The following is a 59,333-nucleotide window of genomic DNA, read 5'->3' as shown; positions in this document are numbered from 1 at the left end:
GGTTTGAATCTTGAAGATTAACTTCTGGAGTTAAAGATCAAAACTAAAGACCTACAGTTTGAATCTTTTACTACCGTAATTTAGGGACTATGAGGTGCACCTTCAAATCCTAAATTTCTCAAAAATCAGCAAAACGACTTATATTTATGAGCCTATATATCTGTGTAGTAATACTGCCGCGGTATTACTCCATGAGGCTCAATAGTATTACTAGGGATGGCATCGTAGTATTACTCTTTGAGGCACTGTAATATTACTCTGGGAGGCTCCGTAATATTACTAGGGATGGCAGCGTAGTAGTACTCTGCGAGGCTCTGTAGTATTACTCTGTGAGGCTCTGTAGTTATACTCTGTGAGGCTCTGTAGTATTACTGTGCAAGGCTCTGCAGTAATACTCTGCGAGGCTCTGTAGTATTACTCTGATAGGCACTGTAGTCTTACTCCATAAGGCTCTGTGGTATTACTCTGTGAGGCACTTTAGTATAACTCTGCGAGGCTCTGCAGTATTACTCAGTGACACTGTAGTAATTCTCTGTGAGGCTCTGTAGATTTACTCTGTGAGGCGCTTTAGTATTATTCGCAAGGCTCTGCAGTATTACTCAGTGACACTGTAGTGTTACTCTGCGAGGCTCTGTAATATTACTCTGTGAGGTACTGTCATATTACTCAGTGATGCTCTGTAGTATTACTCCGCAAGGCTCTGTAGTATTACTCTGTGAGGCTCTGTAGTATTACTCTGTGAGGTACTGTCATATTACTTAGTGATGCTCTGTAATATTACTCCGCAAGGCTCTGTAGTATTACTCTGTGAGGCTTTGTAGTATTACCCTGTGAGGTACTTTATTATTACTCAGTGACGCTCTGTAGTATTACTCCGCAAGGCTCTGTAGTATTATTCTGCGAGGCTCTGTTGTATTTCTCTGTGAGGCTTTGCAGTATTTCTCTGTGACATTGTAGTATAACTCTGTAGTATTATTCAGTGATGCTCTGTTGTATGGCCCTGGACACCGTAGTATTACTACTTGAGTTTGTGTAGTATTACTCTGTGAGGCTTTGTAGCATTACCCCTTGGGGCTCGCTATTATGTCCCATAGTACTACACCGCTATGCGCCAAAGTATTACACCGTGAGGCGCCGAAGTATTACTCCACAAGGTGTTGTAGTACAACTCTGCAAGGCTTTGTAGTATTTTTCTAAGTGGGGCCGTGATATAACTCCACGAGGCTCTGTAGTATTATTCCGCAAAGCGCTTAAGTATTACTCCATAATCATGCAACATGGAACAACATGACTGTATCCATGTTTCTCATCAGAACATAATGAAAAAACACACAGTTGTTGTTCCTCCTCTTGTGACTTCTCACGGTCACTCCATCACTTGTTTTCCACATTCTTTTCTTCTGGATGCAGCCTGTGGAGCAAGATGGCCATCTCCACTCCTGTGGGCTCCTATTTGCACCGACATTAAAGCGAGCCTGCGACAACTTATGATGTTCATTTAGCGTCTGGCTTTAAAACAACTTCACTCCTCGGAAAATGTGCCGAGGATTCAAACGTCTTCAGCACCTGCAGGAAGAAAGATAGCGGCGTCGCCCAACGTAGCAATTACTGGAGCGCTCTTCAATTTCAGAGCCTCGCCGGAACCTTCCGAGCGCCGCTCATTAACTCAGACTTTTAATGCAGATTCGACTCCGGAGTTCTCTCTTCAGAAGTGACAGTCGGATCCGCTCCGGCGACTTCAGATCACGACATATGGCGTCGTCGCCGGGCACGGAGGTCTATTCCTGCCGCTCACATAGTGTTCCGCTTCAGAAATAGAGCCTTCAGCAGGAGGTGCTGACTGACGCAACAGTCGCTCGCGCAACCAAAACTAATCCGACCAGATAAGGACGCGAGAGAATTGCACGGGACATTCCAGCTCATGTTTTTGTTCTCAAGTGAATCACAAATGAAGAATGTCTGCTAGATTCTGTCACCCTGGCTTTAAAAAAAAAAAAGTCATTTATCAATATTAAAAACAACCAAATGTGAATAAATAGATTACAGTCCAGTACTTGTATTTAAGTCTTTATTAACAATAATGTGTCTATGTTTTTCTTGTATGTCTAAATCATTTCAATGATCCTAAATGATTAAATATCTATAATTCTATTGGAAAAACTTAATATTTGCAAAAAGTCATTCTGATGATGAAAATTTATTTTTAAATATATATATTTTTTAAATAAATATATGTTTTTTTCCGGGTCAAATGTAAATTTTATATAATTCATATGTATGATGTTTTTTTCATTTTCTATTATATATTTTACCACATTATAAATATACTTTTTCAATAGGAATAACTAACAGTTTATAACTAATACTAGGCACTGTATTATTACTCAGTGACACTGTAGTATTACTCAGTGAGGCTCTGTAGTATTACGCTGTGAGATACTGTAGTATTACTCAATGATACTCTGTAGCATTGCTCCGCAAGACTCTGTAGTATTACTCTGTGAGGCTCTGTAGTTAACTCTGTGAGGCACTTTAGTATTACTCTGCGAGGCACTGTATTATGACTCAGTGACGCTCTGCAGTATTACTCAGTGACACTGTAGTATTACTCTGTGACGCTCTGTAGTATTACTCTGTGAGGCTCTGAAGTATTTCTCTTGGAGGCACTATAGGATTACTCAGTGACACTGTAGTATTACTCTGTGAGGCTCTGTAGTATTACTCTGGGAGGCTCCGTAGTATTACTCTGTGAGGCTCTGTAGTATGACCCTGTGGACACCGTGGTATTACTCCTTGAGTTTGTGTCGTATTACTCTGTGAGCCTTTGTAGTATTATCCTTTGGGGCTCGCTATTATGTGCCATTGTACTACACCGTAAAGCACCAAAGTATTACTCCACAAGGTGCTTAGTATTACTCGACGAGGCTCTGTAGTATTACTTTATAATCATGCAACATGGAACAACATGACTGTATGCATGTTTTCTGTTTAACAAATGTTTTTATGTATATATATAGTATGCTCCTTTGAATAGATTTAATACAAATAAAAAAAAATATTAAATGTTCCTCATTGACACTCCTTCAGTCATTCAAATAAAACAAATAAATGGAATCTTTGAATAAGTGAATGAATCTAAATTCCTTCTTTTCAAGGCCGACTACTTCAACCACATTATTGCACGATTAACTTTTGAACTCTTTTCATTAAGAAGAATTCTGAACATCATATTATACGCTCGACTTTCACTCGTTTATTCATGTCCGTGTTTAAAAAAATGTGTGTGAAGAATGGAAGTTGAAGTCGCTGGAATGTAGCGCTGCGTTGAAGCAGATGTTTGGAACAATACGACATACCTCGGATGAATATAAAAAAACATTTCCTCATCCCTCCTGTTGTTTCTGCCCAGATGATGAACCTACTGCGTATGACCTCTGGGATCCGGAAGGTCATCGACAACCGCTTACAGTCGCTGACATACCTCAACATCCAACCGGCTGCTGCAGAAGAACAACTGAGAGGAGATCCCCGGTCAGTGGCGACCCTGGGAAAAGGCAGTAATGGTCAGACCGTTCCTGAACAATACACTCAGAGGAAGCTGGAAATAAAGGCTGCAGCTCTTTTTCTAGAGAGAATGATTTATCCTTCAACAAAAGAGTGAATCCAGATGTTCAAGTCCAAACCATTCTTTTTTTTCTCCCGTCACCAGCATAATGCTTATGATAAGAAACCGTTTATGAGTTAGCGATGAGTAACTAGCTTCAGCTAAAGTTCTTCATTTATCCTTCAACAGAATAGTGGATCCAGATGTTAATTGTAGGCCAAACCATTCTTTTCTCCTCCCGTCACCAACATAATGCTTATGATAAGAAACCGTTCATGAGTTAGCGATGAGTAACTAGCTTCAGCTAAAGTTCGTCATTTATCCTTCAACACAATAGTGGATCCAGATGTTAATGAAAGACCAAACCATTCGTTTCTTCTCCCGTCACCAACATAATGTCTACAATAAGTAATCCTTCATGAGTTAGCGATGTGTAACTAGCTTTAGCTAAAGTTCTTCATTTATCCTTCAACAGAATAGTGGATCCAGATGTTAATTGTAATCCAAACCATTCTTTTCTTCTCCCGTCACAAACATAATGCTTATGATAAGAAACCGTTTATGAGTTAGCGATGAGTAACTAGCTTCAGCTAAAGTTCGTCATTTATCCTTCAACAGAATAGTGGATCCAGATGTTAATGAAAGACAAAACCATTTGTTTCTTCTCCCGTCACCAACATAATGCTTATGACAAGAAACCGTTTATGAGTTAGCGATGAGTAACTAGCTTCAGCTAAAGTTCTTCATTTATCCTTCAACACAATAGTGGATCCAGATGTTAATGAAAGACCAAACCATTCGTTTCTTCTCCCGTCACCAACATAATGTCTACAATAAGTAATCCTTCATGAGTTAGCGATGTGTAACTAGCTTTAGCTAAAGTTCTTCATTTATCCTTCAAAAGAAAAGTGGATCCAGATGTTAATGAAAGACCGAACCCTTAATTTCTTCTCCCGTCACCAGCATAATGCTTATGATAAGAAACCGTTTTTGAGTTAGCGATGAGTAACTAGCTTCAGCTAAAGTTCTTCATTTATCCTTCAACAGAATAGTGGATCCAGATGTTAATTGTAGGCCAAACCATTCTTTTCTTCTCCCATCACAAACATAATGCTTATGATAAGAAACCGTTTATGAGTTAGCGATGAGTAACTAGCTTCAGCTAAAGTTCTTCATTTATCCTTCAACAGAATAGTGGATCCAGATGTTAATGAAAGACCAAACCATTCGTTTCTTCTCCCGTCACCAACATAATGCTTATGATAAGAAACCGTTTATGAGTTAGCGATGTGTAACTAGCTTTAGCTAAAGTTCTTCATTTATTCTTCAACACAATAGTGGATCCAGATGTTAATTGAAGACCAAAACATTTGTTTCTTCTCCCTTCACCAACATAATGATTATGATTAGAAACCGTTTAAGAGTTAGCAATGTGTAACTAGCTTCAGCTAAAGTTCTTCATTTATCCTTCAGGACTATTTAAGGATTTGATGAAGGACATGTTTCTAACCAGATGGCCTCTGAATGCACCGCAGCTGTTTGCAATGTTAAATTAGCGCTAATCTAAGCTGATGATTATTAGCATGTTATTAGCCGGGATGCCGACAGCTGTTGGTACCTCAGGTGTGACTTAAAAATGATGACTTTCACAGGAATAAGTGGGCACTTCAACGTCCAAGCGAGAAGGTGTTCTCAACGCTCTGGGACAAATGGTGTCAGAAGTTGGATGCGAGGCAGAGGGAAGTGATGGAGAGAACATCTAGTGCGATGGCGATGAATGGAGCAGCTCTTTGCACAATTTTCCCACCAAAAAAAACAGGATTATGGCACTTGATGCTCAAGAATTGTCATGAGCAAATGTTTAAAACTCATGGACCAGGGGAAAAATCTGGACCTCCAAGCAATTGTATGTGGCAAACCATATGGTTGACTCGAAATCAATGCAAATTCATGGAATTAATGAATGGATTATCGAGAACTAGTGATTCCGTTAAACACACTCTAAAACGGAGGGGGGGGGAGGAAATACATTTCCTTATTTTACTGAGCACTGAGGGAAATGTTTCCTTGAATTTGGTTACGGCACTTTCAGACAGACATCTTTTGAGAGTGCTCCTGCTTTGTAGACTTGGGTCATTTAAAATGAAATCAAAAATATCAATCAATGATCAGAAAGAACTGAATTCTGAGGAGAGACAATATCTGATGTGTGCTTAAAACAGTGAGTCGGTTCATGAACATACTGAGAGAAACGAAATGACTCCAGGATAGAGTTAAACATGTTAGCCAAGCTATCATGGACCATATCCACATCGATGTTAAAGTCACCATCAATAATCACTTAATCTGATTCAAGAAAAAGGTCAAGAACTCAGGGAATTCAGACAAGAGACAAGAGAAGTGACTGACCTGATCTCAAGGTTGTATAAGATATGCCAAGTATAATACTTTCAAAAGAGTTTAAATCAGATTGTGGTCTAGTAAAGAATCAGAATCAGAATCCTTTTATTTGTCCCGCGAGGGGAAATTCGGTTTAACAACAGCAAGAGCAATATACCAAAAAAAAAAAAAAAACACCCAGAAATAAAATAATAAAAAAAAATAAAAAAATCTAAATAGAATAGAAAATAAATCTGCACTATATTATATATACACAATCATATTTACAAAAATAACAAGAAAGGTGCAGTTAAATAATTATCTTGGTGTGTTCTTGTTGTGGAGTCTGATGGCAGCAGGGAGGAAGGACCTGCGGTACCTCTCCCTCACACACCTGGGATGGAGCATCCTATCACTGATGGAGCTCCTCAATGCCCTCAGTGTGTGCTGGAGAGGGTGAGATAAGTTCTTCCTCATGGAGGCCAGCTTGCTCTGTATCCTCCTCCCAGACAAAGGTTGACAGACATGAGTTGATGATGGCTGCGACTCCACCTCCTCGACCAGAGCGTCGAGGGGCATTTAAGTTAGTGTGGCTGGGTGGTGTATATTCATTTAAAGATACGTAATCATCTATAGACAGACAGGTTTCAGTTAAGCAGAATAAGTCAATGGTTTTATCTGATATGAGTTCATGGTCTGTGCTCCGAGTTGTCACGTTAAACTAATAAAACTGTCAACATTGCTGGACAAGAGAGATGATCCTTCCAACGTGGGATGGATGCAGTCTCTCCTAATCAGACCAGGTTTTCCCCCAGAAAGTCTTCCAGTTGTTTACAAAACCAACACCATTTGGGCACCACCTCGACACCCAGAGATTAAATGATGAACTAAATGCTCTGGGATTGCTGGAGCTTCACCTCCAATCTAGCTAACAAGCTACACTTTACACAACTGCCGTTATCAATAAAGGAGGTCGAGGCGTAGCTTAACATCCGACACACCGAGCAGGACAGAACAGAGGAGGAAGAGGGAGAAGGAGAAGACATAGTGAGAGAAAAGTTTGACGAAAATATGCACACCATGAAGTCTTTCAAACTTTGTCTTCGGGCCCGATTCGACTCCAAAAATAAATGAAGATGTAACAAAAAGGAGAAACGATTGTTCAGCTGCAAGGGAGAGAGAAAGTAATAACAAAATTAGTTAAAGGAAATTCTTAAATTAGCTTTAGTGTTAATTTGATTGTATATTATTCAATTTTAATAGGTTTTTTATTTGAGGATTCTGAAAAAATAAGTAAATTTAATATATTTTTCAATTAAAAATAAATTATATGAAGCACATTATGCCATAAATGAAGTCTTTTTATATTCTTGATATAAATTCCATTTTTAAATGTTTCTCCTTTTTCTCTGAAACTTAAAAACACAACCAATTAAACAAACAAAGAAAAAAAAAGAAAAAAAAATCACAAAGATTCTTAACAAGTTACATTGGAAACATTTAATAGTTTTAAAGTGAGGCCACTTAGATATGGTTAATGGGCCGCATGTGGCCCCCGGGCTCACTCTGAACATTACACAATTCAAAAAACGTGTCTGCTTGTCTTAAGTCAGCCTTTTTAAAATGGCCTAAGAGTTTAAACTATTTAAGCAATAACACTGAGCATCGACACACAATGAAATACATGTATTCGGTACATTTAGTAAAAAATAAAATGTTGCTTAAACCAGTTACACTAGAATCCGAAAGTATTCCCTGAACTGCAGATATTCAGCGTAATGATTATTTATCTAAACATTAGTACAACAGACTTGAACGATTGTTTATCCTTTAATCAAATCTGCTTCCGAAACTCATTAGTGTACAGTTTCTTCTTGTCATCTTGAAGTAGCGCAGCTGTAAGTATTGATCAAAAACTCCCCCCCGCCTGATGGTGGATCTCCACACGGTGACATTTGCTGAGTGAAAAGGTTAACGGCATAAGAATGAATTAAACACTTCGCTGGAGGTCGGGCCAATCAATGGGATGATTTTCATGCTGATCATGTTTAATATATTGGAACAATGGAAAGTTTGAGGAACACTTGAAGAAACAGTGACTCCTACAACACAACAAACATGGCGTCGGTCAAAGAGGTTCTTTGTCAGCACTTGAGAAAGTTGTTGACGGAATATATTGTGTATTTCAGGTTATATTGTGTTGTTGCCCGAGATAACAAATGCCAGTTAAAAGCAGCTTCTTAAGCCACTCGCTAATAAAAAAGAAGCAGCTGCTTCCACAGCAGGGGTAAAGTTCTGTGAAGACCACCTGAGACGCATGGTTGTACCGAAAGAACTGATCTGGATCTGGATTAAAAGAAATGAAGCCCCCCTGGAACCATTATTAGAATATTCATAAAGGATGCGCACCTGACACATTTGAAGCAAGAACATCTTGTCATGAATAAAAACCAAAATGTTGATTCATATTTTTCATACAAAAAAAAACTTAAACACTTAAAAAGTGAGTTATCTCTGTAAGGATTGAGTTTTATTTATATAGGAATAGTTTCTTTAATGCTTTATGGATGAAATGATTCAAAAATGTTTTGTTGTTCCATTCAAAATATATTAGGAGACATTATGAATGAATGTTGTTTTTTTTAAACTACAATTCTGTACACGCACCTGATTTTATGGCTGTAAAATGTGTCAAATATATGAATGAGTGAGAAATGTAAAAAACAATACTACACAACTAGCTTACTTAATCAAAATAAAGCACTTTCTAACACAATAAATGCTCTCCAAACATGTTTCCAACAACATTTTACTCTTTATCTCACTCCCTCTCAGTGAACTCTTCACTAGAGCAACATTGGATTCCGCAACTGGATTGTTTTAAAATGATCCTATCAGAAAAGCTTTGTAAAAAAATGTATATGAAAACGGTCTCAATAGCAACAAGCCCAAGTCATTTGACACCACTTGATCTATTATTGATAATTACTGTTCTATCAATAATGTTCTTGTGTCCTTTTTTTTCTCTTCTTCATCTTATCCTTCAATTTTTAATCGTAACACACTTTTATTTAAATTTGATACGTAGAAAAGATGTAAATTAAGAAAGATGTAAGATGTTAAATTAATACCTAATAAATACACGACGATACATTCCCGTCATGTCTGTTAAAAACTATAAATGAAACATATTCCAAAAAAATAATCTATTAACATTTAATAGTGCATTTCTGTAGCGTTGAAGCATTACAACGAATGTCAATAAAGACTTGAAAACTTCAGTAAAATAAGATTTTAACACGTCTTACAGTACAAAAGTTCAGCTGAGAAGTTACACGTTAGTCTTTACACTCTCCATAGAACTAAAACAATGAGTCATTTGGAATTCATTCACGGGTCCATCAGACTATCCATCCTTCACCGTGAATCTGCGTCTGTGTGTGCACCTCCTGTGAAAACCATGACGACGTGATCACGCTCACATCCTCCTGGTTTTTGGCCCCGAGGAGACGAGCAGTTGACAAAAAGTGCTGTTTGTTCGTCTGCAGCACAACATGTCCCTGAACAGCCAGAGAGGCGGCGTGTTAGCCTGCCAGCTACAGATCATGCTCTGAGTCACAGGAGGAAGCAGAAAGAGCTCAGTTCAGCTTCAGGTGACATGTTTGATTTCTGCGATGTGATAAAGAAAACTGGAGGTGGTTAACTTTAACAAACTGGGACCAGTCATATGATTTTATATTTATGGGCCATGTTGAGAGACTGTTGGGAGGAACCGCTGGCCAAAAAGGACGAAGAAAACATGTGAATATGATACAAAAAAAATCAATTTTAATCTTGAATGTTATATTTTAAATTATTATATATATTTCGATTTATTCAATATTTTAGAAGTGTACCCACAAAATATTGTTTTTAAATTAAATAATGGAAAAGAAAATGAAAAGAAAGATTTTAAAAGTCCTGAAATAAAGAAGTTAGACGGCCAAAAATGATTGTTCATTCACTCTTCAGCACAGATGTTTTTGGACTGTGGGAGGAAACCAGAGTGATCGGAGTAAACCCAGGGAAACAAAGGGAGAACACACCAACTGCATACAGAAATGCCACCGTTTTACAAGCTGGAATTGAACTCGCAACCTTCTTGATCTCAAAATGAAAAACTTAATGGTGACATTTTAAATTAAGGTCATCAATGTTTGGAACTTGTTTTTCTTTGTGTTTTCAGCTTTTGCAATTTTTGTTTGTGTACAAGATACTGCCAGAATATCACCTCAACTCATTGCGTTGTTGTTGTTGATAAAAGATGCTTCGGTTCATTATGAAAATCTATGCTTGATCGGATAAAAGTCATCAGCTCGGGGGTCGTCCCTTTTGAAAAACGAGCGCCTCAAAGGCCAGTGTATCTGACATGTGGCGAGGATCAACATGGAATCTCCATCTCGCAGAGCAGTATTGATCACGGCCGGGCGGCATTAAGGAAGATTGGTTCGAGCCAAGGTGGTCACAGCCTGTGACCAGTCGGAGTCAAATGTTGCCCTCCGAGCAGACGAGCAGAGAACGAGCACATGCTGTGTTTCCAAGAAGGTTACCAACCTTCTTCTTCTTCTTCTTCTTCTTCTGTCACATATTGCGGAAACTTGTGTAGTATTAAATGATTAAACTTGTTGTCTACACAAGCCTTAAAGTCCACTTAATACCTCTGCCAAGGAGGTTATGTCATGGTCTGTCTGTGTCCAGGCAAATACATGTCTGATAAAAAAAAAAAAAAAGGTTAAAACCATCTCATCCATTTGATCATCAACCCTTGTGCTCTCGGTCTCTAACTCGGCCGAGGGCTCGGGGCGTCAGGCTAAAGCTAAGCGGTGTGTTCTGACCTCACTCACGGCTCCTAAGTAGTTACACAACCTCAATTTGCTGCTTCCTGTGGGAGGGATCTGATAAGTGCTGATTCTGTCTCCAAGCAGCAGACGAGGGAACCGAAAGTGAAGCTGAAGCAGAAAAAGATTTCTTAAAAAAAAAAAAAAAAGAAAGTACATTTATACCATTCTGTGCCTGCAATCAAAGGCGCCTTAGAAACCACATGGAGGGTAAAATTATCCCTTTCTTGATTGTTAACGTTCCAGAGACTTGGACTGACTTTGATCACGAGTCACTTTTTAAGAAAAAAATAAGTTATTTTTCAACGAGACAAGTGAACACAACTTTCTTATTTATGAGGAGTAAAAATACAATATTATTATTAATTTTAATTTGAACATAGTTTATTATATTGGTCAAATACATATTTTATTCTTAGAAAATCTAAAGTATACCAAAAGTAATACATTTTCAAATACAATTATTAATTCATTATTGATTTACTTTTGAATAAGAATCAGTAACTTATATTGCGAGTGTTGCAAATACAACATGGGATTTTTTTTGTGTGGTGTCAGTTCAAAATAAAAGAATGAAAAAAGACTAAATAAGCAACAGAAAAACAGAATTAATTTACCATTAAAACAAGTTTAATATTTAATTATTATTACACATTATATAAACAATAGATTAATTTATAATCACACACCTCATTTTTTAAAGAAATACATTGTATTCAAGATATATAATAATAATAAAAAAAAGTCATTTATAATATTCCAAATGTTAAAAAACGATTAGATTAGAGAAGAAAGATGAAGTGAGATGATGACAAAAGAGAAGTATTTAGCTTTGTCGATTTGTGTGGTTCACACTCTCTGTGAACACGTTTTTTGGACTTGTGACAACACAGTGACCTCATTTCTCAACAAACAAAAACCTAATCCAGCAGATTTCACTACAGCCGTCAGTCCAACAACAGACGACGGAAGACGTCATATTTATTTTTCCGTAAAAAAAAACAAACAACCCAGAAGGTTCACTCAGCCTGTCGTTGAATAATTAGCGTTGTAAATGTAATAAGTGCTCTAAAAGTTCTGGCGGGCTTCGGGGCGAACGATTCCGTCTTCTCCAGGCTTCCATCCGTCTCCATTACCTCAGCGGTCCACTGAGGTGAGACGACTTTTATTGGCCACTCAAAGCCTTGATGAGGCCACAGAGGTCAGATGAAGGGAGCAGGAAGGTTGACTGACTTTTTTTTATGGTGCTTAAACAAAAAGAAAACCATCATCGATCTGGAGCGAACAAGACTCAACCATCGCAGCCTCAGAACCAATCCTGGTTCACATTCGTAGCCACACTCCCACCATCAAGCCATTATTGGATCTTCTCCCAACATAAAGTAGCTTCCACTGATGGGAGTGACATACTCAGAGGTTTACGACAGGACCTTAGTTCAGTACCTACAGGATTACAATCTGGGCAGAGGAGGAGAAGAGAGGGAAGCTGACAATGCAAGATTAATCCAATGAGGTGAAAAAAAACAACAACTAGAAACAACGGTAAATAATAATAAAATAACTGCAATTTTAGATACATGTAATCATGTAATAATGAAGAGTATTCACACCTGTCTAAATCAGACATGGGCAAAGCATGGCTCGGCTGACTGTACTTGTGCTGTACAAGAATAAAAAAAATATCATAAAATATTATTTCCGGGCCCTCGGGTCACCTTGACCCTGAGATTACACAAGGGATACCTCACACACATTTATTTCCTGGCCTTTGGGTCACCTTGACCCTGAGATAACACAAGGGATACTGTAAACATATTTGTTTTCTTGCCTTCGGTTCACCATGTCCCTGAGATAACACAAGGGATACTGTAAACATATTTGTTTTCTTGGCTTCGGGTCACCTTGACCCTGAGATAACACAAGGGATACTGTAAACATATTTGTTTTCTTGCCTTCGGTTCACCATGTCCCTGAGATAACACAAGGGATACTGTAAACATATTTGTTTTCTTGGCTTCGGGTCACCTTGACCCTGAGATAACACAAGGGATACCTCAAACACATTTATGTCCGGGCCTTTGGGTCACCTTGACACTGAGATAACACAAGGGATACAGTAAACATATTTTTTCTGACCTCCGGGTCACCTTGACCCTGAGTTAACACAAGATACCTCAAACACATTTATTTTTGGGCTTCTGGGTCACCTTGACCCTGAGCAAACACAAGGGATACCCTCAAACACATTTATTTTCGGGCTTTCGGGTCACCTTGACAACTGTATGCTGGCATGTACTCAATCCCTTTTTCTTGTTATCACTTTTTCCTTTAAGATCCTCCTATAATAATCACCCCCTTCTTCTTTTGGCTTAATGGCCCCTCAAAGCAGTCACAGACTGTAATGTGGCCCCTGAGAAAGTGTAATTGTCGACCCCTGCTCCAGATGAAGCGTGGACAATTAAATATCCTCAGGGGCCACATGGAAAACACCATGACTGTTACTGTGCTCAAGCCAAGAAGCGCCAAGATGGTAAAAACAACAATAAGTTACACATAAAAAACGAAAAAACTTTTTCTCCATTTAATTTAATTTTAGCCCAAAAAAACTTTTACTTTTACTTAAATGACTAAAAATAAATATTAAGCAAAAATAACAGAACTAAAATAAACACTTCAATATTAGGGAAGGAAATAAAAGTAAAAAAAAAATAAACAAGCTAAAACAGGAAGTTAATATGATGATTTTTCTGGACGACTGCAGAACTTTGGACGAGGGAACAAGAAAATGAGCAGCACGACAACAACGGCCACACATTCTTTGGATGAACAGTGTGTTGTAGGTAGAAACGAGGAAGTTTCCTCTGCTGTCAGCGCCTGTGGTTTTCTTTGAATGTTGTGGTAGGTTTTTGTTTCTGAAATGTTAACGGATGAGGAGCCTGATAGAAAAAGTTATTTCAATATTGTCAGATTGAAAACCTAAGCCTCTCATGAACACAGTTTTAAATTAAAAACAAACAATCTTAAACACAATAAATTTAGTTTTTTAAAAAACTCTACAGTATTAATTGAAATTAGAAAGTAAAAATGTGCTAAAGCCCCGCCCACTGAAAACACTTCACTGTTTTTTTGGAGATTAGATCTAGTTAAATATAACCGCGCCAACTCTGCTGTGATTGGTCAAACATCGATGTTTGTCACCACGTGTCATCAATCTCAGAAGTCCCCACCTTCAAGTGACTCATTGTATAAACAAAGCGGGGCTTGATTACAGCTGGCTGGAAGAGAAGTGAAGTACATTTTTGTACGTCATAATGGACTTCGATCTCGTAACCTCTCGTTCGCCGAGATTTCAGACGGAGGAGAACTTTATGAAGTAAAAACCTCAAAACATGGTCATGATCAGGGACTTACTGCATTTTGGAGTTTTGAAACATGCGAGTCAGGAGAGTTGGGTTTTTACATAAGTTTCCATTTGAATAACAGAATTAAAAAAATATATATATATTAAAAAAAAATAAAGGTAAAGTTGTGTTTGTGCTGAAAAAACTCAATAAAAGCCTTCATACAATAGATAGTAGTTGAAGATTTTTAAAAAGAATTAGGGAAAAAAAATAACAAAAAACACATTCACTTTTTTGTTGAATTCATCACTTATGAATACATCTGATTATAACTAACCAAGAGCTTTTAGTATGTCGTATTGATATTGATTATTATATTTGTAATAAATACTTAACTAAAACTGACAAAATCAACAGATCATTTCAATATCTTTTGTAAACATTTAAAGCAGGGGTGGGCAAACTCGGTCCTTAAGGGCCACAGTGGGTGCAGGTTTTTGTTCCAACCAATCAAGAGGACACCTTTTGACCAATCAGGTGTCTTAGAAGTGTAATCAGTTGATTTTCAGTCTGGTCTTGCTTGTTTAAGCTGAAAACTCATTGGATAAAATGTGCATACTTGATCGGTTGGAACAAAAACCTGCACCCACTGCGGCCCTTGAGGACCGAGTTTGCCCACCCCTGCTTTAAAGAAAACAAATACATTTTATTTTACTGATTCCACTAATTATTTCACTGCCTTTGAGACAAAAACTAGAACATGTGACCATTATCTTCAGTCTGAAAATGAGTTTGTTTGTGGAAACAAAAGTTTTTATGTTTTTTCTTCAGGAAGTGCAAATCTGTTTTATTTCTCCAATTGCCTCTTAAGAGAAACAGAATTCACAGTCTCCGACTGAGAGATGAGGATTGAAGTCGCGCTCGGCTGCTCACGGAGACATTGAAGACGCTCACACGTGGAGATCTTTAACTTCTGCTCCTCCTTCAATCCCACGCCAAGAAGATCGTTGGTTCACATCCAGCTTCAGGCAACTTCTGGACCCCGAGGACAAGGGAATCGATGGACCGCCGGGAAGTCGTTCAGGACCAGGATTTTCATTTTTCTCCCAAAAAGCCAATTTAACATGTCTTTAAATCTTTATGCGAACAAACTCATCTTCATTACGAGACTGAAGGCAATTTTCTGCAGTAATTTAACAGATCGGGAAACCATTTGGAAAATTTTCTCTGCGGCCCCGGTTAGAATTGTCAAGTCGACACAAGGGTTATTAGGAGAACCATCTATGTCTGCCCTCTAACAAATTATCCACAGTAAATCTTTACAAATTACCGCAGACAAAATAAACAGGTCGTCATGGAGACCAGCCATCAACATGCTTCTGGGTTCTCAGAAAGTCTGTTTTGGGGGATTATGGATGATTCTCCTCTTTGCCAGCCAGACTTATTGAGGAAAGGTGAACACAGGATGGAAATAAAGATTACAAACAGTACGTACTGTAAATATTTGGAAATATTTGTTTTCCTGGATGCAATTGTGATGTCCTGATGGAATGATTGTTATGGCCCAGTACCTGCGATCCAACGCGTTATTAGAACCAACAAGCAGAGGAATAAAGCCCAGTGAATAATCGTCCAGATAGACAATGCACTCGCCGTTTACTTATTTATAATTCCATTTTCCAATATGCCGTCACGACACGTCTGTAGCCCGAGGACGCCAACGAGAACATGATAGGATTTTAAAGGTTCAGAACCTGGGAGTCCAAAATACTAAATGATGCAAGAGAGGTCCCTCCTCCACAGAGGAGATTGACCTCCTCCAAATTTAGAGATTGATGTGGTGTAAAGCTGAATAAGAGAAGCCAATATGATCCTGACGATGCTTCCAGGAGGTCTGCCGGGACTCTTTCATTCTTCACATTCATATGGATGAATGGATGCCCGCGCAAGGAATCTTTAAACAGAGAAATTCCCTCTGGAAAGAAAAGTAACTTTCTAAAGGAGACGGTTTAATCATGTGGAGGTGAATAAATATGTGAACGATGGACGATCAGAGTCTTCTTTGTTGAGTCAAAATTCTAATGTGGATCAAAGGATCTGTAAAGTCCCTCTTGATTGTTGAACCTGGTCATTGGTTTAAGTGATTTATGTTCGTCAACTACAGGGACTCGACCCGATGTGTAGGACCTCCGGACAAATTCAAATTCCTTAAGATAAGTCGTTCATCAGATCAGGAGGTAGTCGTTTAATTTAAAGTCATGTAAGATAAAGTATGTGCGACAGAAGCTACTCAATCAAATTTGTAGGAGTGTCTCTTGAACAGATCTTGGACCTCTATTGTTGTTGTTTTTGTTTGTACAAAACTCTCTTTTCATTTTACCAATGTCAGGATGGATCGTTTTATAGAATCATCAATAAAAGAATTAGTCAAATATATGAATACCTGTCCGTTTCTAGAAAGGTAAAAACAATAGGTTTGAGAATCAGAACTGGACATTCAGAGAAATAACATTATGTTTTAAGTGTTTTCATAGTCGCGTATTAAAAAACATTTTTGAAACATTAACATTAATATTTAATTTTTGTCTCCTTGTTTATCATCAGTTGCTCCTTTATGGCTTCTCTACATCATTTTATTCTTCTTATAATCACATCCTTTTATGTACCATCCAATATTACAATATTTTTTTTTACAGACAAACGTTTTGATTTATAATTTAACTTATATCTTCATCTTCAAACTATAGTATAATTTGTCTACTTTAGGAAAAGCAGACACTGAAATTGGAAATATACATCAAAACTTAACAGTTAATGTAAATGTTTTAAGATTTCCATTCTTAACAAAGATGTTCACTCCCTAACAGAAGGTGATTTTAAATGAAGACTTTGGTCAAGCGTTGTTTGTATAAACCTTGTCACCGGCTGCTCAGCTGTCATGTTCCTTCCGACTATTATCCAGATCAATGCTGCAATTCTAAGAAAAATCCATGCGTCTTTTTTCTCCCTCTCAAGGCTCTAGTACGGATGTAAACTACAATCTTCTATTGTCCAACCTTGACCAATGCCCAGAGTGACCATCAACACCAGCTCTGGTGGCTCTGGATTGATCCACAGAGATAAGAAAGAAAAAAATCCATCTTCACATTCTGGAGGTGGTCGACCCCTTGAGAGGTCTTCATCTTCACCAGTCCAGCACACACGCACTCACACCTACGGACAGACCATTACCACTGAAAGGTTCCACTCGTCTATTCTTCCTCCCCTTTCTGTGGTTTTGGCATTTAAGAGATTTGTTGGTTTTGCACACGGAAGATGATAAAGACTTATAAAAGGTCAACTATTGTAAAAAAAAAAAAAGCAACTTCCCTGACTGACATGTTTCAAATGTTAAAGTCTTTCTCTCCAAGATTCAGTAAGTGTCTCATCTTGACCATGTTTTGAACTTTACTCCCCCGTCTGAAATCTCAGCGAACGAGAGGTTACCAGAACGAGGTCCATTGTAATGTAAGAATGGCTTCACTCGCGCGCGGTGACAAACCTCAATGTTTGACCAATCACAGCAGAGTGGGTGTGGTTATAGTAAACAAGATTTTAGCTAGAGAGAAAGTGTATCAGTGGGCGGGGCTTATGCATATTTTTTTAATGTAAATATTTCAATTAAAAAAGAAACAGAAACCGACAAGTACAATAGAGTTCCAAGATCTATTTAAGAGACGCTTAAATCAACATATTAGTTTCCTTTTGAAGAAGTGGTCAACATTCATTTAGAACAGTGTTGCAGTTGTACAACTTTAAAGATATTTTAAACAAAGAGGATGGCGAAAGAAAGAAGCACTTTTGAGGAGCAAATACTATGCTAACAAAGTATCACAATACTAATGCAAAACAAGTGTAATGTATGATTTCTTGGGAGATTTTCTATCCGTCCGATTCTAGCAATTTATATATATATATATATATATATGTATTTATATTTTTTGCTTTCTTTTCTTTCTTTTTTGTAAAGAATAACTACCAGGTATGGAGTTCATTTGGCAAATTCTGGCACTATCCATTCAACAATGGAAAGTATCTATAAAAAACAAACAAAAATAAAAATAAATAAATAAATTCACTTAACAGAGCAACTGGGACTGAATTATGGTGTGGCTTCTGTGGTACACACGACAGTGCACCTAGTGGTGAGTAGGATCACCGCAAGTTTGAGACCCCTAATAAAAAGTCATAAAAATGCACCCTTGTGACTTTAGGAGGAAATCAGAGTTCTCAAAACGATTTCCTGAAACCGCAGCGAGCGAAGTGCATACGAGGCCAAAGATCCCATCAGCGCATCCGTTCCTTCACTGACAAAACTCCTGCCAAACCACGTTGTCAACTCTCCCGGATGCCTTCACATCATTTTAATTTTGGATAGAGGCTGTGGCGAACCTCAAGGCCTCGCTCAAAAGGACAGACGGCAGGAAGATCTGGAAGATTAGGTGGTGGAGTAAGAGAAATAATGTCGTTACAAGAACATTAAGCAGCCGCCGAAATTCCCCATGATGAGTTGATGAGGAAAGATGTGAGCTTCACTTCCAGACGTGACCCAGATGTCCGACCGCTCCTGCGTCATGAAATCAAACATTTATCATTAATAAAAATGAGTTCTTGGTGCTGCAAATATGAAACCGGTTTGAAAAAGTTCTTCTCATTTCCTTCCATGCTCCTGAGGATTCCCAAGAGACGCACAACTCTCCAGGTATTGTTCCTTTCGCAAATTACAGGAAAGAGACGCCGGGGTCAGGAGGTCAATGGCACGACTCTCCCAGTAGAGATAAGTGAGGTCACGAGTGGAAGGTGACGGCCATCTTTTTTTCTAACCGTGTTTGAAGCAGATCTGTGTTTAATGTCTGGAGTCTCACCGGTGAGCTGCGAGGTCTGGCTGTGGAAGTGACAGGAAGGCGTTCTGAGGGAGCCGGGTTAGAATGAGCAGACCTTCCCAACACAACCGTGTTTACACTCCGGCTAAGGAATGCGAGTGCGACAGTGCAATTCCCGTATTATGCAGGAAATTTAACTCGAACAAAATGTTTATTAACCAAACTTTCTGTGACAGGAAGTTTGACTCTAGTGATGTTGTCTTTTACCCGTTTCACATTTGTTATCTTTTTCCCGAACAAATGTATTTCCTCCGACATCAGTTTTACCGGAAGTTTTATCTGGAACCCATTAACATCAGAGTGAGTCGAGAAGTTAACCCAGCAGGTCACAAATTACCCGATTTGGCCAAAATCCCACGCCAAACACCGATATCAATAAGGTAGTCGTAACATATATATTGTTTATTATATACCCTATATAACAATGGAGTTTGTAGTGTTGATTCAAGAACGTTTTTCTTTTTACAAAAGTCTGTCAGAGGTCAGAGGGCGCGGCAGTCATATGTTTTTTGTGGGAACACAGTGAGAAAAACAGAGACTGCCTTCAGCCAACATATGAGCCGAGTTCGGGGAAAACACTGTCACTCATTTTAGAGAGTTAATAAGTCAGTAATGACTTCAGAGAAACAAGCCTCAACACTGGTTTATTCATAGTAGGAACATTATCACACACCACAAACCCACACGGAAACAGCCACGGGCCTTAAAAAACAAAAAAAAAGACTTCGCTTTATGTAATAAACACATAATAACTCACTACATTTACGAGTCATTTAGTTTACTTTCTGAAATAAACCGGCCAGACAAATGATTAACGATGGAATTTAAAACATATAGTGGCCCCTATGGGATGTTCTAAGCACTGCATATGAAGAAAACAATACTTAAAATAAACATTATTAAAATACTAAATAATGTATTGTTGTAATAAATTACTTTTTTAGACAAAACCATGTTACAGGTGGTCAGACATGAAGTTACGTAAATATAAGTTACTCAAAACTATATCTAAAATATGAAGTGTTCATTTTTTTTCTTCTTCTCTGATTAAAATGTATTATGCTTTCATTATTTTATTTAAATTTAAATGTTTTTTTTCCTTTAAAAATATATATATCTTTTTAATCAAACTGTAAATTTAGATTGGCTAGCATAATATACGCATTTAAAACTTAGTATAAAAAGTATTTTTGTATTGTATTAAACATTTAAAAATGTTTAAGTACACTGGTTAAAGTAAGCAATATTGAACCCTTTATTTAGCAGGATATCATGATTGAGCTAATGGCTACATCTTTTAACACTCTTCTCTACCTATTTTAGAACTTTAATATTCGAATAAATATTAGTTTAAAGGAATATAAAACGTTTTCAACCCTAAAGTCATCCAAAAATATTTAGATTTTTCATGGAGACATGCTTTGTAAAAGTGGTCCATGTGGTTTTATTAAAGCTGCAGATGGCTTCAAGCACACAGTCTTGATCTGTTAAGTCTAAGTTAAATTGTTTTAAAGGGAGTCGAGCTCCGTAGCAAAGCTGTAAATCAACCATTTAGTCCCTAAACTGAGTCACGTTCACACCCACGATGGGCTTCAGCTGCTGTGAAAATAACCAGTGTTAACCTCAGTTGGAGCACTTTTTAAAACCCATGATGTCAGAGTGCTCGCATGTCACCTGCTTTAAATCTAAAGCAGACCCTGAATACCTTACCGAGGCTCAGGAAAGCATTCTTGATTCAAAGCGTTCGCATGTGTCCGGAGCTTGTTGCTGGTTCGCGCCACTGCAGGGACAATGTGCTCCAACTCTCCGGAGCTCTCTGCAGCTGCACCAGGCTGGCTCCCTGATTGGCCGAGCTCCTGCCGTGATGTCATCGCAGCACGTTATAAGGGCTCTGACAAATAGCCTGAGAGACACATGAGAAGGAACTCTGCTCCAGTCGGGGGCTCACTCAGACCCAGATCGGGAGGAAGTCCAAAAAATGTGGTGTTGGATATTTCATGGAACATCTGAAGGCTGATGTTTTTGTTTTTTTTACATTGCATGGGATTTAGTTGACGATTCCTGTGGAGGTTTGTCGCTTCTTTAACTTCTGCTTTCTTTCTAACATCTGCTTCTTCATTTCATCAGCTTATCTACGAAACGAGAAGTGCTTGTTCGTCTTTTTTTTCCCCCTCAATGAGGTACTTTCTCTCGCTCTGTGCTCAGATGGGAAGTACGACCCCTGCTGGTTACCTCAACGTGAGCGCGAAGATGTTGAACTCGTCGGCGGCGCCGGGGAGGGACGCGAACGAGAGCTACACCGAGGCGACCATGATCGTGCTGGGCATGATCATGTCCCTGCTCATCCTGTGCATCGTGTTCGGCAACATCCTGGTCATCACGGCCATCGCCCGCTTCCAGCGCCTCCAGAACGTCACCAACTGCTTCATCACCTCGCTGGCCTGCGCCGACCTGGTCATGGGCCTGGTGGTGGTGCCCTTCGGCGCCTGCTACATCATCTTCAAGACCTGGCACTTCGGCAGCTTCTGGTGCGAGTTCTGGACGGCGACCGACGTCCTGTGCGTGACGGCGAGCATCGAGACGCTGTGCGTCATCGCCATCGATCGGTACCTGGCGATCACCTCGCCGTTCCGGTACCAGTCCATGCTGACCAAGTGCAAGGCCCGGATCGTGGTGGTGCTGGTGTGGGTGATCGCCGCCTTGATCTCCTTCCTCCCCATCCACATGAAGTGGTGGATCTCGGACGATAAGGAGGCTTTGGACTGCGTCAAGGACAGCACCTGCTGCGAGTTCTACACCAACATGGCCTACGCCATCACCTCCTCCATCGTGTCCTTCTACATCCCGCTGGTCATCATGGTCTTCGTCTACTGCCGGGTCTTCCAGGAGGCCAAGCGGCAGCTGAAGAAGATCGACCAGAGCGTCGGACGCTTCCACAACAGCGAGAACGGAACCCTCAGCAACATGGAGGTCAACACCGGGCGCGCCCAGAAGAAGGTGAAGTTCTGCCTCCGGGAACACAAAGCCCTGAAGACTTTAGGCATCATCATGGGGATCTTCACGCTGTGCTGGCTGCCCTTCTTCCTGCTCAACGTGGTGGTGGCCATATGGAAGGTGGAGGGAGTCGACCTCGCGTTCCGGATTCTCAACTGGATCGGCTACGCCAACTCGGCCTTCAACCCGCTCATTTACTGTCGGAGCCCCGAGTTTCGTTACGCCTTTAAGGAAATCCTGTGGATGAAGAAGAGCCGCCTCCCGAGCTCGGGGCCCGTGAACGGATACGTCTACAGCAGACACAGCTGGCAGAGCGAGCCTCAGGGGCGGAGCAAGGGTCACCTGGAGGACAGCGAGGTCAACGAGGGGAAGGACGAGGGAGTCTTCAACATTATGGACACAATGGACCCCAATGGGAATTGCAGCAAAGGTCTCACAACTGCTCTGTAGACTCGTAGTACCGATTAAAAGGTTCACACTGCTAGCCTCAAAGGTAAGACCAGTCCGACGGGCCAGAACCGGGACAGTATTAATCCACTCCAACTGTACACACTGTACATCAGCCTCTCTCGGAACCAGATGGTTGACCATTTGAGATTCGTAGAGAAACGTAGAGTCTCTGACAGATAAGACAAAGAGCCTGTATCTGTTAAAAACTACCTCATGTGCTCTGTGGTTACGTGCTCGTTCCAAAAACCTGAATTATGAGCCAAATCCTCCATCTGCTGTGTAGCCAGTGTGGTTGCTAACACAAAATAAAAGTACACTCCACGTATGTAGGTAGATTTGTTTCTGTATTATTCAATTAAAAAGCTTGTTTTAATCATAAAAAAAACAACTTACAATCCAAAAAAAAGTTGCTTCAATGAAAAAATATTTTTTAAATAATAAAAAGACCGAAATATTTGTTTTGATTGATTTTGAATACTAACAACAACAAACTTTTTACTTGATCATTTTTTAAAGCATTTTTTTAACTGAACAAATGTTTTTGAAGCCACATTTTTTATTGAAGCAACGTTTCTTTTGATTGAATAATAAATAAATAAATGTACCTTCATATACATGCTCGACTAGCTTATTAAACTGAACAGAGAAGTTGAGTTTGATAAACTCGAGCTAGCTAGCCCAACAAGAAATGAGAAACAATGTGTGGGGAAAAAAAAGATAATAGATAAAAAATGTACAAAAAATTGACCTATGAAGAGCCAAACATGTTATTCCAAAAATTACCCACAACCTCATTATTTTCCATACATTTTCAAATGAATGACAAATATTATCACTTAACATTTTGTATTAATTGTATAAATATAATTGACTTTGGCAACAAACTTGCACTGATAGTTAAAAAAAACAACCATTGAATTAAAGACAGTTTTTGAGTTGACGATCTACTTTATTAAACTACTTTCACTGTCAAATATATAACGCAAAAACATCTAAGATACACATTAAAGAAGAAGCAAACTGGGATGATTCATGCTCAGCACTTCTTCTTAAGAAAACATTCCTCAAACATTGATTCTTCATTTACATTTCCAGTTCTCTGGAACCAGTGGCCGGAGGCTCCACAAACAGCAGGTGCCTGAAGTTACACCGTCAGGCTCGATTCTGAACTTCAGAATTGACTTAACAAGAATTTCTGCCGCGCTGCTGATAGGACCTTATCTGCACCTGACTCGTGCGAGTTACGCCCTCAGCCACGATAAAACTTGAAAGTGACCTCAGCACATGCCCGACTTCTGCTAAATATGTAGCTGCTTCCGTTGAAGTTTGTGTGGCGGAAGTCAAAACGTTTGTTCCCTTGTGTTGGTGGTTAAAGAAAACATAATTATACATTTTAAAGAAGTTAAAGGAGGAGTTCATCTTGTTTTTAAGAAGTGAGTGCGTCAAATGATGGACTTTTGTAGTCTGCCTCTCACCCTATGTAGCTGGGACAGCCTACTGTGTTAAGTGAAAGGACTTTTTTTTTTTTTTTAAATCACTGCATTCCAAAAAGGAGCTACAACATACGATCAAAAACTTTTAACCATTAAAAAAGTTGAAAATTAAAACTTTCCAAATGTCATTCTAAATGTATGTAGTTGTTGAATATTAGTTAAAGTTTAAGCAGAAAAATAGAAAACAAGACGTTTTTTTCCCGAAAGTAAAACTCAAAAGGCTGAGGTTTTATCAGTTTTGTTATTTTGTCATTTTGAGTGAACAAAAATGATAGCTAAAAATGCTTATTTATTGAGAATATACTGTGTTCTACATTATCTGGATGTGGATAAAGGCCACAAATAGCCTCTCTGTCATGATAAGGTTTGGTGCAAACGAAAACTTGAGATTAGAGATGCATTAAGCAATGAACGAGAGACGAGGTGAGCGACTCGTGAACAAAAACATGAATAAACCACTACAGTGCTCTGCGGGGTGGAACTAGCACGACTATAAATCAGGTCATTAGTTTCCCTTCTCTCCATACGGCTCCACAACAGTTGGGTTTTATTCAAAAAACAAATCCATATCTGGGCATTTTCAACATGATTTTGACCTTTAATAGCAGGAGAGACTTCAGGTTGTAAATAATAATATCTTTTCGTCCCCTCCTCACCGGTCCATTATCATCCACTTTATTTACATCCATCTTCCTTTCATCTCGGACATAAAGCACTTTTTATGTCCGGACGACGCCTGTGAGGTCTTGATTATATATAGGTGGAATATATTTCTGCCGTTCTTCCCCCCCCGCCCCACCATTAATGGCTTTTCCTTCCTCCCCTCTGCCAGTTATTTATTCTACAAACTCAAGGCAAAATATTTGTCTTTCCTTCCCCGTCCGGTGGTTGAGCTGCTCCCTGTTGTTGCATGAGGTTGTGTTTCTCTTGTGTAGCGTAAGTCAGAGGTAAAACAAAACTTTAAAAAACTTTACGGCTCTTGTCAGCCCTCCTGTGATGTTTCCCAGCAGTTCTAAACGGATGTCTGGATCAGCGTCCACTCCGCCATCGTTTAGATGGACGGTCAACAGACGTCCCATCTGTTACCGTCGCTCCTTTTTTTTGTGTACACAGGCTTCAGGAAATGCCTCCATCCAACAGAGCCCGGCCCAATAAACACCAACTATCTCCTGACCTGAGCAGACCCAGTTGAGTCTGGTATGGATGAAATGTATAATCTCAAAAAACCCGGTAGGATTGAGCTAAATAAGTACAAGAAAAGAGTCCAGGGATGTTAATGGTACTTAAAGCTTTGTCTATTATTATTATTACTATTGTAGTGCCGTATGGAGACTTCTTGGTTTGTTCTTAACTAGCGAGACGTTGTAGCGTAACGCTAATCTCTCAATTATCTCAATGCTAATTCGTACACAATAGAAATTACTTTTAAAACCGTTCCCACGCTCTCCCTGCCTTTGACACGTCCACGATAGCTACCATTGTACGCTTACACTTCAGTGCCACAGCCTTAGCCTTCATTGTAGGAACTCGCAATTTTACCCTAAATACACAAGAATGCAGAACCAGATTAGGCAACATGCAGAATGCTGAATATCATGCTTTTATTGACCACTCCAATCAAAGGAAACAATACAAAAAATCCCAATGTAATTTACAATAAACCAAAAGCGTACCACGGAAATAAAAGTTTGTCTATATTGTAGCTATATATTCAGTTGTTTCGCAGACTAATTCTGGTCCACAGACTTAAGTTTGAACCATGAAACGGAGCAAATAATGTCAGCAGGAGAAGAATTATTGATGACGTGTTAAACAATGATCTGATTTATTTAATTGAATGCATTGCTAACATCAATGCTAAAGTGAAAAACATTATTTTTTTTAAATATATCATACGATCTTACTTCAAAGACAATTGGGCTGTGGTCACTGTAGTCTCTTGTTCTACATATTTTGAAACACATTTTTACTTTTTTTAATAATCAAACTTCAGATCAAATCATTTGAAAATAATCACATTGGTTTGTTTGTGTTTAATAAACTTACGTAGGCTTTGTTAGCACCATCAGAATATTAAATGATTTGATTCATGTTTAAGCATATTTCTTTAAATAATTGAATTCAATAATTAATATATTTAATGGTTGGATTTGTTTTTCTTACACAAATGAATTCAATAATTTGTATATTGAAAGTATGGATATATTTTTTATTGGAAATTTAATTTATAATTTTTTAATATGTTTTTAAAACATCATTCATTTTACATTTTTCGAATTAATGCTTTCTTTTTACACATAGAGTCTGCTATTTCAAAAATTAAATATAGCGTTTCAAATTCAATAGTGTCTGGTTTCATTATAAAACCAACATTTTAATATTACATTTAAAAGGCTACAAATTAAGAAAATGTTAAATTTAGAAAATCTATCATTTCATTATTGGAGATATAATAAACTATGTGCAAAAAATGCATTCATCTTGAAAAGATTTTAATTATTTAACAAATAAAAATATACCTTTCATGTAGAAAATACTGAATTCAAATATTTAAAAAAAAAAGTCATGCTTAAAAAAACTAATTTCAATCAAAAACAAAAGGTTTAACATTAAAAAAAGATATATTCAACCATTGGATATTATAATGGCATTGATGAAGCAATAAATCATAATGGGTTCGAGACACTAAATAACATTTTTTACGATCTAAAAGCACCGAAAGGGCAAGTTAAACGAGGTTTGATGTGGTTACATCACAAGAGCACCATCGTCCTACAGCAGAGTAAACACTAGTTACGAGGCGAATAAATGTTCCCACATTCTCCCCGACGCTCATCATCACTCATGTTTAATCCGACACGCTCGGTCTCATCAGTATAGACGTGCTTCACCGAGTGTAAGGGCAGCAGGAGTGGTGTCGTCCATGTTTAACCTGCTGGAGAAGATCCTCCAGATCACAGAGCCGGTGTCAACACAAAGTCTAATGAAGCATGAGCTCGTATAACGCTCTCCGAGGATCGTCTCTGATCAAGTGTTTTTTTTTTTTTTAACAAGGCAGCTGAAGCCGCGAGGGGTGAGGCGGGGGGACACCTTCCTGTCAGCCCACATCAGTGTTACTGACTCGTCTTATCTCGGTCAGCAAACTGTGAACTTTGCTCGCAGCAGAGGAACCTCCGACGTACTGTAACCGCCGGTGCGACCCGAGCAGTCGTCACCGAGCAAAACCTTCTAGTATTTCACAGATAAGAATGTCACAACAAACAGGGTTTTCATGTTCGTGGATCAAAACAGTGTCGATTATAAATGAAGTCATGGTTTTGAAATGCGATGTTTGGTCTCGTACGCTAATTTAACAAGACTCAGAGTGTATTTTCAGGGTTGTTTTTTTTTTATTATGTCAGACTTCTGGAGTTTATTAAACCTCTTGTGGCCTTCACATCACTGGTGTCGAAGGGTTAAAAAACAACAAAAGGACACAACCTTCTGTGATTCCTAAACAACACGACAACATTCCCCGTTTAAAGGTTTATTATGGATTCATGTTTAAGGTGTAACGAAGTTCATGGAATGCATTGGAAATCTCACCTCTCACACATGTCTACACAACGGGTGTCGAAGGAAGTGTACCTGTAAAACCACACATTGTCGTCATCACACGTGTTAGATGAGTGTGTAGTTTCTCCTTCGTATGAAACCTAAATGTGAATTTTTATAAAGTGGTGTAAACGTGTCACTGAGCAGTTTTTGTGTTATTTATACGATGAAGGAAATGTGTAAGCATGGATGTACAAAGTGTATTTTCAAAGGTACTTGTTGCATGTGATGTTGTGTCGGTGATGATTAAATGCACTGCAGCATTCGTCGTCTGCTCCTTTGATTTTCTTCTTCATACTGTGTGCATCGAGATGAAGGAAGTCCATGTTTGTGCTCAAGTTTCCTCCGTCTTTTGGTGTTATTTACAGGCAGATAAAAATGATAAAGACAACAATATACAGCAACTATAAACCGAGAGAAATATATTATTCATTCATGTATTTTTTTCCCTCATAATAGAGTTTTTTTGTTATTTTTTATGTGTATTATTATTACCATTAATCAATTTTTAACACTTGTATCTTTATAATTTGTCAAATGATGTATTATTACATTTTCTAACTTCCTTTTTTGCATGTGACATCACATTTATTTTAAAATAAGACAGTTTTCTGCCTTAAATTTATTCTCAGTTAAACACACTTTTTTCAACTTATGTAATGTATTGTTTTTTGTTTTTTTTAAAGATAGCTCGATGTTTTAATTTTAGTCACAGCAAAAGAGAGTAGCCTGGTTCTGCTTGAGGTTTCTGCCAGTTAAAAAGTGACGTATTTTCTCACCACTGTCATTGTGATTGGCTGGGAACTGTTCTTTTCTTTCACATTTATATATAACTTATTAGTTTATTATATAACTGTAAAGGGTCTTGAGGTTAATCTATTATTCAATTAAAATGTATTTAAAGTGTTAAATCAAAACCACTTAACAAAAAAGGCTTCTTAAACTTAAAAGTAATCAATTAAAAACAAGTTTTTATTATATATTATAATTTTTTTATAGCATATAATGCTATTCAAACTTGAACAAAAAGAACAAAAAAGTACTATTCACAAATTATTTAGATTCCAATTAAAGAAATAAAATGTACTTAAATAGTTCATCTTCATTTTCAGACAGATACTTACTCTCCAAAATTTCTAAAACTCACCTCCTACGATGACCCGAGTATCACCATCTTTGTTTCTTCTAACTCACTTCTAACTACTTTCATAAAAAACACCCTGATCACTCTGTTGACTTTCCTCCGTCACTGAGCGACCCATCACTCATCCATTCCACTCGTCTGCACTCTCTTCTTCACCTCCATTCATCTCTGAACGCTGCTCTTAAAAAATTTACGACAATATAAACGTGAAAAAAGTTGTGTGTACTGTAAAAATAGTTTTCCATGACGTATCAAAACATCTGAAACTCTTCAGAACAAAGTTTATTTTAAGTTGTATTGTAGGAGGAGACACTTACCGGCTCTTCTGAAGAAAGAACGAATTATAATGAGTTGTGTGTGAAAATGATCAATAGAAATGTTGCGCAAAAGTACAGAGAAAACAACATATTTTCACTGTTACTCACCGAGTCCTAAACATATGAATCGTATTAGAGCAGAACTCTCTAGAGTTGAAGCGACTGCTCTTACTATGAAGAACATATAGACGCCATTTGTTTGAAGGGAGGATGAAGAAGGTTTTTTTTTTTATCATGGTCAGGAATGTATTCGGGCTGATAACATGACAAGAATAACATACATCTGAGTCAAAGACAGAGATAACACAACCGCCAGCACACGGCGCTTATCTTCCCGGGACAGAATGAGGTAATTAAAATGCTTTGTATCTATAGAAATATGCTGTTCTTGTCTCGTCATGAAGACTCTGTCGACAGCAGCAGTACGACCGAAAGGATATGAAGATGAATGACTGAGCCGTCAACACTCATGTGTAGGAGAATCTCTTGTCAGTTTAACAACGTGACATTGTGTGTTAAGAACACATTCATCTTCTTAAGCCTTCAACTTCTCTTGCTTTATGACAGCAACGTCTGAAACTTCTCGTGCAGAGACATGTACAGATTGTTACCCGATCTCTTGAAATATTACATCATAACATGATTTATATATATATATATATATATATATATATATAATTTATGATATAAATAATTGGTTGTCAATCTAAACCTTAATTCATTAGAAACAATCAATCGATGTGGCAAAAATTAATGAACTGCTGGATAATAAAAAGATGAACAAACATGGATTTTAAACACTATTTTAAACAAAGTATGTCCGTGATGAGTACAGGGCTGATCCAATGCTCTTAATTTGAAAGCTGGAAGTTTATTTTATTCTTCTAAATGGCTTTTGGGGAATTTACCTTCTTCTGTGATTGGCTAGATTTACGCAAAAGTATCCATGTTTATTATCATTAATATTTATATATATAATATTATGTATATAATATATATAGAGTATTAAATGGGTAGATATAAGCTTGAGAAATGGGTCAAATGGTGTGACTAACACTCAAAACATGAGACTTGGCAGCCCTGCAGTTAGTATTTGCATAGCATTTTAGCAATTCGATCACATAGCTTTAGTTTATCTACCCTAACTTGTAATTGCAATAACAAGATTATATATATATGTATTTACAAGTATGTATATGTAGCATTTATTTAAGCTTGTTTAGTACCTTCTTTAAGATTAACACTAACTACTGGTTTCTTCTCTTACTATGCTAATGTCAGTTTTATTAACAGTGAGCTTCCCGGTTATTAACTTTTCTCTTTTTTTTTCACTTTTTATTCAAATCTATTCAAATATTTCAGAATTTTGAACTAAATTTGACCTTATCTAGCTTCCGCCCTCAGGGTAACTGTGAGAAATCAAGATATTTTACTTTCTAAAACACTGTTAAAATACTTACTAATAACTTACAGTATGTTGTGTACTATCTATTTACCCAATTAATACATTGTTTTTTTCATGATAATCATCAGGATTTTTGCCTAAATCTAGCGAACCACAAAGGGCAATATGAAATATTAAACAATTCAAAAGTAGTACAAAAAGTTATGTCTTTTAAAATAAGAGCAGCACAACAGTCTTGTAGTACTCTTAATTCTGTACTAGTACCAGCAGATTCTTGACAAGAATGTTCAAGGATCGGTCACTAAATTTAAATTTACTCCAGGGTTGGATCCTTCAGCAGGACAATGATCCTAAGAACTGTCCAAACTCCCCGACGGATTCCATGGAGGAGAACCAGTACAATCTTCTGGAATGACCATCCCAGTCCCCAGACCTTGACATCATTGAAAATGTATGGATGGATTCAAGGCAGGCTGTCTGCGCACGGAAGCCAAGAAACGACTAAACTGGAGGCGTCATGTATGGAGGAAAGGGTCAAAATACCACCTGCCGAGGGACTTTTCTGTGGCTATAGGAGGCGTCTGCAGGCTGTTCTTGCAGGAAAAGCTCTACTGAATATTACTGGAAGTATTTCTTTGTGGCGCCCAAATTTATGCACATACCCATTGTTGCTTAAATGAACATAACAATGTTTCTGTTGGACCAATAAAAAAAAGGGATAAACGCTAGAAGATGAATGATGCTATAAATCAAGTTACGATCAATGACTGCTTCAGGTTTAGACTCCTGTCCTGTAAAATAACATATACATACACAATAACATACAAATAAAATATAAAAAAATACACATCTTTTTAAAAGCTTATTTTTCTTTAAATCAACTTTACTTGCCGTTTGGACTTTTGACATGATTTTGCGACAGTTCACGACCCTTGTGTTGTCTCTGGGTCAACGTGACCCGAAGGCCCCAAAACAAATGTGAAGGTGAACGACCCCCCTGGCTCCCAGAAATCCATATGCAGTGGTGGAGGTCGTTCGCCTTTACCCAGAGATAACATAATGGTTAGAATGTTTTATTGGTATTTTAGTAAAGTAAGCACGGAACAATATTATTTTATCAAAGTTTTTTGCCATAATTTAAACAATTTTTTCGTGTCTCCTTCTCTTATCTTTTGTGTAAATACTTCCCTGAAGTAAAGAACTTCTGATCTTTGCCAAAATGAATTATGAAGGTCTTTTTATTGACTTCATATGCAAGTGGAACTTTGATTTGAATAAAAACCTTCATCTTAAACAACGTGCAGCACTTTTATTGAATAAAACCTTCAAGACATCGACTCCCACAGTTCATCGGTTACGTCTCGGAATACTGAGCGTCAACTTAATGTGAAGGTTTTATGTTAATTCCAGCTTCATCAAGCAGCTTTTATGAATTAATCATGCTCTAAGGTGGTTTTCTAACCCGCTCCGTGACTCCCTTGGTATTCTTGAGGCACCGCTGTGTCTGCCGTCGCTCCCTGGAGCTCCATGTTTGTTTGTTTGAATGTCCTAAAAAGTTACAGGGTCCAAGCGGTCCGGGGTCACAACATTTGACCCCCAGGGTTTAGGGAACATCTAAGCCGAGTCCTGACAGAAATCCTGTCGTGCTCATCGCTTCGCCAAACTCCGGACGGCGAACGCATGTTTCGCACGAACACGAGAACATCGGCTCTTGACAGCGGATTTATGTTCCCGTCTGAGCTCAGGACTTTTTGCCGCGTCAGCTCTTTTTCCCCCGAGCAGCCTCCTCTTGGCAGCAAAAGATGAATGACAATTAAGCGAATAATGATCTGTACTAAGTGAACTTCTCGTGCATGTTGAGTGGCGGATCAGAGAGTCGACTCTCCGGTGTCAGGACCTTATGGCGTTGAAGGTCGAGAAATAATAACCCGTGGATCACATGACCCATGAGACTCGCCATGTTGGACTAATGTTTGTATACAGTTCTTGTCATGTCAGAAAGATGATTTCATAGCTTTTTTTATACAATGAAAAAATACCTATATTCTTGGTACTTCTATTGCTTTTCTGTTTTACTTTGATTCTCCAGGATGTCCTTGAGAGCCCAGAAAAAAGTGCCTGTTGGATTTTCTTATCTTATAAACTAAATCAACCTTCACTGATAAGAACTTTTGTACTTCCTTCGCTTTTCTCTCCTGCTTCGTGACAGTGCAACAAAACTTCAAATTCTTATATCATCGCAAGCCTTGGTTAGCGCCACAGTTTTAGCACCATCGCTACGTTAGCGCTAACCAGCATAATGTTCTTCTCATTTGCTTTCCTTTTTTTAGTTTTAATAAAATAAGTTTTAGCTACTTTTCTTGCTGTTGTTAGAGTTTTATCCAAGTAGCTTTTATGATACAAACTGTTATTTGTGGATTTATTTTCATTTCAAATTAAGCAACACTGTTTAAGATTGTTGCCTAGCTTAAACTGCTGTTAGCTTAGATTCAAAACATGCTCAGAATATTCCAGTAAAACTTAAAAAACTCAAACAATGTTACAATTTATTTTCTCATGATAGCGAGATATGGATCGTTACTATTGGTTCATATGTTGAAACCTCAGGAGCTGCTTTAATGAAGACAGAAAAAAAAACACTTTGTTTGAAGATGTTCAGTCAAGGTTTCTTCTTTTTATGCTTTAGTGCTTCAGTTAAGCGAGTCGACCAATAGAGCAGGATGTCTAACAAAAAAGAAGTTGAACAGGTTTCTAGCACTTCAGGATTTATTCTCTTATCATTGACAGTTAGGAACGGAAAACAAAGAAGAATGAGAGAAATCAGAGCAAATAAAAGAAAGAATGAGTTTTGGATTTCGGCCACTTGACGCGCCCTTGAGAGTTGTATTTTTAATGATAAGCGATTGTTAGCGGACGGTTTTCCGCCGCCCGACGCAATTAGTTTGTTTTGTTTTGAGGCGGAGCGATGACGAGGCTCACGATGTGGCAGGAAGTGGAATCAGCTGGAATTGTATTTGCGAGGCTCTGTGATTGGACAGGAAGTCGTTCCTCTGTTCGATGATTCATGTTCTCATTCATGACGGACACGGGCGGTCACCGCACGGCGGGTTGTGACGGTGTTAGCATCTTAGCTTAGCTTTAGAACGTCGACAGTGGCAGAGTTCATATGAATCTATATCATAAGAAAGGAAAAAAAGAAAAAAAACAAATATGACTTTATGATTGTATTTATTGTCACCCAGAATATTTATCTTTAACAAACAATATGCTACTCATCTGTAAGATATTTAGATTTAACATATTGAACACGTTTTCTTATTTAAAGGCTCTCAATTTAAATTAAATTATTAGGTTTGTTATTTAATTGACAATTTAAAAAATGACATTCTAAGCTACAAAATATAGAAACATTTCAGGGTTTGGTAAATTTAAATGACTGCAGCTAGCATTGTTAGCCACAAGCTAAGCTATAAAGTTTAACTGACATCCAAAACGAGGAAAAAAAAGATGAATTTAAGATAGAAATTGTCGCAGGAGACCCTGGCTCCTGCGAGAGTTTGTCTAAATGAAAAACATGAATATTTTAGATGCTAAGTGCTTAGTGCTGAGTTTTTGAGTTTCAAACCAGTTTCTCTGCTGAGCTTCTTTACGAGCCGCTATAGACGACCGAGGTCAGAGAACCGCTCCACTTCCTCTGAATAAGCCGAGTCAGCAATCTTTCCTCAAGTTCACCTGTGTGTGTTCACATGCCAGTGTGTGTGTGTGTTTGAAAGTTGAGGACTGATTATGTTGTTAGCCGAGATAAGATTTTCTTTTTCTTTTTTTAAATGAAGGAAATGGAAACCAATTAGAGTCCAACATCTTACAAAAACATTTCCAGAATCTGAACCAACGACAGCATTTTTGCATCGCTTGGTTTTTATAGTACACAACACAGTCAGTGACAGATCTTTATGAAGAGACATGGAGGTTATATTGCATTTCTTTTATTTCTTAAGGCTACTCTTTTACAAGCCTCCCTCCAGCCCGACTCCTTCTGTTTTATATTATTCTACAGGTGCTTTGCCGCAGTGATCTTCAGCAATGAATCAGAACCAACGGCAACATTAGAAAAATCCCAAATGCTCTTGTATAAGAAAACATAGTGATTTATTTTTACTGCAGAGAATTTCCATCAGAATCAAAGTGTGTTATTGCTTTTTTTTTACAGCGGCGCGTTGATGACATTGTTGCAGGAAACCTCTTTATATATAAACTCAGTGGTTCAGGTTTCAACCCGAAGACAATTGATTCGATTCTTCACATCAACTTCATGAGTAGAAATTATTATAACAAAAGACTCACGTGTTCTCAAGCACAGCCATGTGAAGCCTCAGCCGAGCGATGATCTTTCCCAGAAGTATTCCGTAATCATTTACAGGGATAGGAAAAGTAAAAAAAAAAAAGGATGATCAACCACATGCTGACTTCATGCGTCGACCTTTGATGACATCACACAGGCCTGCAATCAGCCTGCATCCAAATAATTTTTTAAGCAACAAACATTTTTTTGGTTTATGATAACCAAGATGTCAAGTAAAAAATACTTTTATTGTAAGTAATTTGAAAAAGTGAGGCAAAAAAGAAGCTTAAATAAGCTTTCTATGAGTTTTTTTGTTTATGCCAGTCCAGTCCAAAAAACACTGGAAACGTTTCATGAGAGTTCAGCCCCAAATAACGCTCGTACAGTATATTTTTGTTTGCTAAAATAGTACTTTCTTGACTTCGCAAACCGCTCAGAAAGAAAAACAAAAAACACATAGACTACTGACCCCTCAGTGAAGGTTTTGGGAGGAATGACCACTTGATCAGGGCAAGAAAGAAAGAGTGAAGACAGGGATAAAGACCCCCATGAAATTATTTTAAATCCAATTTTGATTATTAAATTATATAAGGTCAAGAAGCTGCCACCCCCTTGCTCTTAGTCTTCTTTTTATTTTATATTCGCTATTTCAGACATTATATATATGTACATTATTTTTAAATTTTTATTTCCATTTTTCCTCCAATATAGTTTTAAAATATTCACAGTTTTCTGACTCTGCCATTAGCCAGAAGCAGGAATATTAATGAACCCTTGACGTCCTTGTTAAAGCTCATAGAAGCTATTTAATCATCCGACTGGACCGTTGCTCAGCCTTCATTCACTGCCCAATACACAGAGGAGTTTGTTTTCATGTTGATGAAAGGATGGATGAAAAGATGAGTCATGTTTCGCTCCTCTTTGCTTGAAGAAACAACAACAACAACAAAAAAAATCACCTGTGTTTGTGCCAGCAGTGATGATGATGATGAAGATGATGTTTTAGGTAACGATAATGAAGACTTTTTGAAATGCACATGAAGCTCTTGTGTGTGAAGCTGTTTAAGATGCAGGCCATGAACACATTCCTCTGCCTGCCTCTTCTCCAACTGTTGCTTCCTTTTGTTGGTCAATTAATTCAAAGATTAGTTTCTCTCTTATCTCGTATTGAATTGAATCATCTAAAATCCGAATAAATCATAACGTATGGAACATTTTCCTGCTGGAATGTCGGTAAACAAAACTTTTCCATCTGTTAAATGAATAAAGATATCGTTTAAAAAATGTTGAATGAATGAAAACATAATGTCGCCCTCTTGCGGCCATATGTAAGAAAACAGCGGCTTGAACAATATTTGAGATTTTAATAAACATATAAAGATAATTATATTCGTTTGAACTTCCTTTACAACAAAAGACATACAATATATTACAGTTTCATTCTTTGATAGATAATGTACAAAACAAACACATTAAGTACGTAAAAATGTACATTATGAACATCATTTCATTCTTGGCTGGAATGTGGAATAAAAATGAAAAAAAAACAAAAAACTTTTGTGCAAAGAAATGTAAACATCACGTGTGTGTTGTTCTTGTGTTACAGTTGTGTTTGCTTGACAATATGTTTCTCCAAGACCCTCTCAGCCACAGAGCTGGTGTCGGTTGGCTCCCTCTTGTGGTCGGTCTGTGAAGTGTTGATGCAGGACTCGTTCTGTTCTCTGGGCGTCAGGAGAGGCTCTGATCCCACAGCTTGAGAATTGTCTCCTTCGTCCTCAGTACCTTCAAGGTGTCTGCGAGTCTCTGTGTCTGCATCAGAACTTTTCCTGGGTTCTGCTTCTTCTCTCCTGACGTTCCCCTCCGTCTGCCCCGGTCCGGCCAGGACTCTCTTCAGACTCTTGGCTCTGTCTCTGAACTCCTGGCACAGCTCAGCATCAGGAATGTGGTTGCTGTGGATCTCGGCCAGCTTCATGTAGACCACGTACAGGGCTTGTGGGTTCCGGCGGTCCTCCAGAGCAGCTGCCGCCGCCAAGTGGAAATATCCCAGTGCATCGTACGCATCCTGGAGAGACAGAGAGGTAAAGAGAGATTAGTTTTCTCGCCTCTTTCCTGCTTGAGTAATTATTTTTTTCCGTATTTAAAGTAGAGAATAGATTTGTTGGCTTCCAAATCATAGCACAGTTATTTTATGGTTTATATTTTAATTAAATGTGTCTAGATATATATATATATACTGTATATATATTTATTTATTATTATTTATATATATTTGATACAATGTTATTTCTAAAATAAACAATATATGAATATAAATTCACAGCGTTCATTTTTGTGTTGCAATTTAACCTCCGGCCGCTAGATGGCAGCAGTCCTTAAGTTTTCCGCAGCGATAGTAACAGTGAAATCCCGCAAGTCCCTGACTATGACTGAGGACGAGAGGATACAGTCCCCAGGAGATTTTAAAGCTGACGTTTTGGACATATTTTGGTACGTATCGTTTGCCAAATTCTTGACAATACATAGTGGCACTGATGTGAATGTATACGTTTGTAGTGCCACTGCAGCAGAATAAATAGTCTTGCATGATACAACATGATCCTGGCCATGACTGAGGATGAGAGGATACAGTCGATTCTAAGTAAGTAAGTAAGTAAGTAATATTTGAAGAGAGCTTTTCTCTAGCAGATTAAAAAGTTGGCATAAATATGTTTCAAAACAAAATAAATGAGTTTGTCAAGAGTCAAGTGGTCTGTAAATACTGCAATACCAGAGGTAAGTACTAGGACAATACTATAATCATATCCTTGTTCCTACGTTATTAAAATATATCGCAATATATCGTATCATTACCCGTGTATCTTGATACGTATCTAATCCCCAGATTCTTCACACAAAACACCCCTAGCTTGACTGAGGACGAGAGGAAACAGTCAACTCTAGCAGCTTTTAAAGCTGACGTTAGGACATAGTTTGGTATGTATCGTTTTGCCAAATTCTCGACAATACACACCCCTAGCTTGAGCGGCGCTGATGTGAATTTATTTGTTTGTATTGCTACTGCAGCAGAATAAATAGTCTTAGATGATACAACAACATCTTGGCAATGACTGAGGACGAGAAGATACAGTCTACAACAGATTTTAAAGCTGACACCAAGTTACGACTTTGTCAAGAGTCAAGTGGTCTGTAAATACTGCAACACCAGAGGTAAGTACTTGGACAATACTATAGTTATATCCTTGTTCCTACGTTATTAAAATATATCGCAATATATAATATCATTACCCGTGTATCTTGATACGCATCTAATCGCCAGATTCTTCACACTATACACCCCTAGATTGGGCGACGCTGATGTGAATTTATTAGTTTGTAGAGCTACTGCAGCAGAATAAATAGTCTAGAATGAAATAACAAGATCTCGGCCATGACTGAGGATGAGAGGATACAGCCGAGGATACAGTCGACTCCAGCCGCTTTCCTTACTTTGGTTTCAAAATAAATGAAAACGGTTACGACTTCTCTAAGAGTTATAGAATATCGATAAAATATACAATGTATTAACCAATAAAGAATAAACTGAACATTCCACAGAGTACAATCTAACCTGGTAAGAAATCTGAATTTAACCTGCATGGAAAGTAAGGGGGCATCATAGCTCAGATGGTAGAGTGGTTGCCTGCAGTCCAAAAGGTTGCAGGTTAAATCCCAGCTCCAGACAAGCTTGTGTCGTTGTGTCCCTGAGCAAGACACTTTACCCTGATTGCTCCTGATGGTAGACTTGGCGCAGGTGTGCAGCCTACTCCCATCAGTGTGTGTGAATGGCTGTCAAAAGCACTACCGAATTTCCCCTCGCGGGACTAATAAGGGATTCTAAAAAAAAGAAGTACCCCCTCAAGATTTGTGGTTGCCCTCTCATACATGCCTGTCTAGACCCGGCCCTGACCAGGCCACGAGGTAAGTGTGAAGCGAGAATTAAAAGTGTGAAATGCTGACGAGTGAAAGAACAGGAACCATCAGTGCTGTGAAGAGGAACCGAACGCGCCATTCTCCAACCGCAGAACTGGTCTGATGACGGTCCATGTCTGGGCCAAAGGTTCACGTCTGGGCCAAAGGTTCACGTCTGGGGGCACTGCTACAACACCCTTTAATCTGCCCAGCAACCTGACCTCTACCAACCCAAAACGAGGTCCGGGTCCATGGAGCCAATCCGAAAGCGTCCACGCCCAAACTCGACTGTATAAGAAATGTCTTGTTTCTGTGTTTCTGTCGTCAGTTGGTCGGCTGGATCTGAGAGTTCCTCAGGTAACAGACCCAGAATTCTGTGCCTTAATCCAGCCTTAATCTCCTTCTCTTGTTAGAATAAACACAAGTTATTTTAACGGTTTGCCTTCTGGTTCTCTTTGAGGTCGAAACAACGAAATTGTACTTCAAAATGTAGTCTATCTTATTGCCTATACACACACCCCTAGCTTGAGCGGCGCTGATGTGAATTTATTAGTTTGTAAGGCAACTGCAGCAAGGAAATGTAAAATGATATCATGTCAAAAAAAAAAGCGATGAGAGGGAGTTGCACCTTGAGCTTGTGGAGGGTGATGTTGCCTAGTCTGGAGTAGACCTGTGTGTAGTAGCGAGCCTCCCCCGGGTGCTGCATCGCCGCCGGACAAAGGGACAAAGACTTGAGGTAGTAGTTCTCCGCCATCTCGTATCGCTGCAGCTTGTAGTAGACGGTCGCCAGGCGGTGGTAGGCCGTCCTCTCGTTGAGACGCTCGCCTGAGACGAACAAGAAACAGATGGACGGGATGAAATAAACTGAACTGAACTGAACCTCAGAACACGTGGCTGTGGCTGTTCACCTGTCTGGCCGGCGACCTCTATGGCCAGAGAGGCGTACTGCAGCGCCTCCTCCAGCTCGTCGTGGTTCATCAGCAGCTCCGAGATCTTACACAGCAGGCGGAACTCGGAGTGGACGTCTCTGATGCTGCGTGCGAATGGAAGGCTGCCGTCCTGAAGAGAGAAACGGCACGAGTCAAGCATTACTAAACACTAAATTACTAAAATATACTGTTGAAGATTCATTTAATGAGGACAATATATTCACAGACTGACCTTCAGATATAAAAACTGTTAAAATTATCATATGAAGTTTCCTCATTTTCACTAGTTTACAGGTTTATTTCTTGGAGTCAACTTGACTGAAATGAGCGTTTTAACATGTCAAGAGTCACAGGATAATTCTAGTTTAGAGAAAATATGCCTTTAAAGAAACAACCTTTCAGACAGTTATAGGTCAACAGAACAAGAAATAAACACATTTTATTTTCTTTCAACTCAATTTGTAATTAAATGACTTATTAATGAATTATGTTTTAAGTAGATTCTCCCATGTAAATATATATTTAAAAACATATTTTTAAGCTAAAACTGTGCCCACATTCAACTGCATTGAATACATTTACTGTTATTTTATTCTAATTATATATGTTCATTTTAAGTGTTCTATTTGCATTAGAATCAGAAAACCTTAATTGTCAGTGTTGTAAACACAACACAGAAAATGAGGAAATACGAATGAAATAGAAAGAGATAAATAAAATAAAATCCAACACAATAAAAGAGATTTTACCATAAAATGGCACATTACTAAATAATGAATAATTGATAAAAACAAAAAAAAACAACAACTTATTACTATAACTGGAGCTCATCCAAAAAAAGGTCAACATTTTTATTTTATTTCTCTGTGACTCAGTTACAGATGCCTTGAAGAACAGATGTCTATCAGTAGTTGTGGGAACCATTTACCAAAGCATTTCAAAATAAGAGCATTTCAACGGTTTAAAGTTTTATTTAAAAAAAAAAAAAAAATCCTGCTACATAATTGACCACAACAAACAAGTAATCTAGTGGTTCTATACTTATTTTCATGATCAGGTTTTAAAAAAATTTAGAAACAAACAGATTCAGAAATTAATTATAAATTATTGGTGTTATATTTATGACATTTATTTTTTTATTTTAACAAAACATGTTTCAGTTTTTACTATTGTTATTCAACATGTCAGCTGTTAATTCTCTAGTGATGGGTCGATGAGGCCTCATGATACAGCTGTGTAGGGAAGTCATTGTATCATGATACAGTGTCTTTATTTTGAAACGCCATTAGATGGCGCTCTAATTTTGAAAATGAGGGCAGGTTACATTAGATTAGTAGATCAGAGCCAAAGATGATAAAGCAGAGAGTGCCATCTAGTGGCCTTAATAACACATCATGTTTCATGATACAGTGTGTTCACTACACAGCAGTGTCATGAGGCCTCAACACTCACATGTGCGTCTACATACCCGGTAGAAAGGCAGCGAGGACATCCTGATTCTTTGGCCTTTCAAGTAAACATCTCCAGCTTCTTCGTAGATTCTCATGGCGAACTGAGAGTCGTTCATCCTCAAGGCCGTCTTCACCGCCGCCTGTCAATCATCGATAAGTAATGAATCCTCAGGAAAAAAAGACTCTTTTTTAGAAAAATAATCTCACCTGCAGGTACATGTCAGCGAGTTCATCCTCCCGTATGAGGTAGTAGATCCTCCCCACCTGCAGCCACGTCTCCGACTCCTCCTCCCTCTTTCCCAGATCGATGGAGATCCTCAGACTTTGCTTGGTGTAGTCCAGAGACTTCCGGGAAGATCTAGCGTTGACATTTTCTTTGAGACAACGTTGTTTTCTAGGAAGAAACGATTAGACATAAGAGCGAGGACTACACTCACCGCTCCGTGTTGAGGGAGAGGTAGAGGCTGCTGAGGATCTCCAGGTACTCTCCCTCCAGCCTCTTGTCCTTCAGCTCTCTGGACACCAGCACACAGTGTTCGTAGTAGACGATGCTCTGACCGTACAGCAGCAAGTTGCTGTACAGGCGACTCAGGATCTTCGCCACCACCATCTGACCTGGAGAGTTTCATCACAGAGTTGAACAAAAGTGAAGAGAAACAACACAAGGATTCAAAGTTGTGGCTACAAGAGAGAAGATTTGTTTTAATAAAATAAATATTCTATTTTTCAAATAAAATATTGCAACTGAACTTGTTATTCAATGCCTTAATCATTTTGTTTTGAGTAGATTATCTGAAGATATCAAAAGCAAAAGATTTATAAATTCCACTATGTGGAATTAATTTGTACTTTAATTTTATTCTAATTATATATGTATGCATCATTATTTTCACATCTAACCTATACTTTAAGAGGGGAAGCAGCCCAAATAAAGAAAGGCAATCAGAAATTAAGTAAATTAATTATTTGACAAAGTCAATAAATTAACTTTTAAAATACTCAGAATTGACATTTTGATAATAAGATACGATAGGAAATTCCTTTAATCGTCCATCAGTGGGTACATGTATGTTGTAATGCCAGTTCAAAGAAGAAACAGGAGTAGATAAAATAATTGGTCGTAACACAGATGCTTATAAGTAGTGTTATAATTATTTATTATTCCTGACTGTGAAGGAAAACAAGCCGTTAGTGCGTTTTGGAAGTGAGTACTACTGCCCTCTATTGTTCTATTAAGCTCATTACAACGATTTTTATAATGATGGACGGTGTTTAATTATACTTATAAAATAAATAAAGTAAAACACCTCGATTAAAGAATGAGAAACAAAAATGAAGAGGTGGAAGTCTGCGCTCTCTGAGTGTTTTTAACCCTTGTGTCGTCTCCGGGTCACTTTGACCCAGATTAATTTAATGAAACTAAAAATGATGGGATAAAACGCACATCATAATATTTATGAGAATGGAAAAAGCAACATATGTTTCTAAAGACCTACTGTGCAAGTTTCTTGCGTACAGAGCGATAAGCAGCCCCATCTCGTAACACTCTCGGACCTTCTGACTCCTCCTGCCGTTCCTGTAGCTCCGGCCGAGCCAGAGGTACGTCTGCACGTGCTCCTCGTCGGTGGGACTCTCCAGGAGCTCCACGAAGAGGCACAGAGACCTGGAGATGCAGATCAATTCAGTAGACGTACGTGGGGGGAGATGTTTGATGATTATTTCTTTATTAATATGTTGTTTTTTAAGCACTTTATCATTTTTTAATGATGGACTTTATGTTATGTTTACTTTTATTCAATCATTTCTGTATTGAAAGGTTCAATTTGTTGTTTTTTTTCGTTGCAATTAACATTTTGATTATGTCCAAAATGAATACATGTTTTTAAACACAAATAGTTTGATATTCATATTCCAATAATTAGAAAATAAATATTTTTTAAATGTAATACTTTTTAATTCGTAGCCATTTAAATTCAATAGATAAATGTTTGTATACAATTTCCGCCAGACAATAACAAAAGGGTATCAAGCTACTAGATTGAGCATTGAGCCAAACATTTGTATACCAAAATTTTAATGTTTCAAATGCCACAAATTAAAAAATGTAATGTTAGTATATATATTTAAAATTATTGGAAAATGTATATTCGTTTAAAACAAATGAAAATATTCGATTTTCTTTCAAATTCAATTTTATTTTTTATTAAATATTTAAGTTCAACCTTTTCAATATAGAAATCAATCAATTAAACTATTGAAAATAAATATATATATATGTATATATTCAATGCTTCAAAAACAACAACATTTGAAATTATTTCAACCTTTAACCAGTCTGATATATGTAAAAACTTTAAAAAAATGACAGTGAGTAGTTTGACTGTCTGACCTGACTAGGAAATGTTGGGCCAGTAAAGAAGCTTCCACGTCTAGGGCCAGGCAGCCCAGGTTGGCCAGCGCCAGCGCCTGGTTCCTCTGGTTCCCGCTCTCTCTCGATATGACCAGAGCCGAGTGCAGGTGACCGCCGGCCTGCTGGACTCGACCTTGTCGCCTCAGACACAGAGCCAGCAGGTTGTGGATGACGCCTCGCTGAGTGGAGCTGTCTGTGGCCTGGAAACACACACATGAACACACACATTAATGAATCCACATGAGTTTTATATGCGTCCATCAATCACATCCTCAGCTCTTTTTTTTATCCTCTAGTTTATTGACCAATTGTGCAAATAGACGGTAAATCTGTGCAACAATGAATCAAAGTGATCGTTTTATATTCGTGCGTTACTTCATTTTGACTATTAACATCATTTACGACCTAATATAATGTTTAGAGGTGAATCAAGGTGATCACTAATGTATCTATTGACACATTTAGTTTCCTTAATCATGTCGAAATTAAGAGTCACTTTAAAAGTCAGTATTGATCTGCACGTTTTGTTCAATACATAAATAACTATGACCAAATGTATGGATGTATAGAAGTGCCAAGATGGTTGAATTTAACACTTTGATTGTGTTTTTCTTTTGAAATGTTGTTCTTTAAATATTCCAATTCAATAAATTGTATATTTAAAGATTGAATTTGTTATTATTGAATAATTTGATTCAATCATCTGTAAATTGAAAGATTACATTTGTTTCTATTTAATTATTGAATTTTCTGATTCTGATTTAATGTTAAATTTTAATAATGAACAGAAAAAATGTTGAGGTATGAACACTTTTTAAATAAATGTGTTTTTGTTTTTTTTACACACAAAGTATAATATTCAAATTTCAATAATTTAAAACTAAATTAGCTAAAATAAACATGTTTTAATTTCTAGCCTTTTAAGTTTAATGTAAAATGTTTTCCCTGAATTTAAATGACTATGATTTAAAACATTGATTATTAATGTTGTTTTTATTTACAAACTATGAAAAAAAAATCATGTTGGCACCATTTTACCACCAATTTTATATATAATTCAAAAAATCATTTAAACATATATTTAATTCATAAAATTACATATTTATTTTAAAATATTTTTCTTATTATTGGACTTGAATATAAAATATATATAAAACTCTAAAATTCAAATTCAACCTTTCAATTAAGAAATGATTGGATTCAATGATACATAAAAAAGGAATATTTGTTGAATTCAACCATTCAATATACTGATGGCACTTAAATACTTCCATACATTTGACTTTGATTTGACTAAGATTTCAAAAATATATGCACAAGATTGAGTAGAAGTCTTAATGGATGATGAACCTGCAGCGAGATGAGCAGAGGTTCCAGAATGTCCCGAGCCTTCTCCGCCTGACCCGACAGAACCAGCAGCCATCCCAGCAGCACCGCGGCCTCAAACGCCTCCTCGTCATTGATGTGTCCTCCGGTCTCCACCGCCCGCTGAGCACAGCGCACCGCCTTGTCCAGGGCGTCGTACTGCTGGTAGACCGAAGCCAAACCCAGACACAGGTCCCTCTGGGTCTTCAGGTCCTGATCCTGCTCGGCGACGGCCAGCGCCTGCTGAAGGTAAACCACGATCTGGGCCGGGAGCAGAGAGGTTCCCTCTTTCCAGCGAGGGTTGAGTCGGACCGAGTTCCTGAGGAACATCTCGATCTTCAGGAAGGCGTCCTGGATGGAGTGGTCTCGTCTGGAGTCCAGACTGAGCGAGGCCAGCGCCAGGTAAGGCATGTACTTCCGATGATAGAGCAAAGTGAGGAGCCAGTTCAGGTCCATGGGGGCGATGGAGAGGCCCTCGGTGGCGGAGAAGGTCACGCACAGGAACTGGAGACGCTCCACGAAGGGGAGAGCGTCGTCGGTTTTCCTGAGGAGCAGGAAGAGGCTGGAGAGGAGGAAGCAGACGCGAGCCTCCAGGTGTTTGTCTCCCATCACCACGGATCTTCTCAGGAGAAGCCTGAGCAGCTCGGCCTCCTCCGAGGACGTGAAGGTGTGACACGGCAGGCAGAGGAGCAGAGCGGCCGACTTCTCCAGCGTCTGAGGAAGCTTGTCGCTCATGCGCTGCTTCAGGTAGACGGACGTGACGTTGGTGAGGAGAGCGACCAGGAGAGGCGTGTCTGAGAAACTGTCCACCTGCACACTGAGGGCCTCCTCGTAGTAGACGCGGGCCTGACCAGAGAGACACGTAAGTTCAGCTGGAAATATTAATAAATATTTAAGTACATTTTAAATAAGAATATGATTGAATACAATCTTAATGTTACCTATTCAATTATAAATAAATACACATTTTTGTAATAATAATAATAATTGTATTATTGAACATATTTATTTATAAGAAAACAAATTAAAAAACACTTAAGTAAGTAATTTTTATTTGTATAGTGCTTTTCCAGACCAGGGTCACAAAGCGCTTAAACAATCAAAACAATATTCAATAAAGTATATATTTTAAAGATCAAGATAAAACTGATAACAAAACAGGAGACTCAAGGAAGATATAAGAAAATACATTTATGAAAGAATTTTTAAAAATAACAAGTTTAATAAATAACTACATGTCCTTACTTTCATTTACATCATTGTATTTATTTTTATTGCACCTTGTGTTTATTATTGATGAATTTGTTTCTTCTGTGATCTTGCCGTTGTAACAACTCAAATTGCTTTACTATCATTTTATAAAGGAATATCTTGTATTATGTTATGGTACAGAACAATATGTCAAAGTAATTGGTTAAAATAAGTAAAAAGATATTTCTTTATTTTATTTAACTTTAATGTTAAACTTTTTTTTTAGCATTTATGAAATTGTAATGGTTTTGATTTGTGTTTGAAGTAAATTGTTCTTGTTTCACAAATAATAAAAACCGTAATATTGTAACTCTTTCTTTAAAACAAAAAACAACAATATTCAGACAATTGTCTTAAATATAACTGAATATTAAAAAGTAAAAATAGTCGTTTTATTAATGCTGAACAATTCAAACTCACAAATTGCAGAACTGTTTATAATTCTATTCCATTATTTTAGCACTTAAAATATTTATAGCAGCCACTTAAGATCACACAATAATTATTTTTAATGGTGGTCTGAGGCTTTTATGTGATATCAATGAAGAAACATTGATGTTTCTTTATTGTTCTCTTAACAAACACAAATCAAGTTTACGATATCATTGATCGATCGGTTATTTTGTCAGCGGCGTTTTATCTCATGACCATCACGGCTAATAAAACACATTAAGAACACGGTTTAAAGTCGCGGACGAAGGACCGACCTGGGACAGTTTGAGCTTCCTGGCACAGAGGCGTCCCAGGAGGAAGCAGGCGCGTCGATGCGCCCACTTCATGCCCAGGCGCTTGGCACACTCCCTGACGCTCTCCAGGTGACCCGACAGCTCCGACTCGCTCTTCCCGGTGAAGGTCACCCACAGGAAGGAGTGCTGGAGGTCGTAGAGGGGCAGGAAGTCCTCCTGGGAAACAAAACAGACAAAATAAAAAAAGTGTGTTTGACGTCTAGTATAAATAAAGCTAATGAAAATGTTCCTGTTGAACCATTTAATCACCCGAACTAAAACAAATATCTGGCACTTCTTCTGGTTCGTGTTAAGCAATTATATAAAAACGTTTTTAATGAACAATATGACAGTAAAATTAAATTGTCTTAAAAATAAATGTGCTGCTATTTATACACTTTAATCTTGGAGTCCGGGGTTTTGTATACATTTTTTTTTACTGCTGGAATGAATTTATTTCTGATCAAAATCTATGACAAAGACAAGGCAGATGGAGATTTTGTCAGGCTTAAGCTGATTGATGTCAAATAAATGTGTTTATTTCCCTTAAAATGTGGTGAAGTTACTTTAAAAATGTCTATTTCAATTGTGTATTTCTTTTATTTGGGCCATTAAAATAAATAATAATAATATGATTTATAATACTTTACATTCTTTTATTATTTATATTAAGATAATTTCCATAAAAATGACATAAATCAAAGTATGTAATTTTTTATTCACATAAATGTTTATTTTATTACCTTTTTTTTTCCTTTAAAAAAAAGATTGAAATATGTTATGTCTGAATCTTACTCATGAAGTTTATATTATCTTATAATAATTATATTTGAATTAAAAATAAATAGAAGTAAAGGCCTAGTTAAATCCTGTACACAAAGGCAAACACAAAAATTTGAAAAAAATACACACATGGTCACATGTATTTCCACCACCAACATCTGCTAATGATCTAGACCTGGGGTCTCCAACCCACAAGAGCCGTTACAGATCTGTGAGGCATTTGATACCGTTCCGCCCAAAGTATAAAAACAACATTTATAATTATCTTTTATTTATTATTAATGTCTGATGTGTTTTGTTTTGGGAAAAGACGGTATTTTAGCCAGTGACTGTTGACATGTCAATGTTCTTGTTTCAGTCAAATTTAATCCAAAATAAACCAGTAAACTATTAAAAATGAGTGAAACCCAAAACTATATATGATTACTTTTTTTTATGTGAAGGTCAAGGCGAATATAAACTGGTCTGTGGTGCAAAAAAAGCTCTGCTTTAGGCTTCAAGAAATGTTTTATTGAAATGTTAAAGAAAGGGTTTGAAGCTAATACATTACCTGGAAGTGATCCTGGTTCAGGAATGTCAGTGTGGGGTCACTGAGCTCCGACTCGTCTCCCTCCCAGCTGTTGTCCTCCAGGAACAGAGGCGGGTCCTCCTGGAACTCGTCCAGTTCTCGGAACGTGTCGTCCACCGAGAAAGACAGGCGCTGGCCCTCGTGTGGCAAAGGATTCTGGGACTGGTAGATGGACAGTCGTTGACTGGACTGAGACAGCGACTGGCGGGGGGAGGACTGGAGGGGCGGCGTGCCCCCGCTCCTGTCGGACACCAGGCTCTGCCGGGCGCTGGGCAGGACCTTGTGATCTGGACCGAAATAAAGTTTTAATGAGGTCAATTTATTTTTTATTATAATTTGAAAAGTGAATCAAACTTTATTGATTCATTACTTTCACATGACAAGTTTAAAAGCCTGAAAACATTACCGTGTTTGGGTCGACTCCGGATGTACATGAAGTCAGAATCATCCAGTCGATCTGTGAAGACGAAGGACTTAAGAGTGAAGCTACAACTTTTAAATCTAAAAACGTACCTATTCTGTAGACGGAGCTGATGTCCGAGGAGAAGAGTCTCTCCAGTAAACTGCTGTCACTGGGCTCACAGCCACACGGGTTCATTCTGGCCACCGACGCCTTCTCCTCCTCGGTGAGAAACACCAACTGCCGTTCTCTGGGAGAGAAATACAAAGACATCTCGTTGTCCATTGTCCAAAGGGCGAGAGAACAAACTAGATGGAGGTTTAAAAGTCGAACTCACAGCGGGGAAGCGTCCAGCGGCTTCACATGTTTCTTGTGCACGAACCCCGTGTGTCCCGTGGAGGCGTGTTTCCCGATGAACACGGCCAGACCTCGCACCAGCAGACCCTGGATCTGCACCACATCACCCTGACTCAGCTGGAGCTCATCCTGTCCCGACGGGCTGTAGTCCACCACGGACACACACGAACCTGTGACTGTGACATGAAGTTGACGTTGAGTAGAATATTTTATGAGACGGTTTCGTGGAGTTCTTACAAGTGCAGGCAGAGCAAGGAACTATTTTTTTTTATTTAAGATGAATGTTGGTTAAGTAATAAAGATCATTACATCAAATGTTATCAATTATATAGCTTTGCTTATCCAGCTAAGATCAGATTTCTAAAATAAACAACATAAAATGTGACACAAATGGCTAAAATTCACAGCAAAAGCAACAAAATATTAAATGAATTCAAATATTAAGCTACCAGTTGAGTTTGAAAAATACCAGAACATTTTGCCTCAACAAGCACTTGAACTAGAACTTCTTTAATGAGTTACATTTTGATTATTTCAAATAGGATCTACATACATTTGCAAATAATTGTGGGATTGAATTTGTTGCTTTTCACATTTTAACAAATAAAGCAGCTTTTAAGGTTTATCTAAATATAACTTGATAGACTATAATCGAGCACCTTGTGTATGGATATTTATTTTTATTAATTAATATTCCCAGTTAATTTTTTTTTACATCTTATTGATCTACTCTTCTATTCATTATACTTATTTAATATATATATATATATATATATATATATATATATTATATCATTTTATATAAAATATTGTATTATTATCATATTATGCTATATAATATTATAATATACCTATTTTTTTTTAATTGTATTGTTTGAAGCCAGTGGTGTAGAGAATCTAAACAGAATTTCATTGCACAGCACTGTCCCAGAAATGTTGTCGTTTGCCAATAGAGAGACTCATATTTTCTATATTACTTTAGAATAAAATTTAAAAAGGAAAACATAAACTAAAATCTTAATGATCCGTATTATATTATCGAAATGTATATTTTTGAGGTTTGGATTTTGTTTTAAAGTAAAAAAACAACTTAAGATATGAGATATTTAATATATAAAATTATTAAAAACATACCAATACATACAAGTAAAAAGGATCAATTAGAATCCTCCAAATCAATGCCCAGAAATCAAATTCAAGGAAACGGAAGTGTTTATTAATCTCACCTTTGGTTTGAGGTTATTGCAACATGGCCATGAATCGATAAGGAAGTAAACATTCATTGCTTACCAATATGATGTTCAAACACTTCCTCCTTCTCGTCCTCTGAACACCCTGCGTGGCCCGGGTACTTCCTCAAAAACCACCTGACAAACGCGCACCTCCGTCAATCACCAGCTCAATATAAAACCCATATAAGAATGGACTCACTGGTAAAAAGGGTACGGCAGCGGCTGCATGCCGTTGACCGGCACTCGGCCTTGTTTCCCGGACGACAGGACCGTGCCCTCCCACGTGCCGTCCTGACCCGTGTCCCTCACGGTCAGCAGGTCATTCCTTTTAAACGGGAGCTGCTCGTCGTCGTCTTCATCCCGATCTCTTCTGGTCAGAGACTTGGCGAAGAAGGATCCTGCGGAGGGTTGATCGATGAGTCGAGCAGAAAAGGTTTCAATGTTGTCACGAGGAGAGATGTCCCCCTAAACTTTAGAGATCAGCAAAAGTGACGCCCGGATTCAGTCACAGTGGGGTGATGGATTCTCTACCTCTAATGATTAAATGTAGTTTTCATCACTATTTCCCTGCACTGCAGTCCTGCCTGAGGAAAACTTACTGCAGAATACTGAGATGCTTTGGGTGGATATAAATCCAGGTTTAAATGGTGCCAGACATTTTAACTGTATTAAAAAAATTAATGACACATATTTTTATTCAAGCTAAAAATGGCAAACAAACGGATGTGGTGGCAATTCTTTTCAAATCAGGTTGAATGGAAAATAATGTGTTGATTTAATTGTGTGTTAAATAGATCTTAGACCTCTATTGTACTCATCATTGTCTGTACAAAACTCTCTTTTCATTGAAATATTTACATTAAAAAATGTACTTAAGCTCCGCCCACTAAAAACTGCATTTTTCTGGAGATTAAATCTCGTCGACCATATCCACACCCACTCTGCTGTGATTGATCAAGCATCAAGGTTTGTCACTGCGTGTCGTCAATCCTAGAAGTCTCCACCTTCAAGGGACTCGTTGTATAAACAATGCAGGGCATGATTACAGTTAACTGGGGGAGTGAAGCCCATTATTACATCATAAAAGACTTCACTCTCGTAACCTCTCATTCGCAGAGATTTCAGATGGAGAGAGCTTTATAAAGTAATAAGTTCAAAACATGGTTATGATGAGAGACTTACGGCATCTTTGAGAGGAAGACTTCAACATTTGAAACATGTGAGTCAGTAAAGTGTTTTTTTTACATTAGTTGCCCTTTAAAGATCGACATCAATTATTAACTCAGGAAAAAAAAAAGTCTCTTCTGACCCTCCTGCAGTAGAAGTCCGAGGTACATGGTGGCCAGATGCTCCTCGTCCACTGTCACGTTGATCTGCAGGTCACGGAGCAGTTCAGGGTCCAACCAGATGGACTGATCGCACAGGAAGTTCTCCAGACAACGAGCAACGAAACCTGATGAACACGAGTCATTAAGAAAAGCACAAAGACAGTGCATACCTCCAGCAAGGACCCAATTTTAAATCCTTAAACCAACTTTTATGATTCTGAAATGGTGTTGGTTCACAGCAAAAACCTGAACTCCCAGGTTTTTGCTGTGAACCAAAGGTTTGTCAAGCAGGTTCTTTACTACTGTGACACGTTTGATGTTAGCTCTGCTGCTGCCAATCCTCAAATCTTTGTGTTTAGAAAGATGATAAGAAGATAATTCCCTAAAAGGCTGCATCAAGCTGTAACTGTCATTGGGTTGTCAACCCAATATGATGAACAATTGTAGTTAAGTTAAAAATTATAACTAATACTTAGTAAAGAGCATAAAATAAACAAGTAAGTTGTAAGTAAGGAAAATACCAAGAAAATGTATTTATGCGATGAAATTATTGAAAATTAAACTGATTTATAAACTTGATCTATCCTAAATAGTCACCAAAGGACAGTTAACAATACTTTTTATTTTAAATTATATAAATAATGTTCTTGTGATTTTGATAAGATACAAAAATATCCATAGATATCCAAAAAAAACAACTTCTAAATGTTTATAGTATAGTATAGTATGAGCCCCCTTTATTAGGGCCACAAAAATATCGTTAAAAATGTGGCTATATCAAGATCTCATGATTGTTTTGTTACAGTGATTTTATGATATTCTGAGTTTATTAAATCAAATGTTTGCGAGTTCTTCCTGGAGTTGGCTGTATGCGCATCAGTGACTAGTAGTAGTAGTAGTAGCTCTAGTAGAAGAACTCACATTTCTCCGATCCTTAAAACTCTTCACTGGCTTCCAGTTTCTTTCAGGTTCAACTTTAAAATTCTGGTTCTTACTTTCAGAGTTATTCATGGTCAGGCTTCTTCTTACATCAGTGATCTGATCCAGCCTTACACCCCAGCTCGGGCTCTGAGGTCTGTGGATCAGAATCTACTGATAGTTCCACTAACACAGTTCAGGACCAGAGGAGAGAAATCCTTCCAGACTGTTGCTCCTAAGCTTTGGAACGATCTTCCTCTCTCTTTGCGCTTGATGGAGTCTACTAGCTTCTTTAAGAAACATCTTAAGACGTTTTTATTTGTTCAGGCTTTTCCTTGATTTTCTGGAACTCCTGTTGTGTTATCAGTTGTACCTTGCCCTTTTAAGTATATACTTTATTGAATATTGTTTTGATTGTTTAAACACTTTGTGACCCTGGTCTGGAAAAGCGCTATATAAATAAAAATGACTTACTTACTTACTAGTACTGGTGGTTCGATGAAGCTTCATGAAGCATTACCCTCGTTTTTTAAAACCCCACTAGATGTCACTCTCTGCTCTTTTATCTTTGGCTTTGATATCACTTTATTTTAAACCATGAGCTACTCAGGTCTGAAAGTTTGTGTCATCACGCCCATCACTATTGGTCAGAAGCAGTTACAATGAATGACAACACCTTCAGAACCTTCAAGAATCCTTGTGAAACTACAGAATCAAATCTCTTTTTTTAACCATTCAATAAAAACTCTTGACCAACCTAGTGCCAGGTAAGTTGAGAACTTCCAGATTTCTTCTACGGTCTTGAACGTGAGTACGAAGCAGTCCTTCTCTGCGTGGACAGACACCAGACGTGCAGACAAGTCCTACCAGAACAAAAGTAATATTACTGTCAAACCCAGCAAACATTTTTTTTACAATCAAACTTGAAATCATGTTCGACGTTCCCTCACTTTAAAGAGCTGGATGACATCCTGGCTGTTGCTCTCCACCACCCTCAGCCGGGTGCGTAGAGCCTCCTGCAGGGCCACGTCATGACACGCACCACAGCGCCGCCTGCCAGAGAACAACAGCACGATCTCTAAAGAGGAAAAAGAAAAAAAATGTTGCTTAATTGTAGAACCAGACGATCAGTCAGATTTAATGGAGCGCAAGACTAAACTTTCCAGAGTTCATTAAAGATTTCCCATGTAGACTCATATTTCACGGATATGCTTCGTGAGCACAAAGTTGGTCTCCAGGGGAATAACAAAGCCATTAGGCTTCTTGCTGGACTCTCAGCACGGCCATTTAAATCCATTTGAGAGGAAGAACCTGAGGGAACGTGAAGGTATCTGAACTGCTGAGTGAGGGAAGTAGAGCGAGGCTCTTCATCACTATGCATGAACACATGAAGCACCTATGGGTATGAAGTACTATGAGCTGCTGGTTATATCAAACTCTGCATTTGTCCTTTAGATATTTACCTGAGGAGAACTTATCGCCCAGCGACGCAGTACTTCCTTTGAAGAACGCTTCTTTCCTCTTCCAGTAACTATCCTGCACCAGGTCGCCGTCCCCCGACTCCACCAGTGGACCTCCGTCCTCCTCTCCTCCACCTGACATGACACAACCAATGACAGTTGATGCAATACTTGGATGCATTTATGACGCTTAAGAAGAGTGTATTTCTGTCAGGAGAAAAAGGGCATTGATATAATAAAAGCATACATAGAACATTATATTGGTAAACAAAAACTGTGTTTTATATGTCAATCATTTTTTTTTTTTTTTAATTGTAATTTAATATAATCAATTTAACATGCAACATGCAGTGAAACATGTCATTGTGATATAAGGGAACTTCTGCTCAAGTAATTTTAAGTAGCCCGACGGATGGTTAGATTCATGTAAATGCTGATAAAATTACCTATAAAGATGTCAGCGTTTAAGATGAAGAACCAATAGTATTGATGTCAACTGTTATACAGAGACTTCCAATAACAAAATGATGTTGAAGGAAGATCATTTGCTTGGTGATTGTTTGATACTGGAGGACAAACACAAGGAAGAGTTTCTTGAAATAAAATGTATTATTATTAATTAAGATTTATTCAGCCTATAAGAATATAAAATAATCAGACTTTTTTTTACTATTTTATATTAGTTACACCGTTATGTTTGTTTTAACACACATTTCAATATGACATTCATTCAGCAACAATCACTGATATCGTAGCAAGGGTGGAATATGTCTACCTCTAGGTTCATTGACTCTCATTTTAAACATGGAAGGGCTAAGATAAGGGGGTAAGAGGTAGAATTAGAGGACATTTTCTTAAATATAAATTTTGTTTGACCCACGATTTAGACTGTTAAAGCAGTTTGGCCCCTTGTGGTATTGGGTTTGAAAGCCCTGTCTGAAACACGGAACTAGAACAAGCTATTTTTAATTAAATAAGAATCAATAATTTAAAAATATGGCAAAATAAAATTGTTGGGCAGCCATCGGAAACATTTGATCGTCAAACTCTTAACCCATGGGGCCACATAAATACAGCAAAAAGGCCTGCTATGAATATTAAAAAATACAGATTTATTAATCACAAGTTGACCAAACTTTAGTTACACTGAAGAAAGGTTGTGATTAAAATTCACCTTGGGTTACATTAGAATAAACAACATTGGATGTCTGAGTCTATATTTCCAAAACTACTTTCGAAGATAAGATGTTTGATGTGTAAACTTTATTATCAAGAATGGTCATCAACACATCTTGACAGTCAGACAAATACAGAGCTTGAACAAGATATATGACGTTGATATCATGTTTATAACTGTTAAAATTAGAACACATGAAGTTTGTACTTTCAAAACATGGAATTAATAGTTTCTAATACATAATTAACATTTATATTAAATATTTTGATTAGATCAGTGGTCGAATACATTTCAAAAGGGGTCACAGTATATAATGGGAATGCCAACGATTCACAAAGTTGTTTTATTTAAATACAAAAGAGAGAATCAATGTGAAAAAATGTAAATAAATAGAAAAAAACATGTGCTTTTTCCACATCATTATAAAAAAAAATGTTATACATTTTTATTTTGTGATTATTATGATAATAGTATTATAGTAGCAGTAGTAGTGGATTTGTTTGGATATTTTTTCTAACTCTAACTTATATTTTTTATTTAGTTTTAAATAAAACCCCAACACGATTGTATTTTAGCTGTGGTGCTTATTTGCTCAACACGCGTAAATTGTGTATCAGCACAAAATAAACAGGATATACGTAAAAATACCACAAGTGACGTATATATTGCAAAATTAATTAGGAATAATCATTTAAAAAATGTCTCAGAATAACAAGAAAGAGGGTAACCATACAAGCATGAACAGGCATGGTTTCAGTGAGCAGGCAGTAGTAAATGAATATCTTCCTAATAAAGACAAATGGTTCTGTAACAACACAGCTAATCAATATCTCTAAACCTCCCAAATATTTGCCAGGAAAGCAGCTGAAGTGGCAGCAGCTCAATCATCCAAAAATCCATATAAATCACATCCTTCTCTCCATGAAACACATTTCCAGGCCCCTCTTAGAACCGCAATAAATCACGACGCTTGCACACGACCAGGATCATAACCCATAAATATGGGATTGATGCACACGATTCTTGAGGGGCGGAGCTTCCCCCGCAGATTGTTTCATGCTTCGGGGAGGATGTCCAACACACTTCCTCAGTTCCCGACCGCAGAGAGAGAACGCCTGTGAGAAACATACCTTCGGTCATGATGTCATTGGCTGAGAAGTGCTCATTGGTTCCCCCAAAAGTGTATGAAGGTTCCCGCCAAAGAGCGTCCAGCTCAGCAGGGGAGATATCTGCAGGAAGAAGGGAACACAGATATTAGATTTATTAAAAAAGATGGTGTTGCTCAGAGGCACGAAGGGAAAGGGAGCAACATGGGGGAGGTGAACGATAAGTTAGTGTTGTCAGGATTTGGGATAAAGGCTGGCGACAAGCAGACACCTTAAAAAACTTTATATTTATACGACATATGTTGCACAATCTAAGTCCATTATTAGTGTATTCGAATTTAAAAATGATAAAAACGGCTTCAAACTAATGTTTTTATAACAGAAAATCATTAATTCAGAGGCAAATCTTTGGACGACCGACGTGAGGAGAAAAGTGTTGTGACTTGTGTTCTTCACATTGAGGTCAGGTGTGCGTTGTTTGTGTGTCCGAGAGAACGGCTAACACGGTTACAGCTAATGAGGTTATTGGGAAGACTTTGTTCACATTTGAATCACAGATCAAAAGGTTTTCATTTAGATTCATTAATCAAATTCACTTTATTTTGATTTATTTGACAGTACTGTAGTTAAATCAGTTTGAAAGTACTTTTGATGAACAAGATCCCATAGTTAAGGTAAGGTAAGGTAAGGTAAAACTTTATTGATCCCTCAGGAGGTCTCCTTCGGGAAATTGTTTCAAGTTCAACGGTTTAAAAGAATAATTACATGAATCGATTACTTTACTTTATGACGGATTAATTATTATTTGAACGCTTCCCTTTACTTTAGACAGGAAGCTTTACAAGTAACTATTACTAACTTACTTACTTTTAGACACAATAAAACTGTCTCTATATACTATGTACACTATATTCTGTATAGTACAAGGGGCCATCAAGCCAGTAGAAGTGACGGAACCTATAAAATAAAGAAAATGTATGTCATTATGCCATGATATAAATAAACCTGCAAATGTTATTTTAACTTATATTAAAAAATAAAATACGATAAAAGCGTTTTTTTTTTAAATATGTCACTTTACTTTAAAACTATTTGACGAACATAAATACTACCCCCCCAAAAAAAGAAGTCCTAAAACAAACCAAACAAACATGTTATTGTGTTTTTATATTTTGAAATTATTAATACAATGAAATACAAAGGAAAATTGTTAATTATTTATTCAAACTTTGCCCCCGAGGGCCACACTAATACATTCAAAGGGCCACACTTTGCACAAAAGTAGTCTAGACAGTCTTGTTGCGTAACTGCCGATGGCAAAAAAAAAAAAGTTGCAATACTACTTAATTTGGTTTATAACTTTGCCAAGATGCTCTCACGACCTCAAAAACAAAACATTTGCAATAATAACGGACATAAGGTAAACCACAGGGATTGTACGGAACAATGTTATTTTATCACACATGCTGTGTCAGGACATAACATCACTCACAACCAGGACAAAGGGAGAACAACTTAGTGACACAGTACAAAATGACATTATACTGCAGCAGACAAGACTCCATTCTTCTCCAGCACTGCTGGAGCCAACAATCATGCATCTCTATTAGGACATAAAAAATCACACGTCATGCCCTCTTTACCTTCTTGACTAAGTGAGTTACCCATGTTGCTAGACCTACGCGTGAGACTCTATCTGAGCCTCATGACTTGGGGCGGCACAGACCCGTGGACCGACCTGTGAATGAGGAGAGGCAGATTTTGATGAAGGGTCCACAGCAGGAGGAGCGGAGCAGAGGTCTGCAGCAACACGACGCCATCCGGCCCACGAAGCGGCAGCAGCTACCCGGGATCAATGCCATCCCAGCGGTCTCCCCAGGCCTCTCTCACAACAACTGGCTCTCCTTCCTCTCTTTTGTACGAGCCCCGGTTTCCTTCCCTATTCCTGCACCTCACTTCCCGTCCGGGTCAGTTCCCCGGCTCTGGCTCTACACAGGCTCTATCACTTGGGTCTGTCTCTAACTGTCCACCCCGGCGTCTCTCTCTCCTTCATGGCTGCCCAGTTTAAATGCACAAAGCACTCACAGCTACTGGTATGAGAGTGTGTAGGGGGGGGTGGGCAGGCCTCGGAGAGAGATTTTTCCCTCTGCGATGTGTGTGTGTCCGGGTCAGGGTAAAATATGCACAGAATGTGTGCGACAAAGACAATGTGTTTCTATTGTGTGTGTGTGTGGTCAGGATAATGTGCTGCTGAGCCACTGTAAGGCAATGCCACGGCAGGACGGGCGACAAGGTTAAAGAGGGGGCACGGTAGGGGGTGGGTGGGGGGGTCACAGATGGGAGGATTGGCTCGTGTACATGTCTTAGTTCAGCACAACTTTGTCTGCCGATTGGACAAGCTATGAGACAGTTTAAGAAGTGGATTCAGCCTGTTGACAAGTAAACCTCAAGTGTATCAACGAACGTTTCCATGACAACGGCCTTTGTTATCGAACTCAATTTGTTCTGGTGGGCAGATGCAGTCAGACTCAAGTCTCTTGAATAATGACTTCATAAAATATGTAGAACAGGTTTGATGAAGACCTTAAAAGGGGTAGATCAGGGGCGAGTAATTACATTTCCTTTAGGGGCCACATTATGTACTGTGAGTGTTGTCAGGGCCAAAGGAGTTGAGCCAAGAGCCAAGATATGATGGGAATAAAAATAAAATAAAGCAAACTATGCCAATAATATACTTATAAACTTTTCATGAAAAAAAACATATGTAAAATTAAAATACTTTTTTTCTAAATATTAAGGGTGTGTATTTGCGAGAATCTGGCGATATGATGTGTCACGATACAAGGACACCGATACGATATATTGCGATATATTTCAATAGTCTAGGAACAACAACCGATATTTGTAGTATGGCCCGACTACCAAAATCTGGTGTAGCAGAATTTACAGACCACATGACTCTTGACAAATTCGTAACCACTTTCATTTGTTTTTAAAACCAAAATATGTCAGCTTTAAAAGCTGTTGGGGTTGACTGTATCCTCTCGTCCTCAGTCATTTCTG

At 38.0% G+C, this 59,333-nt stretch overlaps 2 protein-coding genes across 3 annotated transcripts; one reads left to right on the top strand and one right to left on the bottom strand.

Moving 5' to 3' along the window:
* The first annotated feature begins 21,048 nt into the window (after positions 1–21,048).
* adrb2a (adrenoceptor beta 2, surface a) lies at positions 21,049–27,919 on the top strand. 2 transcript variants are annotated; one of them, XM_087798960.1, is made up of 3 exons: positions 21,049–21,192; positions 21,329–22,610; positions 27,115–27,919. In XM_087798960.1, exon 2 carries the CDS (start codon positions 21,329–21,331, stop codon positions 22,565–22,567), a length of 1,239 nt encoding a protein of 412 aa, XP_087655086.1. In that variant the 5' UTR covers positions 21,049–21,192; the 3' UTR covers positions 22,568–22,610; positions 27,115–27,919. The 2 variants fall into 2 exon arrangements, with proteins under 2 accessions (XP_087655086.1, XP_087655084.1); XM_087798958.1 differs by lacking the exon at positions 27,115–27,919 and having other exon boundaries at positions 21,329–25,466.
* An 8,375-nt stretch (positions 27,920–36,294) lies between these two features.
* sh3tc2 (SH3 domain and tetratricopeptide repeats 2) lies at positions 36,295–58,246 on the bottom strand. Its single transcript, XM_087799109.1, has 22 exons — positions 58,009–58,246; positions 56,295–56,393; positions 53,991–54,122; positions 53,478–53,605; positions 53,285–53,390; positions 51,591–51,734; positions 50,481–50,679; positions 50,340–50,416; positions 49,030–49,225; positions 48,806–48,942; positions 48,699–48,749; positions 48,275–48,579; positions 46,924–47,118; positions 44,951–45,811; positions 43,580–43,800; positions 42,687–42,853; positions 41,628–41,805; positions 41,398–41,548; positions 41,208–41,330; positions 39,719–39,869; positions 39,439–39,635; positions 36,295–36,924 (listed from the first exon to the last, which is right to left on the bottom strand). Exons 1-22 carry the CDS (start codon positions 58,130–58,132, stop codon positions 36,463–36,465), a joined length of 4,404 nt encoding a protein of 1,467 aa, XP_087655235.1. The 5' UTR covers positions 58,133–58,246; the 3' UTR covers positions 36,295–36,462.
* Positions 58,247–59,333: the final 1,087 nt, after the last annotated feature.

Source organism: Callionymus lyra, chromosome 9 (genome assembly GCF_982586985.1).
Source record: "Callionymus lyra chromosome 9, fCalLyr1.hap1.1, whole genome shotgun sequence".
Lineage (NCBI taxonomy): Eukaryota > Metazoa > Chordata > Actinopteri > Syngnathiformes > Callionymidae > Callionymus > Callionymus lyra.
This window is presented reverse-complemented; position numbering and strand designations above follow the sequence as displayed.

What these genes read in the sequence shown, in the direction of transcription:
- sh3tc2 (XM_087799109.1), bottom strand. Translation starts at nt 58,132, where the DNA reads ATGGCATTGATCCCGGGTAGCTGCTGCCGCTTCGTGGGCCGGATGGCG. An exon ending in TGAACCAGGATCACTTCCAG is followed by an intron (nt 47,119 to 48,274) that starts GTAATGTATTAG and finishes TTTGTTTCCCAG; the next exon opens with GAGGACTTCCTGCCCCTCTA. An exon ending in GGAAGCTCAAACTGTCCCAG is followed by an intron (nt 45,812 to 46,923) that starts GTCGGTCCTTCG and finishes CTCTCTGGTCAG; the next exon opens with GCCCGCGTCTACTACGAGGA.
- adrb2a (XM_087798960.1), top strand. Translation starts at nt 21,329, where the DNA reads ATGGGAAGTACGACCCCTGCTGGTTACCTCAACGTGAGCGCGAAGATG.